Below are 71,839 nucleotides of genomic sequence, written 5' to 3'. Positions count from 1 at the left end.
TTGAGGGACAGCAACGTGCCTGCGCAGGGAATACCGTGTCTGAATGCACCATAAATTTGTAGAGATGAGACGTTTTTCCCTGATGTTTTCTATGATCATTTAAATTAAAAAACAAAATTCAAAGACATACAAAAGATCAACAGTGAGTCCCCTATGTACCAACTGACCAGTTTCAACAGTTATCACACAGTCTTGTTTCATTCATTCCCCCACGCACTGGTCAGACGTCTAAGATGGGCCCCTTCTGGGTGGCACACGTTAAGAGGAGTGTTCAAAACCCAGTGATCATCCAGAAATGATGAAATCATCAGGAGGTGTGAGCTCTGAACACCATGCCATTCCACCTAGGAGAATCTGGAGAATTTTTCTTACCTTAGGTAAGGAGAGGACAAGGGGAGAATGAGAGACAACGCAGCCTTAGTTTTCAAATTTGTGAAGTGTCATCACTTGAAAATGAAGTTTGTCTTCTGGGGCCCAGAGGACAGAACTAAGAGCAATGAATGGAAATGAAAGAAAAGTTCAATACAAGGAAGGACTTTCTAAGAGAGTTGCTCAAAAACGGCCACTTCCTGCATCATCTTGTGCTGCTTTGAAGTGGGAGAGCCCCGGCAATGGGGAGGACAGGAGTTTTGCAGAGTGAATTTTGGGGCTGGATGACCTACAGCTTGCCCCAGACTCCTGTTAGTTTTTCCCTTCACCTCCAGCCCCAATGGCATTCATTCACCATTACCACTCCCTCCACACACCTCCTCTGAGTACTTACTGTGGGCCGGTACTGTGTTAAGCACTTGGTTTCAGTTCTTTATTGCCGCATAAAAAACTACCCCAAAACCTAGTGCCTTAAACACAACAATTATCCTGACTTCTTCTAACTCAGAGGCAGTAAGGGGCTTAAAAGTATAGACTCTGAAGAAAGAGCCAAGTTTGGATCTTGACTTTCCCACATGTCACTTGTATGACACTGGAGAAGTTACTTACTTTCCTGAGCCCATGTTTCCTGATCTATAGAACAGAGATTTTAATATTTCACAGGGGTAAGTATTCTCAGCATTATGTTTCAAAGGATTGATGAATTGAAGATAAATGTGTGTAGCAGATTGTTTCTAAAAATAGTCACAACTCCCATCCCACATGCTCTTTTGCAATGTGGCCAAGAGCTAGATAGAACAGAATCACTCAGGCTGAGGGGGAAACCAGAAACCTCAGAAACCTGCATAGTTCTATGGGCCACACGTTTCATTGTTGTTTGTGTTGTTGTTTGTTTTTTTGGCCGCACTGTGAGGCTTGCAGGATTGAACCCGTGCCCTCTACAGTGAAAGCTCGGAGTCCTAACCACTGGACCGCTCGGGAATTTCTGAGCCACACGTGTATTGATGCCTTGGCAGCGCTCTGTCCAACCTCTTAGACAAAAGGATCTTTGCCGAGTCATGCAACCAGTAAGTTGTGATGTTGAGGCTTAAAGGAAATCCTTTCCGTTCCAAGCCCATTGTTCTTTCTACAGCAAAGGGCCTAGAGTTGCAAAATACTGATGGCAAGAGAGACCTTAGGGAAAAACTGGTTAAGTTCTTGTTTTCAAATGAAGAAACCCACCTGTGCCTGAAGAGGTCAGCTCCGAGGAACACTAGTGAGCTAATTAGTAGCAGAGCTGAGAGTAGAATCCAGATGCTCTAATTCAATCCTGTGTCCTTACTATATCTCAGCAGATTAAAAAGATCAATATGCTTCCATCCAAATCAGACTGTGGTAAAATAAATTAACTTACATGATCCATTATCATCTGTTGATGTAACCATGGCCATATGACAAAACCACAAGAGAGCAAAGGAAAAGTTAGCCATTGTGGCTGGTGGCTCTGCATTTCTTCTTCAGAACAGTTTTGACTTACAAGAACCTCATACTCTTCCAATGAATTCATTCAGCAAACACTAACCGAGAACCTACAATGTGTCAGCCATTGGGTTCAGGCACAAGGAGAAAATGAAAAATACACGTAGCTCTTGGCAGATATGTAAACAAATAACTATGGACATGGTCCATAATAATACACGGTCCATGATAATACAGAGGAGACCAATAAATGGTGACAAAGTGACGTGTCATCTTGGGGATGCAAAATGTGATGTCTCCTAACATGCAAAGCTCTGTGGCAGGGAGTTTATTAGAGGACAGTTCCTGCCTTTTGGAGAATTCTACTTGCTAAAAGTTCTTTCGATTAAAGCAAACATCTAGGGAACTTCCCTGGTGGCGCAGTGGTTAAGAATCCGCCTGCCAATGCAGGGGACACGGGTTCAAGCCCTGGTCCGGGGGGATCCCACATGCCGTGGAGCAAGTAAGCCCGTGCACCACAACCACTGAGCCTGCGAGCCACACCTACTGAAGCCCTCGCGCCTAGAGCCCGTGCTCCGCAACAAGAGAAGCTACTGCAATGAGAAGCCCGCGCACCACAACAAAGGGTAGCCCCGGCTTGCCGCAACTAGAGAAAGCCCACGCGCAGCAACGAAGACCCAACGCAGCCAAAAATAAATAAAATAAATAAATTAAAACAAACAAACAAAAAGCAAACATCTGCTTTCTTGTAATTTCAACTCATTGATTCTAGTCTTTTCTTTTTTGGCTGCACCACAAGTGTTGTGGAATCTTAGGTCCCCAACCAGGGATTAAGCCCAGGCCCTCGGCAGTGAAAGCGCCGAGTCTTAACCACTGGACCGCCAAGGAAGTCCCACATTGATCCTAGTCTTGCTTGATCATTTTCTCTCACAAAATGCATGTAGTTGTTCTTGTCAGCCCTTCAAAATATTTGGAAACTACCATGTGTGACTGTCCCAAAAACCACCTACAACAAGTTCTATGATCTTGTCTGAAAGTTGCTTCTGAATCTTGGAATGTGAAGTGTATAATGACCCTCTGAGGGTCCACGGTTCCTCATTTAAGTGACCTCCATACTCTCCCACTTAACTTTCTCTGCATTACTTGGTTTTCTTTTGTCTTTTTTTTTTAACTGGAGTATAATTGCTTTACAATGTTGTGTTAGTTTCTGCTGTACAACGAAGTCTTTTGTCTTGAAAGATTATTTGGTTTGAAAAAGAAAAAGACCCCGCTTTGTAGCAGAGGTCTGGAAAGGGAAAAGCTACGCTAGTTACTGCAGGTCTGGGCTTCCTTCCTCCTCTTCCAGCGGGGTGGTCGTGGTTCTCTCTAAAAAGGTTGCTTTCTGGATCTTCCTCGCTCAGTCTCGCCATCACTTACTTTTGCTGCCATCACTATGCTTGGCCAGCAGAGGGTGATCAAACTTTGGTTTCTTTTAGAACAAGGCAAGCTCCTTACCCATCACAGCTCTGAAAACTTCCCTTTTTTCTTCCCAGAGGGAGTCTGCCTGTACAGCCTGTTGGGAAGCTGCAAAGACATTCATTCAGCTAAAGAAAATGAAAAGAGAATAAAGGTGATGTAGTTAGACAACCCCATAGCTTAGAGCTGGAGCGCTGTTGCTAATGAGCCTTGGAGGACTTGAAGATGCAGCTTAATTATCTGGAAAATGGGCATAATAATAACCTGCTCTGAGAACTTTAAAGCATTTGGATCACGTGATAGTGAACTAGCTTTGTAATTACCTGTACCAATAGTAAGGACATTTTCATCTTCAAAACTCTTGGCTACCATATTATTTCTGATCTCTGTTTTAATGTCAGTGCACTGCCCTCCCCGCCGCCCTGCCCTAGGATGTGGCTCTGCCCATCACAGGTCCTTTTTTGTTGCTGTTGTCCTACCCGCTCTGGAGAGGGCCACTTGCCTTCTTAACAAGAGACAGTAAAGTTTCCCGCCAAAGCTTTTACAAGAGCAGGTTGCCGGCTTGTTCCCCGTTGTTGGTGGAAGAACCCAGAAAAAAATTGCATAATCTCTGAGTAGAAGGAGATCACCAAGGGCATCTGGCCCAGCCCTCCCCCTAGCAAAATCCCTTCCTTCCCAGGACCCCTGGGTGTCATACCTGACCTGATTCGATGCAGACAGCTGGCTCTGCAATGAGGTTCCTTCTCCCAGCGTCTTCCACTAGGGCCATTCCTTCTGGGTGTGCACCTTGGGCCCTGCAGAACCCTGGGGCCACCAGTCATCTTCTTATCAGGAGTTGTACGGTTATCACAACTCACTAGCACAAGGCAGGCAAGTGTCTTGAGGAAGGGGTGCCTTTTTCTAATATGCCCAAAGTCCTGGTAGCAGCTGGGAAGAGCTGGCTTTACTTATCTGCCTTACTCACTGCTGGACCTCTTTCTTTTTTATTATTCCTGACACCCAGCACATGGCCTGACAATAATGTTTGTTGAAAGGGATTTAGATTGATTTCTTGGAGGCATGCAAAACAAACTGAATGCCTCTTCTACATGACAGGCCTTTAGATACTTGAGGGCAGAGACCAAGTTCTCATGCGTTTTCTCCTCACCAAGCAAAACCCTTTATTGTACACCTGAGGTGGTTTTGGTTTTACCATCCTGCGGTTGGTCTGTCTCTCTTTTAAAATGTGGAGTCCAGACCCAAATGCAGGGCGCACGATGACAGATAATCCAGATGGGGGGAGTCGTGCTAGCACGTGTGTGTTCAAGCATCTGGAGTGGAGGCCGTGCCAAAGACACCTGAGCCTTGGAGGCAGTGGTGGTGACTACTGGTGAAGGGATGTGCATAGTTTGGGACAAGAAAGTCCTCTTAAACCTGTGCAGTAATGCCCATGACTCCAGAGGAAATACCATTCCCCGGAGGATTTGGAATTGCAAGAGCTGAAAAAGGATTGGGGCAGGGGAAAGAATTGAGTAGGGATTAGTGCAGTTTGAGAGACTCAGAGGCCATGTGAAATTCTGTCCATAACATCGGGGACTGTCATGGGTCCCAAATTTTCACAAAGACCTGATTTTAAGGTAGTGTCTTTTAGGGACTCATGGGATGGAGGACACTGCCAGCATGTTTCACTTAAAGAAGGGAGACTTTTGTGAGGGGTAAATTAATATTCAGGAAAGAGTGAGAGGACCATGGAGGAAATAATAGCTAGTATATCTGGAACACATAGGTCAGGCACTGCTGTAGCTGCCTTACATGTAACGGCTCATTTAATGCTTATAATGCTATGTCCATTTTGCTGATGAGGAAACTAAGACACAGCACGTAAGTGGTAGATGAAGGATTTGATCCTGGGCACACTGGCTCCAGTGCCTGCGTGTGTAAACACTATGCTAGGCTGCTCCATAAACATAGTTGTGGGATCACAGAGGTGGCGTATGCAGGTGGGAGAATAACTGAGCTCAGAAAGGACATGAAGTAGTGGAAAGAACCTGATTGTTGGAGTCAGACACACCTCGCTTTAAATCCAGCTCTGCCACTCATGCATGGAATCAGCTGCTTCACGTTACGGGCCTCAGTGTCCACATCTGTATAATGGGGAAACTGTCTCTACAAAGTTGATGTATGGATTAGAGAAACCTCATGGTTGTTATTATTCAGGAGTGAAGGAGGAAGAGAGAGAGGAGTTGATGGGCAGTGCAATGCGAACAACTGACAAGGTTTCAAGGAAATGTCAAGTGCTCTAGAAAAGTAAGGGAGAATGAAGACGAGAGAAAGGGCTCTGTCAAGAACACTGGTGACCTCTAATGGTGCCATCTAAGAGGCTGGGATGAGAGCCGAGTTACAAGGGAATTCCTTGGTCGTGCAGTGGTTAGGACTCCATGCTTCCACTGCAGGGGAAAGATCCCTGGGGAACTAAGATCCTGCATGCTGTACAACGTGGCCAAAAAATAAAAACACACAAAAAAAAGAATGTTAAAAAAAAAAAGAACTGAGTTACAGGGGCTTTAAGAGGGAGGATATCAGCGGTGAAGAGATGAAAACAGCAGTTCTGGTCCACGTGGCAGAGGAATTTGGTAGCTAAAAGGAAGGGTCAAAGTCAAACCAAAGATTTGAAAAATTTGCTTTTGTTCCTTAAAGCTACAAGTTTGTACTTATTTAAATGGAGAACAGGTACTGAGGGGTGAGGAGGAGGCTGGAGGTGCTTGAGAGCAAGGCCACATTCCTCGGAGGCAGCAGGGGAGGGGCTCCAGGGAGCAGGGAGGACCAGACAGGGAGGCGTCGGGATGGCCTGAGGCCCCTGGGAGAGCATAACAAGGGGGGTCTGCTGAGAAAGGGTGAGGTGAGGCCATGGTGGGCCTGGGAGCTTGGGGAGCAGGGAACACCCAGACAGCGGCCCCAAGACTACGGCAGAGAGGAGGGGAGGCTAGCAGGGGCGAGGGTCGTGGAGGGGCCATGTCTGCGGATTTTCCCCGGGCAGCTTTCTGTAACTAAGGCACAGGAATGGAGGGAGGAGGAAGCTACCAAGGTTTGAACTGGACACAGTGAAAGGCTGAGATGTTCTTGGAAGGTAACCTTGACCCTTACGACTCCTGGGGCTCTTGTCTACACTGGGGACGCTGGAGTCTCTGGTCCTCTCCACACCCAGCCGTTAATAAACTCAGGACCAGAATCTCTCACAGGGCCCATCGTCCACAGCAGTGACCAAATTCAGTAATGCACTGGGTTTCTTCCAGCTTCTGTCTACGCTGCGGTTCTCTGAAATCATCTCCTAAAATAAATCAACTGCAACTACACACGAGCCCTGACCTCAGGTTCTGCTCTCAGGGAAGGTAGGCTGAGATTGTTGGACAGTATAGGGCTTAGTACCCCTGAATTAAGATTTGGTTGTGATACCTAAGTAAAAATACATTGCTTTTTCACACGTGCCACCTTTTACTTTTTAAAAAATTTGTTTATCTCACCATAGCCCTGGAAAGCAAGTGAGGCAGGGGTTAGTATTCCTTTAGGATAAGGAAACTGAAGAGCAGAGGAAAACAGAACACTTTGCACTTCTCTCTAGTTTCTAAATAGGGTGGAAAAAAATCAATTATTTAAATGAGACAAAGTGAAAAAAATCACATTTTGTTTCAGTAAGTTATGCAAAAACAAGGTTATTAGGTTACAGTTCATAGTTTGAAGGTCTAAAATATCAACTTTATTTATTGCTCCTACTATTAGGATGTTCAATTTTTTAAGTCTCATAAAGTGGTCAAAAGGTTTTGTTTTTGTTATTGGAGTACAGTTGATTTACAATGTTGTTAGTTTCTGCTGTACAGCAAAGTGAATCAGTTATACATATATCAACTTTTTTTAGCTTCCTTCCCCATACAGGCCATTGTGTTCCCTGTGCTATATGGTAGGTACTTATCAGTTATCTGTTTTATATATAGTAGTGTGTGTATGTCAATCCCAGTCTCCAAAGGTTATTTTAATGGTTCCATCCTATGAAAAAATTATGTTTTGGGGGATCATTAAAAAGCAACTTTAGGGCTTCCCTGGTGGCGCAGTGGTTGGGAGTCTGCCTGTCGATGCAGGGGACGCAGGTTCGTGCCCCAGTCCAGGAAGATCCCACATGCCGCGGCGCGGCTGGCCCCGTGAGCCATGGCCGCTGAGCCTGCGCGTCCAGGTGAGCCACGGCCGCTGAGGCTGCGCGTCCAGAGCCTGTGCTCCACAACGGGAGAGGCCACAACAGTGAGAGGCCTGCGTACCGCAAAAAAAAAAAAGCAACTTTATTCCATGGTTTTTCATTGTTGCCAAGAAGCTACCTAAGCGCTTGTGAAATTACCTACAACATGTCATTTGGGTGAGGATTGTGTCAGTTCTAGTTTTTAACTTTGAAATTATACTTTTTTCTTTACCCAAAACACGCATTTTATGCAACCAAGGACAACAAAAAACAAACATCACAACTACTGCCACCTAGAGATGATAATTTATTGTTTTACCATGATCCTGAAGAGAAACAACATAAAGAGAATATTTATTACAAATCCCCACAATTTCCTTCCCCCACCTCACTACTCTAAAATTCGTCAGACACCATCGGCCTCCTAAAATGGACCGTTGACTATAAATGCATTGCCAATTTATTTTGCTGCCATTTCTCATGACTGAAACTTTAGTGCTCAATCAAATGACTATTTTCAGTGGAGGAGTTTCCTAGCTTTAAAAAAAAACCTCACTTTTCCTCTAAAATTCCATTATTTACTGAAAGAAGCCGTTTTCGAAACGTTAATGAGGATTTTAAATGAACAAATTCAATTTAAAAATCATTCACTGAACATCTACCAAGCATCTGGACACTTCAAAGACCAGGGAACTGAAAAGACCAGGTTTAACAGCAATAACTTAATTCTGCGGATATACAAAGACAAGTCAGTTTCTTTTCGTCTAATTTATTCTAAACTAAGAAACTAGGAACTGACAAAACAGGAAAGGTTTGTTTTACCCAGTCTACAGATAATAAACAAGACAGTGCCTGAGTTAGCTCTCTATATAGATTTAGGGTTATCGTGTTGACCTGCGTGTAATAACCTCTATTTAACTAAAAGTTAATAAAAATATTTATGTTCATGTTAAAATAATTGCTGATTTTGCTTGCATATCCCGCCCCTTGCCCCTAAACTCATAGATTTTTAGAAAAAGATTTTCCTGTGTCGTCACAACCTGCTTCCCCCTGCCCAGCCCTCTCACGTAAGAACCCCTGCAACCAGCAGAAGTACCTCTAAATCTAATACGCTTTGTCCTCGCTCGGCGGACTAAAACCTTACTCTGTCAAGTGGCTGAAGTGGGGGTAGGGGGATGGGGAAGGCAGGCGAGCACTGGCCCCCAGCACACGCCCAGCAGTCTCTCTTCTCTCCCTCCACAGGGCTCCCTCACCACTCTTCTGCAGCTGCGAGTCTGGCCCCTACAACCCTCCCCCCGCACTCTCCTTCCTAGCAAACCTGACCTTGTCGGGAGACTAAACAATAGCGACTCGGGCAGCTGCCCGGTCCCTTCCCTGGACCAAAGGAACTTGAAACCCGCATCTGAAACTGGAATGAAATCCCAGTTTCAGCATCACCTTTCAATCGCTCACAGAACTTACTCTTTGTATCTTAATGCACTCAGCCTGGCTGCTTAATGAGTGCTTGCTGAAGGGAGAAAATTTAATTTTAAGACCAATTAACTTTTCTGATTACTATGTAATTTGAAGTGAGTCATGATTCTTTAGTAAATGGAGGTGAGAATCTCAACGATTAAAAGAAAAACAAAACAAAAAACCTGTTAAAATAACAGCAGACCATTGTTCAGAAGTCAACCTAATGCCCACTCTTTACCTTCCACTGTTTTAGGATAAGAGAAAAACATGAGGTTTGTGGTATCCACTGTTAAACAGAACCAGACAATATGAAACTAAGTTCTCATGTTAAGACATTCTGTATTATGAGATGTCCAAAACAGTTCCCAAACTTTTGTTTGACCTGCAGAATTGGAGATGGCTTACCTCCCTATAACTTCAAGTTTGTTTTACAAAGCTCTGAAAAGTAAAACAGATTTCATTTTTAGATATAATAAAAAATTAATTTGAATAGCAAAATAAATAACTACTTTTCAATGTACAGTAGTGTGTCCATTCTAAAAATGAAACCTAAATGTTAGGGAAACTTTTCAAATAATACTTTTTATTATATTCTCCAGTAGTAGTTGAAATAAAAATCTACTCTAACTTTTAGGAAAAGATCTATTTATACCACTTAATTTCCTTTTCTCTGATTCTACGTTTCACTTTGCAATCTGCAGACCTTCACGTGGTTTCCCAGCTGGGGAACCACAGCCCCCTCATCAGTATTTGAGAAGCTGCGCAGAGTGGGACCCACAAACACATGGCTCCGCTGATAAGTACTGCTGTCACCGTGTGACTACGTTTTAATACTGTTACTCCAATTCACACGATGACTCTTCCATGAGGATGGTAGGATGAACCTGGTTAGCTAGCTTTAGATGAGGACGTCGAGACCCTGCAATAAAAGGTGATCAACTCTAGGATAAAAATTAGAAAAAAGTTCTTTCCTAGCTATGAATCATCACAAGCCCCTCTCCTAATAATCACAGGCCAGGGGAAGTGAGTGGGAGCAAGGAGGGTACACAGGAGACGGCTGAGACAGGAATATTGCAAAATGCTTCTCAAGCCTTCCTGCAATCCCAGGGACTGGATGCCTGTGTGTCTGTTTTCCAGGGAAGAGCCCATCCTGGTGTTTTCCTATCCCAAGTTTTCTAAACACAGAAATTTAAGAGTTAGTGGAGGAAACAGGACCATGCTTCACACCATTGGGTCAAGGTAAGTGGCCCCACTGGCCCTCCCAGGACATGCCCTCTTCTTGATTGACGGGGTCAGACCTTTCTCCCCCGACAAGCTCAGAGAACCCATTCTACTTGCTTGAAATGGTGATCTGGCAGCTAAGCGGTCAACTTCCTGGCTTTGAAGAGAACACTCTCAGGAAGCTGCCGATGTTTCTAGAACTGTTCCATTTTACTGCCCTAGTCGCCTGTCTCTCCTAGCAATTCCACTCATCTCCTAAGCTCTTGACTTGATAAGCACCAAACTATGAAGTTTTTCTTCTCATTTTCCCCTTCCTCAGTTCTGTGAACTGACTTTTTGTCTATGACCACATCAACTTCTTCACTACTCCAAAACTTTGCTCTTTTGGAGTGATGTGTTCTGTCAAATAGATTAAAATAAAAATACATTATCTGTTTACAGGGAATATACAGAATAACAACAGGGGCTGGAGGTACAAAACACAGACACTGACATTATGGTCATACAAAATATATAGAAGTACCCAACATTAACAATTTTTGTCAGAAGTTGTACATTTTGCTATTTCTTTAGCATTTCCCCACATTTTTTTTTTCTTCTTCTGTGGATCCTCTGGAGTTAAGACTGAGCTTCCTCTGCAGTGTTTCTGAAATTCAGTACATGATTGGAACATACTGACGGAATTCACTTTCTGTCCAAAGCAATGAGTGCTACACATGAAAGTTTTCCTCACATATAATATTAATAATGTTTATTTACAGTGTGAGCTTTCTGATGCTAAGGGCTGAGATGTGATTAAAGGCTTTGCCATATTTATCACATTCAAGAGGTTCCTTCCTGGGATGACTTCTCCGACGCCAGGTAAGATGTGAATCGTCTTAGGTATCAAACGTGTCAACCTCTCTGTACATATTTAGCACAGTTTCACTTTTATGCCTTTAATAAAATACTAAGTGCCTTCCGTATCAAGATGCCTCATACGTCTGTAGTCTTAGGCTTTAGCCTTGCCTGCCAGGACGAAGTAGAAACAAATGCCCCACAACTTTAAGACTTTTACTTCTCTTCCTGGCAAGGTTAAGTTACATTTTTAAAAACCCCTCAAAAATTTCCACTGGGTCAACTAGCATGCTAACAGTTAACTAGAGTACTTAAACTGTTAACATACTTCAGCCAGTCGAGAACTTTCAAATGACTACCCTGAGCACTAATTTAGATGTCGTAAGCCTTTTGGGCCATGACTCTATTACACTTTGCGCTGAAGAGCTGATAAATGAATGCAATGCAGATGGTTTTAATAAACAGTGGTAGCCGGTTTTCTTCAGAAAGCTTGTCTTCAAATAGCTGCTTCAAGGAGTCCATCTGCTGAAGATCTGGAGCAACGCCCATGGCCATCCCACAGTCAGTACGACGTCCCAGGAAATGGGAATTAAATGTGGGGCACAGGTTATAGTTAACTTCCATTAAAAAGGAATGATGGCTGAATCATGTCCGCATAAAAAAGCCAGTGTGGGTGGACTTGACCAGTGTTCTTTCCCTCTTCACAACAGTCGGTGCTTCGATCGGTGTCTGGAGTTAAGCACCTCGCTGCTTTCAGTTGCTTCCTGGCAGCAAAAGTCTTTGCTCAAAAGCATCAGCAATTTTCTATGCGACCACCACTATGTCTCACTCTTTGAAGAAAATTCCTAAAAGCATTTCTTCTACCTTCCCTTACTATAAAAAGTTATTTAGATGTGCTCTTCTGGAGTATCTCTCCTGTTTTTCTTAAATTGGATGGATAGAATACTCTGGTCACCAGCTGACTTCCTTAAAGTTCCCCCAGGCAACACTGATGCAACTGCTTAGGAGCTACTGGGAAGCTGGAAGTTGCTCCAAGTTATAGAGAGAGGCCAGAGAAAAAGTGCTGTTTGGCCCGGAGCTGAGGCCACAGCTGCCCCCACTTGCATGGTTCCCCGTGAAGTGACACTGTCTTACAGGCTTGGGTTGCTGGCTAGCAAACCAGTGACGAGTGACAGTTTTAGTTCTTGACAGAAAATCTCAAACTCTATGTGAAGGGTCTCCCATTATGGGGCTAGTCTTCAGGTGTGTTCTTAGTCTGTTTCTAAGTCCCTGCAGGGCTGTCTACAATCATTTGCACGCTCTCACGAGCAGTTACCTCTACCCAAGGCCCTGATGACTTCCTATGTGACCCACGCTGCTTGGGTCTCTTGTGTGCGCATCTGAAAATGGTCTGTCGCTGGCTTCCACACAGCAGCTAATGCATCCTTCTGCATAGATGATGGGAAAGGTCAAAGTTTCATAACCTCACCTCAGTCTCTAGTGATGAGAAACAGAAAAGACATTGTGCGGTATGACTACAATACGACCAGCCACATCTCAGCATGTTGGTGAGCTTCCCAGAGCAACAGACATTTAGTAATTGCCAGCTAACGATCTCAAATGTCTTTTAGAAGTTTCTGGAAGGTGTGGGGAAAAAAGTGCTCCCTCCAATGTTCCTTTTTCTGAAAAGCAACAGAAATCACATCTTTTGAACTTTAAAGTTACAAATGATTCAGAAAGTGCCCAAATCATCAGGTTGTTCAGCAGTTGACTGAAGAAGTTCTGGTTAAGGTCTTTGCCATCTTTGCCTTAGTAAGTGTTCACATTGTTAAGATGACGGATGACGACAAAGTCGTTTGACATTTCATGGTATTTACTCTCTGATCCGTGTCTAGATAGTCTATGCTGGCGGCTGACCAGCACCCTTCGTTTATATTTAGGACAAAAATAGCATGCGACCCTAGAGCTTTAGCCACGCCTCGGGCTCACAAGCTGGGCCACGCTACCGTATTTCAGGTCCTCGTGACTCACAGGCCTTGTCACGAATGTACAAATCCTGCTAGAAGTCAGGCCTAATGAGCACTTCTCATGTGGTCCGCACTGTGTCCAGGGCTGTCGGGGATATAAATATATCCCCCGACGAGAGAAGCATCTCTTTTGGGGAGTGATGAAAACTTTCACACACGGAACAACAAAAGATTCAAAGACAGTATGCAATCAAGTGCTAACCTGTGGAGAAACGCAGTTAGGAGTGCGAGAGTGCTTTAGGGAATTCGGGGATTTCGCGAAGGGAGAGAAGTGTTTTGAATCACGGTTGCCATTTCAGTAAGATTTGTCTCAGTCATGAGGAGGGAACCATCTACATCTGCAGCCGTCCTTTGGAACTGTAGACTGGTGCGAGTGCCCTCTCTTTCAGGAAGAGATAGAAATCTTTGGTTTGATACTGACAGCGCAGTCCTAGATTTCTATAGCTTTGGTAGGCTACCAGCAACTGTACAGAACTTACCGTATATATACAACTAGTTTTGAGCAGCATGTGCCGATGTAGTTTTTGTTCAAACTGTCCCTCTTTTTTGAGAAATAAGGTTCAGCAAGACGTTGGCCAAGTAGGGCGTGTTTGCGGCAAGCAGGTTTTGAACCTCAGTGTCATTTTCACAGAGCCGATCTTAGTCTTTCAATTATGTACTGTGGTTGCGGAGAGTTCAAGAGTGCCTTAAAGGTCTCCTCATTACTGAAAAGCTTGACATTTTCCTGTGTGTGTGCTTCTATCCTGTGTGGAAATAGCATGTGGATTATCCATCCCTGTGAGTCGCATTTTCCTGCAGGGGCTGTGGAAGAATTACATGCCCACAGACTAGGCAAAGGCAGAACACTGCTGATGTACCTGTAAGGATCCATAAGTGTGATTTTTTTTTTTTTAACCTGTTGAGGCTTTTTTTCCCCCTCCATGGGCACACATCTCTGAAATAATTTTAGAAACGAAAAGGGGAAATGGCTTATTGACAAATTCTCGCTTTACACACAGCTTTTCAGGAATGCTCCGAAAGCATCGAGGGAGGCAGGGCTGTATTCAGAGGCTCGCTCTCTGGTGTGGATTCTGTGATGCAGAGTGAGGGTCGAGCTCCGGGTGAAGGCCTTGCCGCACTTCGTGCACTTATAGGGCTTTTCTCGGGTGTGAATTCTCCGATGCAAAATAAGGTATGAGTTTCGGTTGAAAGCTTTTCCACATTCACTACATTCATAGGGCTTTTCCCCCGTGTGGATTCTCTGATGCTTAGTGAGGTCTGAGCTCTGGCTGAAGGCCTTCCCACACTCGTTACATTCGTAGGGTTTCTCCCCAGAGTGGATCCGCTGATGCAGAATGAGATTTGAACTGTGACTGAAGGCTTTGCCACACTCGTTACATTCATGAGGCTTCTCTCCTGTGTGGATTCGCTGATGCAGGACAAGGTTTGAGTTAAGACTGAAGGCTTTCCCACACTCACTACATTCATAGGGCTTTTCTCCGGTGTGGATTATTTTATGGCGAATAAGGCTTGAACTCCTTGTGAAGCATTTACCACATTCATCACATCTGTGGGACTTCGCTCCTGTCGGAACTTCTTCAGGGGTGTTGAAGTTTGAGCTCAGACTGAAACTTCTCCCCAGTCCTTTACCCTTTTCCCTTGGACCTCGCTCTCCTGTGCTGGGGTTTTTTTTTTCCTTGACTGTAGCTGGCCCTGGATCTCTCTTTTCTTTTCCAGTTTTCTCCTCAGGGTTTCTCTGCTGCCTTTCTACTACTCTGCCCTGCTGGTCACGTTTTTCTCCAAAATCTTTCTGGAATTTTCCTGTGGTCTCCCCATGTGATGCTGAGTCTTCTGCAATTTCAGCCTTTGAGGTGGACTCCTCATTCTCATTCCTGTTTTCACAACCTGACACAATAAATAAAAAATACAAATAGCATCTTTTTCTTTTGAATATGTGGGTTACTCAAGTGACACTGTTTTCCAGGAAGCTTCTACCTGCCTGCAAAATGACCTCACAATATTAACTGGAGATAAAATAGTAGGAAGAAAAGGGAAAAAACCTAGGGACAACAGGGAGTAGAACTGGGAAATGAGAGGGCAGGCGAAATGTGGAAAGGACAATGGAGGGCACGTGCAGAGAGGCTGGGAGCGAGCAGAGGGAACAGAACAGGCGAGGAAAGAAGGAAGGGGTGAGGAATTAAGGAACGTAAGAGGTCACAACTCATGGTTCTATAATTTGGTCACCCAGTAATTAATCTGAAAGAATAAATACACATTAAAAAAATCATGGTCCAGGGACTTCCCCGGTGGCCCAGTGGTTAAGACCCCGTGCTTCCAATGCAGGGGGGGCGGCTTCAATCCCTGGTTGGGGAACTAAGAGCCCACATGCTGTGAGGCTAAAAAAAAAATTAAAAAAAAAATGATGTTCCAGTTCTAATTAAGAATTTATGAGTTAAAAAAAAGAGAGAACGGACAGATCTTTCCTAGAAAATGATTAAGTGGTATTACCAGAAAGAAAGGAATGCAATTAATTAAAAAAAAGCAAATACTCTGCCAATTCTGTGAGATTTTTATTGACAAGGTGATAGTTAACAGGCAAAACAAGGAGCGCTGAACCTGGCAGGTTACGCAGACCTTGAGACACAGAAACTAGTTTCTCTCCACCAGGGAGAGCAGCACAGAGCTGACAGTGCTCAAGCAACAGGGATGAGGGTGAAGAAGCTGGTTGGGGCATTAGTACATGTAACTGAAACCTGCACTGACAAACGACTGAAAACTACTGAGAACAAAGAGACTGAAAACAATTCCGGAGACAGCCCACAAAGGACGTAATATAAGACAAGATCTTACGAATGCAGAGCTGATCCTCTGATTTTAGCAATCTGCCTGTTAAAACACTGGAATATATTCTTATTGTGGACTGCTACATTCTGTGTGCCACCCTGTTAAGTATAGACTAAAAATTGTTCAGTACAAAAACACTATTTTATATATGTTTACATTTGTCTAGGAAAAAAACAAACTCTCCCAAATCTATTCTTTATTTACTTGGCCTTAAGAAACCTTTCCACGTGAGTGTGCACTATCTCAATGCAATCGCTGAAGGAGTTGAGTATCTAACCCCTGACTTGAGTGATGAAATCACCATAAATACTGACCTGATCATAAGGAAGAGGAAACTGGTCTACTTCTTTTGAATTCCAAGCCTAGGTCCTTGATGATCTGGATAGTTCCCCGGCTGTTCCCAATGTTTTGTTTTGCTTTAAGTTAGCAAGGGGTGGGTACTACCCGGCTCACAAACAGAGATCAGTTTTTTGGCTTAATTTTCACCTCGTCCAAAGAGCAAGTACTAAGAAACAACAAACCCCAGTTATCCCTATGGTTCAAAACAAAACTTGAGGTTTCTGTATTAACATCCATTCTTCATAACTTCCCTTCATTCACCCTGCCACTGCCCTCCCCAGGCAGAAGTCTTAGGAAGTGGCCTTCCCTATGACAGGACTGATCTGAGAGCTTCCTGCAGTACTATCTCCCAGGGGTTAAGACCTAATGGAGACAAATGGGACTGTTTGTCAACTGTGTCACCTTGTCTTATCTGGTTGATGCCTCTTAGAACTTCTTTGTTCTTACTACACACTCAGGAGCCAGAGCTCTTCACAGAAGATCACCATTAGGTTTGGAATCTGGGAATCCTGACCATAAGGGAGGTACAGGTGCAAGTTCATGGAATTATACAGAACTGTCGTGGAGCAGCGCTCACAGGATGCAAGACTGAAAGCCCATGGCAGGATGCAGTGTAGGTTCAGGAACATGGTCCCAGGTTAGGATTAGACTGATGATCAATTCTCACCTGGCCCTCTATAATAGGAAATACAGACACTCCCCCTGACAAAAGCACTTAGTTGTATCCACAGGGAATGAAGCAGAATCCTCAATGGTGACAGAGTAGTTGAAGAGGTGGGGATTCAGAACATAAAAGTATTTCTGCTTTCAAACAGCAAAAACTACCTAGAGGTAAAAAATCCACCTGGAATCAGGAAGTCCCAGTACCAGGCTTTTGGGATTAAAGAAACTCAAATTGTTCTCTATCTGGTCTGAAGAAACGGGCTCAGTAGTCTCTACCACATCAGAGATCCCAGAACTAACAGAAAAAGAGGCAATACAATCTTATCAGACAATAATCCTGCAACCATCTTACCCTGGGAAATCACGTTCCCATAATTCTCCTCCCTGGTGTCCCTATTCAGATTCCTCCGAGCCAGGTTCTGACATCCCCATTCCTCCAGGATGAGGGACACGGCCATGTCCTCGATCTTCACCATTGCCTGAAATAACACGAGATCCCCACACTCAGTTCTCCCAAAGTCCAGGGACAGTCCCACTGCCCGAACCTGGAGTCAGGGACGGAGGTGACTGCAAACCTACAGGATGCTGGGAAAGAAAAGGTGACCACGCCAGGCTCTAGTGGACAGGTGGGAGTGGAGCTACTCTGTGGGCAGGGACGTCAAGAGCCAGTGTCCTGGTGAAGAACGCTGAAAGAGCTCCAGGAAGAGGCAGATGCGAGGGACTCGGGAGGGCAGAGGGGCCCACAGCTCACCTGGGGATCTGCCGAGAACAGTGCAGATGCCATCGCCTGGTCTCTGGGACCCCCCTCGTGATGAGGGGCAGGAACGTGGGTGGCAGGGAGAGCTGAGGGAGGAGAAAGGAGCTGTGAGTGAAGCCAGCTCTGCTCTGGGCCTCCCTTCAAAGAAGGGCCCAGGGGCACCCTCTTTCCTGTACCAGCATGCCCAATGTTCAGTGTTTAACTACAGAACTGAGAACTACAGAGAATGTAAGAAAGAAAAGGCACGATCTGTGTCTTCCCAAGACCTCTGTTCTTAAGCAGGAGTAACAAGGAGTCATAAAAGGGCCCTTAAAATCACCTGGTCCAACTCCTTCATTTTAAAGAAGGGGAAACCGAGGCCCCGAGAGGGTAAACAACTTGCCTAACATCATCCTGTTAAGAGGGCAGAGCCAGAACTATAACCCGGGTTCCTACTCTCAGCCACAGAAGTAGGTAACACTCAGCCCACATTCAAGTCTGGCTCATAATTTAATTTTCTCCAGTCCAACAAACAGTATACCAGGACTTCAGAATCCCATTCAGTTGTGGAAAATGCAACAGTTTTAAAAATCTTTAGTAGTAATATCTTGAAACACAGAGAAGGAAGGGGCTCTTCTTACTTCTGGGTAAGTTTCAGCCATTTTTTGTCCCTCTACTTTTCTCCCTCACTTAGCCACAGTTTTTGGATAAAACACACACATGGTTCGAATGTCAATGAGACATTTACAAATGTATAAGGGTCTGGGTTGACACTCATCTAATAAAAGACGTCTACAATATAGGGTCACATCAACTGCGACGTGCAAGAAAAACTGGAAAAATTTTAAACGGCAAAATCAAAATCCTCCCTTGCCAAGTAATGTTAGATTTACAAATGTTACTGGTGAACAGATGATGTTACTGTGCTGCAAAGATACTAGAAAAACTAATTCGAAACGGAATTAGTAAATCTTGTAACTATTTCAGAATATACAGCAATAATATAAGCTAAAGCAAAATGTAGAAAAAGATCAAGTACCTAGCACTTTAACCCTCTGAGAGTTAGGAAATGCTCTGGAAGATGAGCAGCACAAAGAGAAACTGAGAATAAGTGCATATGCCTCAATTCCTTCAAGGACTGTTTACGACGTAACAACTGTATGTTCCAGGGTCTGGAAAGCTGTTACTCTGGTAACCTGAATCAGCCCTAATCTGGCACTTAAAACCACAAAGATTCTCCTCCGTTTCCTGACTTCACCTGGTGGAGTGTGGAGAGAGCTCACAAACCCTACGAGGACCTAACGGGACTGGGTGGACAGTGGTGGATAAACATCACAGCGCACTGGTTGGCTCACAAGGCTTTCTCCAGCTTACGAGTGCTGGCTATCTTGCAGAATGCATGGCAGACAATACTTCCTTAAGCTCTAATATTCCTATCCTGAATGTCATCATAAATAAACACACTGGTTAAGGACTGTGCCTTTGTCAACTCTTGCTGAACAACCATACTTTTAGCATGTTATTTTTTTTTTCTTTTACTGATATTCTAGGTATCAACTTTGATTTTAAAATTGGATAAAAATATTGTTAATATGTCCCTCAAAGGAAAAAAAATTCAACTGATTTTTATTTATATGACCCTGAAGTGATTTTTTTTTGCCTCATGTTCCTCAACCAAAACCAAAATATTTTTTCCATCCTTTTCCCATTCTTTGGAATTTTTGAAAGTAACCTAGAAATAGAGTGATGTTACACAGTATTTTATACATTTTAAATAAAATGAATTGATAAATGATCCTTTTAAAGATAATTTATGACATACTAGGGTGTTGGCTATATTTCATCTCTTCCTAGGACTTTCCTGTAAAAACAAAAAAACCTGCTAGACATCCAGAATACTAACAATTCAACAAATAATATAATGTCCACCCAAGTTCATTATGCACATTTCACTTACCTCCTTGGTAACATTATTTAACTCCTGAAATTGGTCTGTAAGTTATATTTCCTCTGATATTTAGTAATAACGACAATAGAAATAAACATGTTTCTCTATTACAGGCATTTAGCAACACAGAGAGGAGAGGACACTCCCATCCTGAATAGCTTGCTTCTTTCCCCCCATGTGAAACCTTGCTTCTTACCCCGTGGTTGTAAGAGGCGGGGTTTCCGAGATGAATGCTTGAAATGGGACTGGGTGGCCTCATGAGGAAGGTCAAAGCTCGAGGACTCCTGTACTGGATCCAGAGGCACCATCCCCCTTGCGAGCATCTCAGGTCCATGAACTTGACCTGGGACCTAAGGACAAACAGGGTGGGCTTGTGGGTAAATCACTTTTTAAACAGGAATTTAAACAAGTGAAAAAAGACAGTAAATATACCAGTGGCTGCAGGAAGGACAGGGCCAGAATACTTTTTAATATCCAAGCAGAAGAGGATCAAAGCACCACAAGGACTATTAATACAAACTTTAAGTCAGTAACTTTCTCTCTGCTTCAGTCTCAAAGTCCACGTGCTGCTCACACATGACAGGTTTCCCCTCTTCTTACCTGCTGTCCTGATAAATCCAGCTCCAGATCTTCCAGAAGGGTCACAGCCTCCTCTCCACTATCGGGACGGTATTCCTGCAGCCAGACTTGGAGCTCCTTGGGCAGAATGGAAAGGAACTGCTCCAGCACCAGCAGCTCCAGGATCTGCTCCTTGGTGTTTATCTCTGGTCGCAGCCACTGGTGACAAAGTTCCTTCAGTCGACTCAGGGCCTCTCGAGGCCCAAAAGTGTTCTGGTAACAGAAGTGCCTGAACCGCTGGCGGAAGATCTCCGGGTCAGGAGGAGGAGACTCCTGCAGACTGGTGTCCTGCCCCCACACGTGCTCTTCCTCATCCTCCTCTTCGACCTTCACTATCACGATGCCGTCCTTCTCCTGGGCAGCGTGGGGGGACAGACCGGTGGCTTCCCTTGACTCAGCAGTCATCATTCAGGCTCAGGGACCTGACTTGATCCAAACAGGGTCTGTGCTCTCCTTTCTGTCCTGGGAAATGTTTTCTGATATCTGTTTCTGTACTATTCCTGAAGGAGTAAAAAAAAAAAAAGGTATTGGTACCTTTATGAAAAGTGACCTGTGCTGTTAATATTTCATACAAGGCTACACATCAAAGCATTAAAAATGCCTCTGGGGGCTTCCCTGATGGTGCAGTGGTTAAGAATCCGCCTGCCAACACAGGGGACATGGGTTCGAGCCCTGGTCTGGGAAGATCCCACATGCCGTGGAGCAAATAAGCCCGTGCACCATAACTACTGAGCCCGTGAGCTACAACTACTGAGCCCACGTGCAACTGCTGAAGCCCACGTACCTAAGAGCCTGTGATCCACAACAAGAGAAGCCACCATGATGAGAAGCCCGCGCACAGCAACAAAGAGTAGCCCCCGCTCGCCGCAACTAGAGAAAGCCTGTGCACAGCAATGAAGATCTGACACAGCCAAAAAATAAATTAATTAATTTTTAAAAATGCCTCTGAATAGCAAAGGAGGAAAAAAAAAGCCTCCAGAGCCACACTGTTTTCCCTGTCACTCTAGATATTAAGGTTTGCAAACGAACTTCCAACTGGCAAATTCCCCCCTCAGGGTGTTTGCCTGAGCACCATCCCTCCAGCAGGGCAGGCTATGACATCATGCTATGACATCATGTGTTTACACGCTAAGCCCAGTGAGAGCGGAATGTCAGTGGGGTGCCAGGCACCCGCTTCAGCAGCACGCTAGCCATCTTACCCCCTCCCACAACACCCTTGGAGCACCATCTCACAGATGACACGACTGCGGCTCGGACGACTCGCTCAGGAGCAGGAGGCTACCTACCTAGCAGAGTCAACACTCAAGCCAAACGTGAAGGCCAGGACTTACTAACCCACCGTCTAGCTATTTCTATTATTTTTATAGGTGCCTTGGTCAGTATGAGATAATCCACTCTGGACAGAGAAAGAAAATATCAAAATGTCTATTTATATTTTAAAAGTGAGAAAAAATAAACCATATTTAATGTACAAATGGACACTACCAAACTCACTTGGTCTAAATGCTGAACTGCCACGTCACACATGAGACAAGTGTGTGGGGGGGTGTGAGCAAAATGGGTCAAATGACACAAACTTCCAGTTATAAAATAAGTTAAGTGCTGGGGACGTAATGTACAGCATGGTGACCACAGCTAACAGTAATACTGCCCTGCATATTTGACAGCTGCTGAGCGTCGTTCTTAAAAATTCTCATCAGAAGAAAATAAAATGTAGGGGCTTCCCTGGGGGCAAAGTGGTTAAGAATCTGCCTGCCAATGCAGGGGACATGGGTTCAAGCCCTGGTCCGGGAAGATCCCACGTGCCTTGGAGCAACTAAGCCCGTGCGCCACAACTACTGAGCCTGTGCTCTAGAGCCCGTGAGCCACAAATACTGAGCCTGTGTGCCACAACTACCGCAGCCTGTGCTCCTAGAGCCCGTGCTCCACAACAAGAGAAGCCACCGCAATGAGAAGTCTGTGCACCGCACCGAAGAGTAGCCCCCGCTCGCTGTAACTAGAGGAAGCCTGTGTGCAGCAATGAAGACCCAACACAGCCAAAAATAAATAATAAAAAGAAAAATGAAAAAAAGAAAATGTAACTATGGTGACAGATGTTAACCAGACTTACTGTGGTGATCACTTTGGAATATACACAAATATTGAATCGTTATGTTGTACACCTGAAACCAATATAATGTTACATATCAATTACATCTCAAAAAAAAGAGAGACAAGCAGCTTTAAAGATTCTTTCAGAGAAACTACAATTAGGGAAATACTAACGATGCAAACACACACAAACAAGAAAACTGCACAGCAATTTTTAATTTTTTTTAAAATTTTTTTATTTTTTGCGGTACGCGGGCCTCTCACTGTTGTGGCCTCTCCCGTTGCGGAGCACAGGCTCCGGACGTGCAGGCTCAGCGGCCATGGCTCACGGGCCCAGCCGCTCCGCGGCATGTGGGCTCTTCCCGGACCGGGGAACGAACCCATGTCCCCTGCATCGGCAGGTGGACTCTCAACCACTGCGCCACCAGGGAAGCCCTGCACAGCAATTTTTAACTCAGCCAGGTCAGAAGGTAAAAACAAATGTGGAACTAAATCAAACTTAAGAAGTCAACTGATAAGTGAGAACGTAGCTGAATTTCAAGAACAAAAATTTAACATGGTTGGTGGATAGGATCAATCATGAGTTGCTAAGCTGAGGCAACAGTGTGTTGCTTCCATCTGAACTGACAAATCTTCGTGAAGCATCTGTTTTTTTCCACCTCTACGGCCATCAAAATTAAGCATCAAATTCAACTTTTAGAGACAGAGCATCCAATTGTTCTATAACAAAGAGATAAGCCAAGAGTTTTAAACTAGCAAAGTATTTTTAATTACATGGCTCTCACTGAAAAATTATTAGTAATTTTGATGGAAAAAGGATCATGTACGTTGAAAGCACAAATTTTTTTCTAGAATAGCACAACTTAATGTATTTTTTTAATTATACAAAACACTGGTACATGTATATAATTTTTCAAAATAGTTTTTACTGACAGGAATGGGTGACCAGAAAAGTTTGGAGATGACTGTTCTAATCGCAAAGAATATGATTTTAATCTGAGATTTATCACAGGATTAGTTTTTTTTTCTCTTACTTTGGTCCTTAATGAAAACCAGAAATCCTTATTAAAATAGCAGTCTATAATAACAATAAAGAATATTACATTCAAAAAGGCTTACTACATAAATGTAAAAACAATGTGGGAATTAAGTCATTTCTCCAATGATTTTAAACTGGTAAAAGTCCTGTTGCAAACCATCTTCTAGCCCTTCCCATCCACTCCTTCAGACCTGTTTTGCACTCCACCCACCTTGCTGCAGGAAATATATTGTTTTTTAACTTCAGAGCAGCTTTACCTGGAAAGTCCTTACAGTTATGAGTATTCGATTTCCTAACCATTTCTGCAATCTACAGTATGCAAAGTGTCCTGCTAGACTGAGGGGAATAAAAAGATGAGAAGCACTATTCCTATTTTTACACAAATAATTACAGTACAAAGCAGATGTGCCAACAGTTCTAAGGAGGTTACAACCTGAGTGCTGGAGAAGCCCTGAGGAGTGACTGACAGCTACAAGGCAGCTTCCAGGAAACAGCCCCCCTGGAGCTGGGACCCAGAGAGGAAGAGGCAACGAGTAGAGAGTCCAAGAGATCACTCCTTTGGCTAGCTTTCTCCCAGCTGGAGGCTGAATAATTCCTGTAAGGCTTATTCTCTTTATTTCATTCTGAAAAGTGAAAAGCAAGACTATCTTTTCCAGCTATGCCTCCCAGAACTGTCTTCCACCACCCTAATCCAGGCTCCACATCTCCTGCCAAGACTAGGGCCTTAGCTCCATACATTTTCTCTAGCGTCCATTTCTCCCCTTTCTAATACGAACAACATACCAAGGTCAACTTAGTATTGCCAAAGTATGCTTCTAGGCATTCCCTCCTTCCCCTCAGTTACTGTCAATGAATCCCTGACATCTACCGATTAGTGTTCAAACAACACACCCCACTCGACCTTTCCACTCCCATTACTTTCCTTAGTAGTGATCCCCTATGTTTCAGCCTATTGGGCCCATTAATGTTCCCCAAGCATAGGGTGTGACTTTGCATCTTCACCCCTTTGCTGGGACCAATCTCCCACCTTTATCCACCTCTACTGGCCAAATTTTCACTCACCCTTCAAGATGTACACTGTCTCCTGACATTCTGAATTAAATAAGATATCTTCCTCCTTTGAACACCCTTGGTACTTTCTCTGTTCCTATCTTAGGCACTTCTACTCTCCTTGTATTATCATTACTTGAGCTGCAGTTCCTACTCCACCTCCCAGCTAAGCCCCTCAAGGACAAGGACTTCTGTTTACTTATCTTCTAGGGAACTGGGGAGACTGTTGAACGGCACAGAAGAAATAAGAACAACTCAGCGGCTTCCCTGGTGGTCCAGTGGTTAAGACTCCACGCTGCCAATTCAGGGGGCCTGGGTTCAATTCCTGGTCAGGGAACTAGATCCCACATGCCGCAACTAAGACCCAGCTAAGCCAAATAAATAAATAAATATTAAAAAAAAAAAAAAAGGAAAAGGAAAAGAAAAAAGAACAACTCAAGCCATTACAGCGCCCCCTGCCGTCTTATTGCCTTTAGTGGCAATTAGTGATCAGACAGCCCAGGAACATCTCATCACTCAGGCGCAGAATCTCACCTTCCTTGACTCCTCTCTCCTTACATGCATTCAGTCTCCAGGCACCAGGGAGAAGTAATTCTTTGTTCATACTTATTTTTCTGTCTAGCTCCATGGAGGCTAGCTTCCTCTCTTTGGTGCCCTGCCTTCACCCCCCGGCAGTTCACCTCCCACCTTGCTCTCAGATCTTCTTCCTAAAACTCTAGAGCCTTGTAGTCAATACTCCCCAGCACCTGGTCCCAGTTTCCCCATCAAGCTTCATTTCCCATGAATTTCTCTCCCTCCCCTGCATGAACCTTTTCCATCCAGCAAAATGAGTCTACTCAGTACTTCCTAAATATGTCTTGCATTTTGAACACCATCCTTTTCTCCCATGATAATGCCTGGGATTTCCCTCCCAGTCTTCTCTGACTTTTCAAATCCTACTTATCCTTCAGAGCTAAGCTAAAATGCAACTTGCCCCTCATCTGTTCAAGGGGCCTCTCTCTAGTAGGCATTATAGGAAGAACCAATGTTAACTGAGTGCTTTCTATGTACCAGGCATTTCACACAACACCCTCAGGAGGTAGGTACCATTGTTGTCTCACTGTATAATGACAAAACTAAGGTTTACAGATGTTAAATAACATACCCAAGGTCACAGAGCAATTGAATGGCAGAGCGAGGATTTGAAATTAGGTCTGTGGGACCCCTCAGCTCAAGCTCCAACCATCATACCAAACTCATTCTGTCCCAACGTGTGGGGTAAGGAAGGGCTTCTGTGGACACACGGATTCTTTCGAAGAGGAAGGCCTATGAAGGATGACCACTCAGGAATGGGCCTCACCTGCCATCCACTGTTTTCACTGGAGAGCTGCGTGACTAAGGAGACACAGCAGGAGATGCAAGTGGGAATCATCTAAACTCTAACCAGGTGGGACCTTCGAAAGAGACAACTGAGCAGAGCTAGTGTGGCATCTAGTCTGGTGTCAGAAATCTCTTTTATGAAAGTTCTGCTCCATCTTAGGCATTTAAGGAGACCTAAGGAAAGGAATCTTAATTTGTGCCCACACCTTAGCCAGTTTTGAAGAGTAGGATGCTCCTTGGCTCAGTGGGACTCAACAGGAAGGGATTCTGAGGAGGAAGTGAGACCTAAAGGGACAGAGATGAGGGCACGGTCACAGTCCCTCTTCCCCCAATTTTGACAGGTACCCTCCCCCCCAACATTTCTCTGCTCCTACTTTGGGCAGGAGAAAAGTCACAACAGTGGCGGAAGGGCTGGGTTTTATTTTAGGTTTCAGGGGATCTGCGCACACAATCTTTTCTCCTCTCTCTAAACTCTATGCCCTAATGGTCTCCACCAAGCATGTGCTATTCAAGTTCTTTCTTGGTAATCTAATTTTTCATGCCATCTTCTTCGACTGGACTATTGTTAAGAGTATGCGTCTTTGTACCTCTCAGACCACTTAGTATGACCTCTTTGCAAGCACTAGTTTTTAAAAAATACTTGACTGAATGTTACTCTTTTTGGCCCATTCATACAGCATTCAAAGTTGCCTTCAAGTTACAGGCGTGGAAGAGTTTCACTAAACTGCATCACCACTTACCAGCTGATTTTAGGTTACTCTAAGTACAGATGTTTCTCCTCTGGGTTAAAAAACAGTATTTGTCTCACAGAGCTGCTGTGAGGATTACAGGAGTTAACATATATGAAGCACTTCAAACAGTCTCTGGCATTTAGTAGGCACTAGAGAAGTGTTATAATTTTTTCAATAAACTTAAGAGATGTAACTATACTTTCCAATTTTCAGCCTGCTTAAAAGATCAAGCAACAGGAGAAATCCTGTAATAGTGAAAGTAGCACAGGGTGGAACACCTGAATTCTAGTCTCCCATGAATAAGAGTGAGTCCCTCCCTGGGTGAGTTATTTAACCTCTCTGACATCCAGTATCCTTATCTGTCAAATTGGGGCGGGGTGGGGGAGGGAACAGAGGAGCAGAAAACTACCTCTGGGGTCCCTTTGAGCTGAAAACCATTCTGACACACTATCCGATTTAGATAAGATTACCCCCAGTACCTGGTTCTCCCCGAAGGTAAATACGAAAGATTTTCTTACAAAAAAGGCTTGGAGTTACAAGCTCAGTTTATTCCAAAGGCTATTTTCTAAACAGGCCAGCATCTTTTCCAGGGCATAGTCTTCAAAGTTTAAACTGCCTCCCACCCATTTCTGAACAGAGCTCTAAGATGTTTTAAAACATGAAAAAGCTACCTTTAAAAGACAACTAGCTACCCAAAGAATACTGATACTCAGAATGAAAAGGTAACATTTAACATAACACTCATCTGTATTTAGATACAATATAAACTTAGGAAAAATTTAAATGCTTAGACCAAGTAGGGAATCAGCAAAAGACTATGATATTAAGTAGCTAGGTTCCCTGTTTGTATTTTAAGATTGGTGAAAACTGCCTGAAATAATGAACAAGCATCGTGCATAGTAATTCAGAGACAATACAAACTTGGAGAAACATTCTGGGGCAAATGATCATTATGGTTCCCTAAGTAATAAAGCTATTTCTCCACACACGGCTGGCAAATACAGTAACAGGGCTTTGTTGACTGGTTACAATGAATCCTCCACAATTCAATTCGACAACTATTTACTGACCACCTCCAATCCGCCTAGCAATAGTCTGTACAATAAATGCTTTCTTTGGTCCCAGGCCATGTAACAGCTGCTCTCTATAATGAAAGTATCTTATTGAGTACCACTGCAGGAAACGGAGGGCAGGGGGTCAGTGTCAGGCTGAACTGTAGCTGAATTTTTCAATTACATTGACCAAATCAAATTATCTCAAAGTTGGAAGGGCCTTTGGAGAAAACCTAGTTAATTTGATTGATGACAAAACTGAGAGTTGGCGGAAGTGTCTTATCTTATCCAAGGTCACTCAGTTAATCAGTCTCCTAACGGCCCCGCGCAATTTCCACAAATTCCTTTCACTCTTCACCCCTTCCAAGTCAGGCAGAATAACTACTACCCAGGAGTGGAAAATCCACCTCATCTACCGGACAGCTCGTTTTCAAAAGCCTTCGAAATAGTCCATAAAGCTGAAAGAGAGTGGAATGTACATATAATCTCTACTAGACCCGAATCATTTCTTTACCCACTCTGACTAGGTTTCAAAAGCTCTTTAATCACCGCTCGGGGGTGGGGGTGGGGTGCGGAGAAGCAGGTGATCTGGAAACACGTACGCGGCACCTTGAAACGTGTCCATTTCTCAGCCTTCCGCATTTTTCATCTCGAGGTCCTGCAAGGACCCCGAAAAAAAAAATCTCTCACTGGAATCAAAGCAAATGGCGACGAAAGCAGAGCAGAACATTCAGACAGGGGTCGGTTCGCTCGCGACCCGGTTCTCAGAAACGTCAAGCGACAATGACGACACTGCAGGAGAGGGGCCCGGAAGGGGCCCGCAGACGGCCTCCCAGGACCCCCGGCCAAAGACCGTCGCCCCCTCCCCGCCTGGGCCCGCGGTGGGGAGGGGACGGCCTGGCCTGGGGCGGGGACGCTGGCACGGACTCGCTTCACGCTGTGCCCCGGCCGCCCGGAGGGGACCCCGGGACCTCAGTTGCAGAGCCCACCCCCACGCACACACCCCTGCGGCCCCGCCCGCCCCCCCAAGAGGCCGGCCCCACCTCTCACCGTGAGCCCCGGGAGCGGCCTAGGGGCGCTGGGCGAGCAAGGGGAGCTGACTCTGGGGCTCAGGCCGGCCGAAGGGCGCCGCGCACAGATCTAGGCCCTCTTGACGCCTCGACACAGACACAATGAGTCACAAAGGCCGGAAGTGTGTCAGCACCTCGTCTTCCGGGACTGCGCCGCGCTTCCGGGTCCTCTCTAGGAGCGCGGGAGGTTTTGGAATCTCGGTTCCCGAACGCTGGACCAGTCCCCTGCCCTTCCGTGGTCCCATCTCCCGCTTTGGGGTCTCCGCCCTCAGCCTGTGCGCCCCGTGTGAAGGCTGGGGACGAAGGAGAAGGGATTCAGGCCTTTTGAGATACAAACAGACTGTCCAGTTCTGACACCAGCCCATCTGATAATTCGATTTCTCCTTTTTCATCTCTGGCAGTCCTTGTAGTAATTATAGTTATTACCAAGCAATAATAATACTTAATAATTGTATGTCAGTGGCAGAGGAGCTGAAAGAAGGGTGTACACAGAGGAAGGTCAAAGTGAAGCCAGCGGTGGCTGGTTTCACAAAACTGCCGTGGTAGTTTCTCTCGGGCCCTGAAGATGTCTGACAATTGAGTGGGTGGTATTTTTAAATACTTGGCCTGTGGATGAAGGACGTCTTTCTACAACCAAGCTAGTTACAGGTTCTATGTTCTGCTCATGTGAGATATGCTATTATAGCGATTTGAAAGAAGTTTTCAGAATAATAACAGACACTTATGCCTTCAAGTTGCTTTCACAACCTACAACAATTATGGCCTTCACCTGGCAAGATAAAACAGAAATAATACTCCACCTGCTGAGCAAGGGTGACCACAGGCTTTAATGATTGTGACTTTGCTGTATATTCCAAGGCAAGTTTGGGGGAGAGACTGAACTTAATAGCTTGGTTGCATGACTCCTATTGCTTGGAAGAGATTACTTTTAAAAAAATATTTGAAAACTAAAAGGCAATTACAGTATCATTAAATGAAAATTGCAAAATGGAGAAAAATAATCAGCTGTAATCCCTCCATCGTAACCCAACTATGATGGTTTTAATGTATCCCTTTCCTATCTGTTTTCATATGTATATGTTTTTATTATTTTAAACATGGTTCAAAACTATGATTGTATTGGATATGTGGCTGGTGTACTTGAAGCACCTGCCACATTCATAGTGTGTGGCCACGTTTTGGACCAGAGCTGATGGGAACAGTTTTGGGCACTTGATGGAAGCACAGCTTATATGCTGAGGTGGTCTGGTCTGAGAGCTCTGATGAATGCGACAGTAGGGAACTAAAGCAACTACATCTCCTTTCTTGGGGAGTTCAAATGTGAGACACACAGAAAACTGGGGCCAAGCAGAAATCAGTCAGCAGAAGGCATTAGGTGACAGAAGCCACAAAGCCGTGAGTGTCATGGGTAAGCAGTGGTTTCAGTAGAGAAAACTCAACTGAGCTATAGAAACAAAGACCAAGAGGGTCTGATGCACCACATGGCAGAGCTCACAGAAAGGAGCCCAGCCACCTAGTGCTGAGAACCCACAGCATAAGGAGGTGATGGCCTGATTAACTCTCAGGTCCCAAAGCTTTATTCTCTGCACCGCTTGACTTTGCTGCAGATGCTCTTGTATCCTGTCTCCCTACTTCCCCGTGTGTCCTTAGAATAAATCCCTTGCCAACAAAAGAGTCTCACTTTGTTCCTTGCCACAAAGAAAAGCCCGATGTGGTTGATGTGAAATAATGCATGCTACTTAAAAAAGCTTAATATCATATCATTAACATTGAAAATTTTGCTACACAAAATGGATAAGTATCATTTTAATAGCTGTATAGTATTCCATCAAGCAGCTGTACCACTAATTATTTAATAATTCCTGTATTTCTAGACATGCTGAATACTTCAAAAGTTTCGCTAGGTTAAGAAATATTTAAATGAAGATCTCTGTGCAGATGTCTTTTGGATTATTTAAATAAGACGGATTCTGACAAGCAAGTTTACTGAGTTAAAAAAAATGTATATATATATACATATATATGTATATATATATTACCAATATTTACAATTGCCAAGATATGGAAGCAACCTAAGAGTCCATCAACAGATGAATGGATTACGAAGATGTGGTGTGTGTATACAATGGAATATTACTCAGCCATAAAAAAGAATGAAATTTTTCCATTTGCAACAATGTGGATGGACTTGGAGGGTATTATGCTAAGTGAAATAGGTCAGACAGAGAAAGACAAATACCGTATGATAGCACTTATATATGGAATAATAAAAATTTTTTTAAAAAGTGACATAGCACTGGTCTTTGAGAAGTTTGAAGTCTGGTGGGGATATTAGATCAATGCATGGGTCACCAAAATACAAAGTGAAATGATGCATATATCCAGAGCCATATAAATACACTTCTCTGTCCTGACTGCAGGTTTCCCAGGGCAGAATTAAGGGATCTGTGGGCCCCCTCTTCCAAACGTTACTCTCTGGTAGTAGAAAAAGGGGTTGTCTCTTGCACAGCACAGGGAACTCTACTCTGTACTCTGTAATGACCTATATGGGAATAGAAACTAAAAAAGAGTGGATATATGTATATGTATAACTGAATCACTTTGCTGTACACCTGAAACTAACACAACATTGTAAAGCAACTATACTACAATAAAAATTAATTTAAAAAAAAAGAAAAAGGGGTTGTCTCAAGCCTGCTCCAAGGTCAGCTGTGACAAGGTCAGCTTCTCCTCCTGCTGCCCCTAAGTGCCACTGCCTGCTGTTGTCTACTCTGAGTCCCCTGGCTTGGAAAGGCCTCTTCTTCAGTTCCTGGACTTATGAAAGGTCCATAACAGAAGAATGTTGTGCACCTGTGCCAGCGAGGCTGTGGGCAGGGCAGGGCAGGGTGGAAGGGGCCGGGCCAGGGAAGGAGCAGTCCCCACGCGAGGACCTTTCTCAGGTCAGCCACCTCTGTGCTGACTGAGGGCCTGGCCCTCACGCCTCCCCCCTCCCCCTGCCCCTGCATGGCACATCCTCTGTGACCCCAGCTGTCCCACTGTGTGTGGCCTCTGGCCTTCCCACCTGTCCCCTCTTGCTTCCTGTGGCTCCACAGAGAGACCACCACCGGCAGCCAGCCTGCTATCCGGCCCTTGTCAGCGCATCTGGGTGCAGTGGCTCTGTCCCTGAGCTGGGCTTTCCTCCAGCATGGTCGCCCCCCTCACCTGCTCCATTACCTCTGATATGCTGTGCAAACATATTTCTGGATAAAATGCTGGGAAGAAAAAAGATCGCTGTGCACAATAGATTTAATCCTCCGTTTCCAAATCAATGAGGAAGATGATAACATGCAGATTGGAATCAAACTCAAGGTGAACATTCAACATTTGCAACCACTGCAGCCATCGGGAATTTATACCTGCCCAGATCGCTCATGCTTAGCCCTCCCCCTGCACCCAAGCTCTCTGCTTTACCCAAATCTTCCCTCTCATCTTCTTCCTTCTAGGATTTTAACAGTCTCTTGGAGCTTTTATTCTATTGAACATCGATGTCTCTTTATGTACGTCCATCCGCCCCACCCCCAAGTGCCCACAGGGGCCAGGCAGCCAGTGGCTGGGATAAATTTAATTGTTACCTGAGCTTGAAGTGGGACTGTGGGTGGCTGTCCATCTGTTGAGCACAGACCCTGGCCGAGGGAGGCACTCACCCTTCAGGCTATTGTTGCCAAACCAGGTGTGGACTCAGAATTTCCAGAAAGGCTAATTCTTCCAAGGAGAAAAGAGAAATGGGATTTTTAGATGAAGTCTCTCAATTTTTACTTGGTACTCAGCAAACAAACGAGGGGCACACTGGCACTGGGCATGCACACAATACACCCCCTCTGAGTTGGGCGCAGAGAGATTTGCAGGTGGCCGTGTGTGCTACCTCTCTTCTAAAGAGCCCCAGGGCGAGGAACCTTCCCTTTCTTATACAATTCCCTTCCAGGGGTTTTCCTAAACAAAGAGCCATCCGCTTGTGAAGTGAATGCTGATCCTCCACCAACAATATGGAAGCACTATTGCAATTCCTTCCCTTTAAAAAAATAGTCTTTTGGGGCTTCCCTGGTGGTGCAGTGGTTGAGAGTGCGCCTGCGGATGCAGGGGACATGGGTTCGTGCCCCAGTCTGGGAGGATCCCACGTGTCCCTTAGTGTTTTTCTTTGCACTGCATAAGGAAATTGTACATTCTGGAGGTGGGTGGGCCCTCTGGGAGAAGGATGAGGGATGTAGCTGATTGTTTTGTTTTTTTTAACATCTTTATTGGAGTGTAATTGCTTTACAATGGTGTGTTAGTTTCTGCTGTATAACAAAGTGAATCAGCTATACTATACGTATATCCCCATGTCCCCTCCCTCTTGCGTCTCCCTCCCACCCTCCCTATCCCATCCCTCTAGGTGGTCACAAAGCACCCGCTGATCTCCCTGTGCTATTTGGCTGCACTGGGTCTTCGTTGCTGCGCGCGAGCTTCCTCTAGTTGCGGCGAAAGGGGGCTACTCTTCATTGCGGTGCGCGGGCTTCTCATTGTGGGGGCTTCTCTTATTGTGGAGCACAGGCTCTAGGTGCACGGGCTTCAGTATTTGTGGCATGTAGGCTCAGTAGTTGTGGCTCGCGGGCCCCAGAGCGCAGGCTCAGTGGTTGTGGCGCACGGGCTTCGTTGCTTCACAGCCTGTGGGATCTTCCCGGACCAGGGCTCGAACCCAGGTCCCCTGTATTGGCAGGCGGATTCTTAACCACTGCACCACCAGGGAAGTCCTGAAAAGTCCTTCTCACCATGAGAGATAACATATTCACAGGTTTCGGGATTAGGGCATAGATTTTTTTTGGGGGGGGGGATCGTTCTGCCCACCAAAATTTCCTGGGGAAAGAATTCTTCAAACCCTCCCTGCAGGCTGTCCGTCCAGCTCCCAAGTCCTGGGCACGTACGGACCTGCATCCCCAGGCCATTGCTTCACCATCAACTGTCAGCTTGCCATCACCACCGTCAAAGATGTTGCTGCTGCCACTACCCCCAAAGCAAATGACACCAGAATCACCTGCTGGCAAAGGAGTCTGGAAAGTGTAATTTGCACGGTCCTAGCTTCTTCCATACAGAGTGGGAGCCAGAAGGGAGAGAATCAAGCTGGGAGCTGAGAGCAGACAGGAAGAGTCCACCGCACTCATTCTCACTGTTCATCAAGATTTAACTTCCATGTGGCAGCAGCAACAACAAAACACATTATACTTTCACTTAAGTTGTTGCAATGATTCCTCATACACATGAAATGCTTTTGTGCCTTTCCACAAATCCCCATCAGTCACTTATTCACCATTGGGTGTTAATGTCTTGTTCGGTTCCAATCTCACCTGTATAGTCTGTAACCTAAAATCTAAATTGTAAGTTAACCATTTCTGATGTAAAATTAGTAACACTCTTTATATAAAATAATAGGAGAAATAGAAGAAAAAGGACAGATTAGTGAATACATAAAAATATATAAATACATATATAACTATATACTACAAATAAGGAAGAAAATATTCATAGTTGCTACAGGTCTTACTTCCGTAACTCACTGCACGGTTGTGTTTGGGGGCTTTTTAATAACCTCTCTAAGCCTTCAGTTCCTTCATATGTAAAATAATGATAATTAATAACTGATCATTATTGATAATCATTGACAAGAGTGATAAAGATACTAACCTCATAACGTCTTTGTGAGCATTAAATGACATAATGTATAAATAATGTATTAAATGCATAGCAAAATGCTTGGTACACAGTTAATACTCAGGGTCTGTTACCACATGGGGGAAAAGACGCAAGTAAATAATCAAGATAGTTTCATAGTGGTGCTGTGAGAAAAGCAAAACAATTTTGTGCATACTCATTGAAGGCATCTCTGATGATTTCTTAAGGACAGATTCTAAGAAATGAGATTGCTGGTCCCCCAAATAGTCAGAGGGTCTATATGAAATAGTGCTGGTAGCTCCAAGGTTCTAGACCTGTTGGCAAACAAACTCAGCTAATGAGATCAGGTGGCATCACTCTGAAAGAACTCAAAGGTAAGAGCTGAGAGTACCACTCAGTGTAATGGTTTACCATTACAAAGAGATGCTGTGCTTACGGACTGACAGGTTGCCCTGAACAATAAAAGTTTCTGTAGGGCACTCTGGAAACTGAAGGCTCCCAAGTTTGACTTCCGGGCTGTGAAAGCTGGTGGAGTTGATACTGAAGGGGTGCCTCCCTGAAGGCATTGGTGACACCAGGCACTAGGGACCCTGGGGGTATTTCATTGTGAGTTCCTCAGCGTTCTCTCTGCAGGGGCCTGTTGAGCCCTGGGTTTATAGTGAGAATCTGTTTGATTCAGTCTTGTACCAGGAACATGAATAAGTTAGAGTCACTATAAACCAAATTTAGCTAGAAATCTTTGGGGTCACTGACATAGTGTGATTTCAGACCACAAACTTTGGAGAGCGTGGTCTTGTGGTTGGGAAATTTCCAAGGCCCGAAGAGCCACATTCCCAGCATCCTCTTCCTTGGTGTGTTCCTTCCAGAGTGTTGTCCTTTGAGGTTCCTAGCTTTAGGCAGAGGTCTCAGGTCCCCGGCTTTGTCTCCCATCGTGTCATGTGTGGCCTGTGAAAACCCACGCTCTGGACACCAGAGGTGAGCAGACGCTTCAGGGAAAAGTCTCTCACGGGTGCGCTTATCTCTCTGGACTGTCCTTTCTGTCCTCCAGGGAATTCCCTTACTTTCCAACCGGCTCTTTCACATACAGTATTAATAAAAGATACCTTTTTCATGGAACCCATCATTTTTCGGTAAGCTCTATGGGGAGAGTTTCTCTAATCATCTTAGCTGCTCTATGGCCAGAAGTAGAAGTCCAGGAGGATATTATATGTAAGACTTGTGAGTCTGAAAAATTATAGGTGGCATGGCTGGAGTAAAACAGGCTTAATCATTAAATCTTGGAACACTAGAATGAAGACACTCGTGCAAAGTACAAAGGACACGTACCTGGAGATATTGCTTTGCAGAGAAGATAGTGATTTTGTGGATCTTATTTCTGGGGGACAGGCTGGAAAAACGTGGCCCTCGATGACTGCTTGCTATATACATGGAAGGCAGGTAAGGGCAGAGTTGGATGGAATTTTTAGTTGGTTGAATAACCAGACCCAAGTTCTATTAACAAATTCATATCAACTTTAAATGGAGTCTCCAGAGACTGCAACCACTGGGCTCCGTACTGCTATTCCCGTTCAACAGGATCCTCTTATATGTGCTTTATATGACCTGTTTCCTCTTTTATCAGTGTCATACTCAAGAATGTTGGTGTTATAAAGTTGGATTAGCGCATGATCCTAAGCGAACGGTGTTAACTAATGTGTTGAAGGTAGAAAAGCAATTTCTGTCCCTCCTCCCCCGACCCCAATCCACAGACAGGGAATAGATGAGTTAAAATATAACAGGGCCAAGTGTTCTGCTTGTAGGGGGAAAAGTCTACAAAACATCCCTGTGGCTACCATCCAAGATGGAACATCAGTCTGGAAAAAACAAGTATAGAAGGCCCAGAAGTGAAAGATGTGGCTTTTTGACAGTAATGTTAGTGAACAAGGCCTGGGGTTCTTTACGGGCTGTAAGTTCAAGGTGAGCCAAGGGTGAGTCAATCAAAGTTAAATAAATCTTAGGCTCCGTGAGCAGCAGCACAGAGTCCAATGAAGTGAGAGGCATGTCTTCTTCCACAAGTGGTAGGGCAACTGGTTGCAGGGCTTCGCCTCTGGGCACTGGAACTAACCAGAGTGCAGGGAGCGGAGAGGTAGCCACATGGGGAAGGAGCAAGGGAAGATCCCTGCTCAGTAAGAAGAGCAGGGTCTGCTTAGGCTGAAGAGGGGGCTTAGCTGGGAGCCTGTATTAGTCTGCAGTGGCCGCCATAACAATATTGTCTTAACATCTGGAGGCTTGGTTCCTTCTGAGGCCTCCCTCCTTGGTTTGCAGATGGCCTTCTCCCTGTGTCCTCACTGGTCTTCCCTCTGTGTGTTTGTGTCCTAATCTCCTCTTCTTTTAAGGATACCAGTCCTACTGGATTAGGGCCCACCCCAGGGACCTCATTTAAATTTTTTTTTTAAAGTTACCATCTTAATCATTATTTTAAAATAAATTTATTTATTCATTTATTTTTGGCTGCATTGGGTCTTTGTTGCGGTGCGCGGGCTTCTCATTGCAGTGGCTTCTCCTGTTGAGGAGCACGGGGCTCTAGGTGCACAGGCTTCAGTAGTTGCGGCTTGCAAGCTCTAAAGCACAGGCTCAGTAGTTGTGGCGCACGGGCTTAGTTGCTCCGCAGCATGTGGGATCTTCCCGGACCAGGGCTCGAACCCATGTCCCCCGAATTGGCAGGCGGATTCTTTTTTTATTTTTTAAATTTTTTTGAATTTATTTATTTTTAATTAATTTATTTATTTTTGGCTGTGTTGGGTCTTCATTGCTGCGTGTGGGCTTTCTCTAGTTGTGGCGAGCGGGGGCTACTCTTCATTATGGTGTGCGGGCTTCTCGTTGCTGTGGCTTCTCTTGTTGCGGACCATGGTCTCTAGGCATGCGGGCTTCAGTAGTTGTGGCTCATGGGCTCAGTAGTTGTAACTTGCGGGCTCTAGAGCACAGGCTCAGTAGTTGTGGCACACGGGCTTAGTTGCTCCGCAGCATGTGGGATCTTCCCAGACCAGGGCTCAAACTCGTGTCCCCTGCAGTGGCAGGCGGATTCTTAACCACTGTGCCATCAGGGAAGCCCTGGCAGGCGGATTCTTAACCACTGCACCACCAGGGAAGTCCACCTCATTTAAATTTAATTACCTCTTCAAAGACCCTGTCTCCAAATCCAGTCACCTTCTGAGGTACTGGGGGTTAGGACTTCAACACATGCACTTTTGGTGTGGGGACGATGATACATAATTCAGCCCATAACAATGACTGACTCTTGTTTCCACATGCAGAAAAGGAAGTAGATTTCTCTTTTGTGATTCCAGCAGACAAAGCAAAGACCACTGTGTAGGAATTATTAGGAAGGCCAATTCTGGCTCAATAGGAAAATCTTTGTAAGAAAGAAGAAAGAGCTTTGCCTTAGGAAGGGATGGTTTCAAAGATGGTCAAAAAGAGGGTGGATAGTCTCTTGTTGGGAATGTTGTATCTGAGAAAAGGCAGACTGGATGAATCCTCAAGATGCATCTATCAGCCTGAGGTTCTTTGATGCTGAGTGTACACAATTGCAAAAATATCTCTTGTGTTCCCCTTTAAGGACAAAATACCAGACCTGGAGAGTCATCATTTTAGATTGGGGTACCATTTCTTCTGTACTTAATTTTTTTAAATTGAGGTATAATTGACGTATAACCTTATATTAGTTCCAGGTATACAGCATAATGATTCAATGTTTGTATATATAGCAAAACAATCACCACAATGTCAGGTTAACATCTGTCACCACACATAGTTACAAAATTGTTTTATCGTGTGATGAGAACTTTTCAGACCTACTCTCTTAGCAGCTTTCAAATATGCAATATGGTATTATTAAATATAGTTGCCATGCTGTACATTGCATCCCCAGGACTTATTTTATAACTGGAAGTTTGTACCTTTTTTTTTTTTTTTTGCGGTACCTGGGCCTCTCACTGTTGTGGCCTCTCCCATTGCGGAGCACAGGCTCCGGACACGCAGGCTCCGGACGCGCAGGCTCAGCGGCCATGGCTCATGGGCCCAGCTGCTCTGCAGCATGTGGGATATTCCCGGACCGGGGCACGAACCCGTGTCCCCTGCATCGGCAGGTGGACTCTCAACCACTGCGCCACCAGGGAAGCCCGAGTTTGTACCTTTTGACTCTTTTCACCACTAACCCTGACCCTCCAGCCTCTGGCAGCCACCAATCTGTTCTCTGTATCTACGAGCTTGGCTTTTTTTTTTAGATTCCACATATAAGTGAGATTGTATGGTTTTTTTCTTTCTCTGTCTGACTTATTTCACTTAGCGTAATGCCCTCCAGGTCCACCCATGTTACTGCAAATGGCAAGATTTCATTCTTTTTTATGGTTGAATAATATTGAAGTACACACACACACACACACACTTTATTTTTAAAATAAATTTATTTATTATTTTATTATTATTATTTTTAAATCAACAAGTATTTCTAGCCTCTTACAATTTCTATGTGGGTTAACTGGACCCAACAGTGCAATTCTATACCATGTGTCAGGGCTGCAGTCTTCTGAAGGCTCAACCCGGCTGGAATAGCCACGATGGCTGGCTCTTGGGGCGGGCAGTGGTGCTGCTTGTCATCTGGGAACTCAGCTGGGGCTGTCGATTGAAGGCCTTGATTGTTCTCCACACAGCTTCTCCACGTGGCTTGGGTTCCAAGAAGGAATACTCTAAGTGTGCTTCTACATGATAGAAGTCATCTTTCTTCTCTTGCAGTACTAGCAAGCAATTCAAAGTTCAAACCTCAGAGGATAAGGGCTGGAAAAAGTAACTTCCTCTCCTATCTGCTTGAAGTCCATCTCCTGGTGGTCTCATTTCCTATGTGAACCACCACTTGTAATCTTGGTGACTGAAATGGTAACCTACCACTTTCAGGGGACACACTGGCCTCTCAGAGACCTCACCTAGACAAGCAATTCAGAGTTGAGCTGACAATGCCAATAGTCATTCTAGGGATATGCACTTATATGTATAGATTGCAAAGGGGTGGGGTAGGGTGGTGGTACATTTCATTGGAGCCTCATGACAACCACTATCTTACTATTGTAAGAGAACACTGCAAATGGGCTACATATTTACACACTACTTAAGAACGAAATAGACATGGGAAAATAAGAAAAAACAAATCAACCAATCTAGTATATGTCCATGTCAACTACGTTAAATACTTCATTAATATTTTGTCTTTTTAAAAATGTTATTTTATTTTTTATACAGCAGGCTCTTATTCGTTATCTATTTTATCCATATTAGTGTATACATGTCAATCCCAATCTCCCAATTCATCACAACACCACCACCACCACCACCCCCCGCCGCTTTCCCCCCTTGGTGTCCATACGTTTGTTCTCTACATCTGTGTCTCTATTTCTGCCCTGCAAACCGGTTCATCTGTACCATTTTTCTATTTATTTAGGCCGCATTGGGTCTTCGTTGCTGCGCGCAGGCTTTCTCTAGTTGCAGCGAGCGAGGGCTACTCTTCGTTGCGGTGCGCGGGCTTCTCATTGCGGTGGCTTCTCTTGTTGCGGAGCATGGGCTCTATGTGCGCGGCTTCAGTAGTTGTGGCACGTGGGCTCTGTAGTTGTGGCTCACGGGCCCTAGAGCACAGGCTCAGTAGTTGTGGCGTACGGGCTTAGTTGCTCCGCGGCATGGGGGATCTTCCTGGACCAGGGCTCTATCCCGTGTCCCCTGCATTGGCAGGTGGATTCCTAAACACTGTGCTACCAGGGAAGTCCGATACCACATTTTCTTTATCCACTTACCCATTGATGGACACTTAGGTTGTTTCTATATCTTGGCTATTGTAAATAATGCTGAAATAGACATGGGGTGCATATATTTTTGAGTTAGTCTTAAGTTTTAAATGCAGAAATGAGAAGGAACAGTGGCTGGACTGCAGTGAGGTGACCCAGAAGGAGGAGGAAGTGAAGTCCTGCTTGGTTCTGCCCAGCTGGGACCACTGGTGGTCCTTTCATAGGTGAGCTGCCCCCTTGTTTGCAGGCCCATTCATATCAGGGGAAGATGTGACGGGACCCAGCTGACCCTTAGGTCTCAGCACAAGGTCACTCTGGTTGCTCTTGGGCACCAGTTCTATGACCTGAATTTCTGTTTTGTTCCAAAGACCAGGTCTCCTTGAATCTGAGTTCCCATGTCTGGAATCCTGACTTGTCCCTGTGCCTGAAGTCCTGGTTTAGGATTTTTCTAGAACTCTGGTCCATTTAGGGCTGGCACAGGGCTTTGCATGCCCCTCTATGAAATTCTAGGACTCAACTTTAGGACATGTTCCTAGGACTTCTCTGATCGTCAGAGTTTCAATCACAGGCAAGCTGGGAGTCACCTCTCACAATGCCTCCCCCAAATTGCCTTCGGTATAATGCCAAACCTATAGGTAATAGAACACAGGACGTGTCTGAGTCGGGATAGAACCCAGAGAGCAGCTGAACTAACCCAGAGCTTCCTCTAAACATCTGTGTAGTTTATAAAGGAAAAGGACTGTCACTGCTGCAAGGAGCCGGCAGGGTAGAAGCAAGGTGTGGATGTGCAAACGCACCCAGGCAGCACGGGGTGGCTGGCCATGGGGTGAACTGTCATTCATGGCCACCTGACCCTTAAAGTTGCTGGTTCCAGGAGTCACATTTTAACAATCGATGACAGGCTCTGAATGTTGAGAGAGAAGAAAGAAACAGGAGGGGGCTATTTAGAATTTTTGGAGGAAAGGAAGTGAGACCTTCACATTAGGAAGGATGCTTGAAAGCGTATAAGGAGCAATTTATCAGGAAGGTAGTGAAGATCTTAACGTAGGTCGGCTAAAAGAAAAATGGCGGCAGAGCTCAGGTGCATTGAAGGCAAAGACAAAAAACAACAACAACAACTCACAAACAACCAGTGTTAGAGGGACTTCCCTGGTGGTCCAGTGGTTAAGATTGCACACTCCCGACGCAGAGGGCCCGGGTTCGATCCCTAGTCAGGGAACTAGATCCCACATGCCGCAACTAAGGCCCGGCACAGCCAAATAAATAAATAAATACACAAATAAATAAATATTAAAAAATATATAACAACCCAGTATTGGTAGTTTAGGCAGGGGATGAATAGAGATCCAGCAGGGAGGAGAAGCTAACTCTTAAATGTGAGTCGGTATGAATGTTTTTCTATATGCACGTAGGCAAATGGACTTTGCAAGCTGTAAGACATGGTAGCACATTAGTTGTCACAGGAAAGTGGTCCCTGAAGGATGGACTGGTGAGAAAAGAGGGGAGACAGGATTTGACAGCGACGGGAAAGACCAGGAAGTGAGGCCGGCCAGGTGCTGAGTCAGGTGCTGGAGCTGGGCTAAGTGGGGACGGGAGCAGAGCTGAGAAGTTCCAGCTGACCTCACAGGTCAAAGCAATTTGGATGGAGCAGGGCAGCTGGACTTGAGGGACAGAGATGGAACTCAGGTAACGGCTTCAGGTAGACACGCACAGGTTTGAATGCACGGGGACAAGCCCAAGAGGAGACAGGGAGAAATGAACTTGGAGGAAAGCTTCGGTGGTCCTACAGCACGTTCCCCCGCCGCCACGATTCCGCTGGTGGTAGAAGAGTGTGTATGTTCCGTGTCGTCTCACCCGGCTGGTCCACATAAAGCTCTGTCTGGTGCCCGGGGAATGCCCCATTGACGGTACCCGTGGACAGACCCCGTGGTCCAGGCACAGTGCCCTGCAGCTCACACCGCCTTTGCTTTCTGCTAGGTCCCTGAGATGCAAGGCTCTCTCCCAGGAGCCATTGGAAGGACATAACATATCGGAACAAGGTCTCTGCACACCTTACTTTACAGCCAAGTGGGAGGCAGGGGACGGAGTAGAAAAAGCTCATAACCTGCAGTCACTGGGCCTCTGCCTCTTGTTGGGTGTGACGTTTCATGCCAGTGACTTGACTCTCTAAGTGTCAGCTCCTCATTGGTAAAACAGGGATGATTTTGGCCGCAGCTACCCACCTCCTTGCTGTCTTGAGGGTCACGTGAAACGGTGGAAATGACAATGCTTTGTCAACTGTACCTCGTGTATGAAACATCACCGTTCCTTGAGTGCTGAAAATGGCATTTCTCCCCACTTTGAAAGGTCCTAGATGATTTATTTGGTGTGGGTATGAATTAAAGGGGAAAATAATTAGCACTGTTTTGAGAACTTTTTCCAAATCCGCCAGATTCACTCTCAAAGAAGAGACGAGAGCGTCTCCAAAAGACTGTTGTCAGGGGCCTGCCTTCCCCAAGGCCCTGGAACACAGACGGGGCCTGACCTGCGAAGGTCCCCCGCCCGCTTCCTCGCTCAGCCAGAGAACAGCCAGACGGCACTGCCACCTCCCTCCCTGTGCAAACAACTCTCACCCAGCCGAGTAAACAGGCCTCCTGGGTAGCAGCGCCTCCGTGCCGCTTCTGTGTGATGAACCCCAGGAAACGAGGAGCCTGGGGCTCTGGACTTGGGTTCTGTTTTCAATCCAGGCCCCCGGGCAACGGGGTCATCCGTCTTGGCTCTCCTTCTCACTTTCTGTAAACAGGGCTGGGGGCCCCTGTGGTTTGAGTACAGCCAGGCCCCTGCTCTCACTCCTCCCTGTGTAAACACATTACAAAGAATCTTTGTAACTGTCCAGAGGAAGGGAGCTTGAATCAGGAAGCGGGTGGTGGTAGAGATGGGGGTGGCTGCAGGGAGGCGGGAGAGGGGAGGTGGCGAAGAGGTGATGCCCATCAATACTCCCTGTGCCGTGTGATGCAGAGAGGTCTGCTTTGCCCGGTGTCTGGCCGTGGGAGGAGTGGGTCTGTCCCCCGCAGCAGAAACCAAGCGGGCTGTGAGAAAAGGGGGGGAACAGACCTGATATCCTTCATCCCTGACACCTTCCCTACTGTAGAAAAAGAACTAAAACCTCCTCTTCCAGCAGTGCAGGGTAGAAGAAAGAATATCAGCTGGAGAGTCGAGAAAACAAACTCTATTCCTGCCTCCACCCTTAATGAGCTGTGTGCCTTTTGGATGGTGCCTTAACCTCTCTGAGTTTCCTTGTCCAGATAAATTAGAACTATACTCTCTGCCATTTAGTTGAGCCCCTTTGATGTGATGGGGACTTTAGGGGGTATGTTATTTTATTAATCCACACAACTACCCAATGAGGTAGGGAATGATTATCCCCATTTTAGAGATAAAGAAATTGAGGCTTAGCAGGTAGACCTGATTTGCCCCCAAAATGCACATTAAGAATCAGAAGATTGGGACTGACATAAACACACTGCTATATATAAAATAGGTAACTAATAAGGACCTACTGTAGAGCACAGGGAACCCTACTCAATACTCTGTAATGACCTACATGGGAAAAGAATCTAAAAAAGAGCGGATTTATGTGTACGTATAACTGATTCACTTTGCTGCATACCTGAAACTAACACAGCCTTGTAAATCAACTACACTCCAATAAAAATTAACTGAAAAATAAAAAGAAGTAGCAGAAGCAGCTCTTCTCTCTGCCAAACCCCCATTTTGCCCCCACAACTGAGGATTTCTTTCCTTGACAACTTGGAAGCGGAGTTAAGAAGGTCCTGGCCTACGGAAAACAATCTTTCTTGCCGGAGACAGAGGTTCTGACTCATAAGCTCAAGGCCTGGGAGTCAGGGCTCTGTCTCAGGGGCCCTACCCTCCCCAGACATCTCCTCTCACTGCATTCCTGTATCACCTTGGGTAAAATCCAGGGAAAGAGAACAATCAGTGACTTGTTCCACCCGGGGTAGAACTTGGCAGGAACTCTCGGAATCGCTGTCACCACCTTTTCCACTCCAAGGCAGTTCATAAATGTCTACATTTCCATGGCACGCCTTGGAGGCTGCACGAGGGAGAGAGAACTGGTAACCCTCATACCTACAGGTAAAAATCAGCGCTGGGAGCATTGCTAAGGGGAGGCGTAAGAGAGGTTCAGAGGCCTTTGACAATAAACCCTCGACCACGATGTTCTAGGACTGGGATGAGCAAACTTCCACCACTGGGCCAACTGGAGCTTGATACATTTTTTGTAGAGCTAGCGACCTAAGAATTTTATGTTTTTATTTTTATTTTTTTTAAATTTTATTGGCGTGTAGTTGATTTGCAATGTTGTATTAGTTTCAGGTGTACAGCAAAGTGATTCAGTTACACATATGCATACAGTCATTCTTTTTCAGATTCTTTTCCCATATACGTTATTACAGAACATTGAGTAGGGTTCCCTGTGCTGTACAGTAGGTCCTTGTTGGTTATCTATTTTATATATCAAATTTTATGTTTTTAAATGCTTGGGAAAAAAAATCAAAAGAATCATTGTTCATGACATGTGAAAATTATATTAAATTCAAATTTCAGCCCATAAATAAAGCGACTTTGGAAGGTAGCCACTCTTCTTCGTTTACACAGTTGCCTTTGCGCTAGGATGGCAGAGTTGAAGAGTTGTAACATCGATCACGTGGCCTGCAAAGCCTAAAATATTTGCTGTCTGGCCCTTTACAGAAGTTTGCCATCTCCTGTCCTAGGAAAAACTATGTGCCTGGGACAGGGGCTTGGGGGGAGGTCTCACCATTCAGGAAGTAGATATTTATTTAATCCCTTGTTTTTGGTACAGCACCCACACCTCACCTGAGCCTGGTGGCCTCGATCCAGCTGGGTCTAGTTGGTAGCCTGAGGGGTGCAGGCTCCCAGACCCACAGTGGATGAGTGGCCTTGTCCTTCACCCCCTACCCTTCAAGGGTCAGGTCCTTTCCTCCCCGGGCATCTGGAGTACTGGCAGCCGGGCTTGGACTCCTCAGGAGGGAGACTAGAGGGTTTCCCCCCGAAGAAACTGACCAAGAGACGAGATCTAGATGCTGACAGTTGGGAGTTGAGGGAAGCTCGTGGTGGACAAGCCCTGCCCACAGCCAGGACCTTCCAGAGTCCCACGATGACATGTGAGTGGATGGCCAAGACATGTGAGCAAAGCCCCCATCTTTACGTCTGGTGAGGTGGAGAATTTCAGGGCTGATCAAGGAAGAGATGGGACCACGACATGTCAGGATCACAGAACAGGCCTACTGGCTCGGGACTGCGTGAAAAGGACCTTACAGACAGCTGCAGGAGACCTTACAGGGGCAGCTGTGGTACCCAGAGCGGGAACGGGGCAAGGGAACTCCCAGGAGAGAGTGGAATCACAGAGGGGACTTTTGTGCCTCTGTGGCATCACTCAGCAGTGCGGTGGGGAGTTTCCAGGTCAGAGACCCCTGAAGGGCAAGAGCAGATTTGGGGTCTTTAATGGCCCCAGGGTTTGTCTTATCTAAGGTAAGCTGATGCTGGGTGCAGTTTTGCAAAGCGGGCAGGTTCAGGTGGCTAAAAATACCCTTCTCTGGGCTATATTTAAAGCAATCGGATGTGTGAGGATTTGAATTTAGCACTGGTGGGCTTGGAGCCTGCTGTGAAGAAGTAAAAAACACTGAGGTCATCTCTAGCCCATGAAATAACAGCAGCCACAACAAGAGAAAGACCAGGAAACCATGGCAATGGAGGGAGCAGGAGAAAATCGTGAACAAGAACCTCTGCTGTTAACGTCCTCAGAGATATGAGAGGAAATTGCAGGGTGCTCTATAAAAGGAACACTCAGAAAACAAAAGGAGTATCTTTGAAATGGAAATTATTGGAGCAAAAATGGAAAATTCAACAGAAGAGAAGGTTAAGGACATAGGACAGCAAATAGAACAAAAAAGACAAAGAAATTTAAAAAAATGAGTGGAAAATGAAAATGAGAGAAACAACCCAGGAGGTCCCACATCTGAATTTTAGGAATTTTGGAAGGAGAGAACAGAGAAAATGAAGTGGGGGAAATTATAAGTAAAAGAATTTAAGATAATTTCTCAGAAATAGAGAACATGCACAGCCCACTGAATACTCAGCAAAATGAATGGGAAAGAAACAAACCATAGATGTGAAATTTTTGAGCCTAAAGATTTCCAGAAATCAAAACGAGTTCTCATATAAAGGACAAAGAATCAGAATGTTCCTGGGTGGGTTAATCGCAATATTAGAAGTTAGGAGACAAAATTCCATGGGAAAATAATTTCCAAACTAGAATTTTATGCCCAAACTAAAAAAAAAAGAGGTGTTTTTTTTTTTTTCCGGTACGCGGGCCTCTCACTACTGTGGCCTCTCCCGCTGCGGAGCATAGGCTCCGGACGCACAGGCCCAGCGGCCATGGCTCACGGGTCCAGCCGCTCCGCGGCATATGGGATCCTCCCGGACTGGGGCACGAACCCGCGTCCCCTGCATCGGCAGGCGGACTCCCAACCACTGAGCCACCAGGGAAGCCCAAAAAAAGAGTTTTTTTTAAAGGAGAGCAAAAATACATTTTCAGATATGCAAGGTCGCAAAATATGAACTCCAACAGGCACTCTATCTCAGGATGCTTCTAGAAGAGTACGCTTCACCAAAAGGAGGAATAATCAGGAGAGAAAGGGGATCCGGAAGCAGGAAATCCAACATATGGGGGGTGGGGATGGTCCCAAGTTGACACCAGCGCGGGACTGAGAAGCAGCCGGGCATTTCTGGGGCAGTAAGCGAGAGCTCCAGAATTTTTCTACAGAGTAAAATACATGCCTGTATTCAGGTGATAAATTGAACAGCTCTCAAAACCGAAAGAAAACATTTTAGCCCCAGTGGAAAAGGACTCCTTTGCATTTCTTAAAAAAAAGAAAAACTTTTTTTTGCTGTTGTTGTTTAGCAGTTTTCAAAAAAACCAATCAAGTCCTTCTGTTTTTCCATGTCGTTTGTCATTTGTGCATCTATATGATAATATGAAGAGGACAAAATTTGGAGTAAAGAATATTCCAGCATCTCTGGCTATCTCCAGAACACAAGATCATACTACCCTCTTGTCTTAAACACTTCAGTTTTCCTTTTGAATATTGCACAGCAAAACTCTCCCTAATGCATAGAGCCCATGGGTTTTCCAGATGGCTTGGGGCCTGTTCTAAAGTGTGAGCACAGTAAGAGCCTATATCTGGAGGGTTTTAGTGAAAAGAGCCTGAGCCTTGAACCTGAACAGACTAGCCTCTGCCACTCTGCAGCTGATGCATTTTGGCAACTGTTCTGACTTTAAAAAATGATCCTAGGGCTTCCCTGGTGGCGCAGTGGTTGAGAGTCCGCCTGCCGATGCAGGGGACACGGGTTCGTGCCCCGCTCTGGGAAGATGCCACATGCCGTGGAGCAGCTGGGCCTGTGAGCCATGGCCGCTAAGCCTGCGTGTCCAGAGCCTGTGCTCCGCAACGGGAGAGGCCACAACAGTGAGAGGCCCACATACAGGCAAAACAAACAAACAAACAAAAAAAACAAAACAAAAAAATGATCCTGTGCTTGCTTCGGCAGCACATATACTAAAATTGGAACGATACAGAGAAGGTTAGCATGGCCCCTGAGCAAGGATGACACGCAAATTTGTGAAGTGTTCCACAGTTTTTGTGTATCATGGGATAAAGTAAATGAATGATTATACTGATTTCTTTGAGAACTGAGATTTTCAGCATGAGACAAAGAAAACATATATGTAAGATCGATGCAGTTAAACAAAAACTCTATAGTCTTCAAGAAAAAAAAAAGATCCTATCATGGCTACAAAGCATCTAGTACCATGGGTGGTTCCTAGAGACGCTTAATGCCTTGTGGCTGTGACATGTGTTAATGTTCTGTAGTTTCCACAGTGCTTTCATCTGTCCTTTCTCATCGACTCTTCATTGAGGTGGGAGGTGAGGTGGGAGGGCGAGTTTGAAGTCTCCACTTAAAAACAGACAAAACCAAGGCTCAGCACAGTCTAGTCCTCTGGGATGGACCCTTTGGTGGCATAGCGTTTCTCGTCACTGGGCAACGCTCTACCACAGATAGAGCCATTGAGAAGGGGACTTCCTTGAAAGAGCATTCATCCCTGCTGCGGTTTTACTTCCCATCCTACCCTCCCAGCAGCAGGACCATGTGGCTGAGAACAGACTGTGATTACAGACCTGCTCCCAGAAAGAGGGTGTTTTGACATTCCAAGTGGGACCAGGAGGGATAAGTGATGACAGGACAGAGTGGATCCAGGAAATAATGTTTTCCTATCCATTGCCTAAAGGAAATTGGAAAACAAGTGTGTACGAATCACTTCACTCCTGTAAATACGTTTACTACATAGATGGGATAAGAAATACCAGGGCAGTCTGCAGAAATAATAAGGACAAAGCCCCAAGCAAAGGATAGAGCTTTTATTCTTAAGCAGGCTTAGAGTTCCTCTTTGAACATAACTAAGTAAACATTTGTGTTAAACCATGTCTTTAAAATGGTGAATGGGAAGGATTGTGCCAAGAATGCCATTTTAAACAAATTCAGACTTCTCGAGTCATTTAGAAATAACTTAAAAAGCTTCAGAGACTATTATAATAACTGCCATGAGAGTAGGAGTCATATTTAATTGTCTGCGCAAATTATCTGTGTATATGAGACTTCTGTTCACTTTTAAAAGAAATATACAGGACTTCCCTCGTGGCGCAGTGGTTAAGAATCTGCCTGCCAAAGCAGGGGACACGGGTTCGAGCCCTGGTCCGGGATGATCCCACATGTCGCGGAGCACCTAAGCCCGTGAGCCACAACTACTGAGCCTGTGCTCTACAGCCCGCGAGCCACAACTACTGAGCCCGTGCGCCACAACGACTGAAGCCCGCATGCCTAGAGCCCGTGCTCCACAACAAGAGAAGCCACCGCAATGAGAAGTCCGCACAGCACAACGAAGAGGAGTCCCCACTTGCCGCAAATAGAGAAAGCCTGCGTGCAGCAACGAAGACCCAATGCAGCCATAAATAAATAAATAAGCAAATAAATAAATAAAAATAATAAAAAGAAATGTGCAGTGGAGCTAAGAAAGTTACATTAGACCGTTTTGTGTAGGGCAAAGAACCCTGAGGGCGTCATTGTGTAAAGGATATTCACAATGTTGACCAAGTCAGAGAAAAATGAGTTAAATCGTACACACACAGGCAGGTGTCAAAAATTTTAGAAAGATTTCCATGCAGAATGATTAAAAGTGTTATTTCTGAAAATATTAGCAAAAGGTCAATAAATGTGGATTGAATGCAGAAAAATTATTTACAACAATAAATAAATATCCGAAGACTTAAACATTAACATGTAAATGGTTATCTCTAACATATAACAATATATTCCAATAGTCCCGTTATAGACTGGCTTTTGGGAATTTGGAGCTCATTTTCCCAAATAAGTAGTGCTGTAGACATCAGTTATGCTCTCACAAAAGTTTAGGTAAAACATCATGTAGATAAAACCCTGTGTACCTGCAGTGAAAATCAGTAGAAATCCTAGCATAGAAGTACAAAAGGAAAACAATAAAATTGGGTTAGAAATGCTATATTGGTTTGCATGCTAGTTTTCGAGGATTAGAGAACTACTGAAAAAAGAGATTACTTCTGGGGGGATTGAGTGAGGTATCTGGGCTTTCAAATAGCTGAAGTGCTGGTGGCACCCATGTGATTTCACTTTAATACTTATGGCCTTCTCTTTTCTTGATACACTTATATCTCTGGATTATTGTGAGTCAAATCAGCAGTGATTATTGTCATTTTTAAGTTCACAAATGGTATGAAGAGGGTGAGGGGATAAAGGACAGTGTTGCTTTTTTTTTTTTTTAACGGAGGTATAATTGATTTACAATGTTGTGTTAAGGACAGTGTGTCTTTTAAGGTAAAAGGCAAATGATGAAAGATAGGGGCCTGTTGCAGGGACGTAAAGAGGGAGCTTGTGCACCCTTGTGAAAGGGTGTGAGACAGCATAACTTAATGGTAAGCAGTCAGGGGCAGGAAAAGGCAGTGAGTCATGGTTGCCCTGAGATGTCTCATCACACGTGTCCTTCCGCCTTAACTCCTGGGTTCTGGTCAGCGTCTTCAGGGGTGGTGGATTCTAGGGGTGGGGTGGCGTGGGGGAAGGTGGAGCAAGAAGGAGGTAGGGTGCATCCGGCCACTGTACATACAGAACATCTGTAAATGGAACCCTCGTAACTTGAGGACTACCTGTATCGTGTATATTTCAATCTCATCCAGCCACCCCCGTTTTTCCCCCACATGCTTTCCCAATTCCTGATCATTGTGAGTCTCTGCAATAGAACCATGATTATTATCCATCACATCCCCTCCTGAGAAATTAAGAAAAATGTAGCTTGAGGCATTACAAAAGGACCAGAAGAAAACAGCGACCAGATAGTCTGTTTACCTAGACTGTGTGTTTCTGGAATGTGAATAGGCTCATGCACACTTGGTAAACAGGGGAACCATATTAGTATAAAGTGAAGCCCTATTGTTTCATATACAAGTTTTCTCAGTTTACTGTTTTGAGCTCCTAAAGCACCGGCGCCTGCAAGCAAAGCACACCAATGAAGCTGAACTCAGCAAGGTGCGGGGCAATCCAGAACAGTACTCGCCCCTTCTTTCCCCGTTAGCTCCGGTGGTCACATGCTCTATTTTGGAAAGGCTTATGCACACTTGTCCCTAATCTTTGTGTATTAGCCCATGTCTCCCTAACTCTATAGCCTCAAGCTTTCCTCACAGCCCTTCCATCAAGCTACCTTTCCCTTTTATTTAAAAAAGTTCCCCTGGTTTTACTGAGTTATAATTGACATATAGTATTGTATTAGTTTCAGGTGTACAATATGATTGATAATATGTATATATTGTGAAATGACCACCACAATTACTTAACACCATCACCACACATAGTTAACAATTTTTTTTCTTGTGATGCAGGCTTTTAAGATCCACTCTCTTAGCAACTTTCAAATATATAACACAGTATTAACTATAGTCATCATGCTGTACGTTACATTCCCAGAATGTCTTATAACTGAAAGTTTGTACCTTTGGACCACTTTCACTATTTTTAGAAGAAATCTCTAGAGCAGGGATTTGTGGCCACACATTCATTAATCTCCACTACCCAGTGCAGAATAAACATTTACCAGAATGGCATTGAAATATTTACTGCTCTCTCTGCAGTTCTCCCCACCCTTTCACCTTTAGGCTTTTGCACCAGCTCTATCCGGAATATCCCTGGCTGGTAGGGCAGTGCCACAGATCCAATTCTTATTCTCCTTCGAACACCACCCCCGCCCCAACCCCCCTTTGCAAAATTTTCAGGATTTGATCTCAGCCGCTGCAGCTCTTTATCGGTATCTCTCCATCTCTCGGTTGTATCTCACATTATATCGACAACACACGTCAGTTCCCTTGCTAGAACGCCCAGCTCGGGAAATGCAAAAATCTAGTCTGATGTTTATTCCCCCTACACCCAGGCCAGTGCTCGGCTGATTAAGTGCATGTGGAAGAATAAAGAACATGCAAAGCCGAGGGATCCAGCGTCTGTTCTGCGGTTCAACAACCTGGACTTCCCACAGGGTCGTTTCAAAAGGAGTTTCTGTGGACTTGGGAGGGGGCGGGGGCGGCTTGAACTCCGCTGCCAGGCTGGCTCCAAGGAGGCCAGAACGAGGGGTCAAACCTCGGACCTGCCCCCGCTCCCGCCCCAAGTCTCCGTAAGTCCCCCCGGGCTGGCTGGGAGCACAAAAGGAGGGCAACACCAAAAATGCGAGGGGTAGGGAGACGTGGTGCCTGCAACTGGCCGCCGGGCCTTCTTGGGCCCCACAGGCCGAGACTGGCATCGCATAACCCGGTAACCCACGCCTTCATCCTCGGGGCCTCAGAGACATGCCTCACCACATACCTCCGCAGACGGGATGGCGAAGAACTGACCCCCCGGGCCGCGGTCAACAGCGGCACACAAAGGCCGGAAGTAAGTCGGCGTCAGCCTGGCGAGGCGTCCTCTCTAGGACCCAGGAGGCCCCACACCTCAGTGGTTCGCCAGAATCGCAGGTGGCGGGAGAGGACCAGGGCCAGACCCGGCAAGACCTCGTCTCCCAGGGCGTGTGCCCCACTCCAGGGGCAGCAAAGTGAATCGAAAGAAACAACTTGGAAATCAAATCCAGAACTTTTATGTGCAAGAGAAACTCCCCTTAAATGTATTCAGGCCTGTTTCAGCTAAGGGTTTGGAGCACAGTGGGTTATCATCCTAGCTCCCCGCAGAGGAGGAGGAAACAACATGGAGAAAGTTCTCCGTGGCTCAGGGCTCAGGGCCTCTCACTGACAGAGTGGGTCAGAACCCGGACCTGTGCCACCACAGTCAGTGCGCTTTCTGCTGCCCGGGGCTGCCTCTCATCAGAAAGACTCAGTAGGGACAGGAGAGTGTCTTCAGTAAATGGTGCTGGGAAACTGGATTACCACCAGCAGAAGAATGAAACTGGACCCCTATCTTCTACCACTCACAAAAACTAACTTGAAATGGATTAAAGACTTAAATATAAGACCTGAAACCATAAAACTAATGAAGAAAACACAAGGAAAAAGCTCCTTGACATTGGTCTTGGCAACAATTTTTTGAAGATGACAACAAAAGCACAAGCAACAAAAGCAAAGATAAATAAGTAGGATTGCATTAAAATAAAGAACTGCTTAGGGGAAAAAAATCTGCAAAATGAAAAGGCAACCTATGGAAAGGGAGAAAATATTTGCAAACCATCTATCTGATAAAGAGTTACTATCCAAAATATATAAGAAACTTATACAACTTAACATCAAAAACCTAATAATCTGTTTATTGTATAATGGACAGAGGACCTGAATAGACGTTTTTCCAAGGAAGACATACCAATTGCCAACAGGTACTTGAAGAGATGCTCAGTATCACCAATCATCCAGAAAGTGCAAATCAAAATGACAATGAGGAGCTTCCCTGGTGGCGCAGTGGTTAAGAATTCGCCTGCCAATGCAGGGGATACGGGTTCGAGCCCTGGTCCAGGAAGATCCTACATGCCGCGGAGCAGCTAAGCCCGTGAGCCACAAATACTGAGCCTGCACTCTAGAGTTCGCGAGCCACAATTAATGAGCCCGCGTGCCACAACTACTGAAGCCCGCAAGCCTAGAGCCCATGCTCCGCAACAAGAGAAGCCACTGCAATGAGAAGCCCGCATACCACAACGAAGAGCAGCCCCCACTCGCCGCAACTAGAGAAAACCCGTGCGCAGCAATGAAGACCCAATTCAGCCAAAAAAAAAAAAAAAAAAGACAATGAGATATCACCTCACATTTGTTATAATGGCTGTTATCAAAAAGACAAGAGATAACAAAAGCTGGTGAGGATGTAGAGAAAGGGAACCTGGTGCATTATTGGTGGGAATATAAACTGGTACAACGACTATGGAGAACAGTATGGAGGTTTTTCAAAAAATTAAAAATAGAACTACGATACGACCCAGCAATCCCACTTCTGGGTAGATATCCACAGGAAATGAAATCAGGATCTTAAAGAGATATCTGCATTCCTGTTCATTGCAGCATTATTTGCCATAGTAAAAATACCAAAACAACCTAAGTGTCCATCTAGGGATAAATGGATAAAGACGATGCGATATCTATCTTCTTCTGGTATATGGGATTATTCAGCCATGAGAAAGAAGGACATCCTGCCATTTTTGACAACATAGAGGGATCTTGAGGGCATTATGTTAAGTGAAGTAAGTCAGACAAGAAGTCTCTGGGTCCAACAGCCAGTTCTGGATTAAACCAAGCTCTTCTGTTCCTTAGTAGAATGTCCTCAGGTTCATCCATGTTGCAGCATGAGTAAGGATTTCCTTCCTTTCTAAAGTTGAATAATGTTCCATTGTTTGGATAGATCACATTTTGTTTATCTGTTCACTCTTTGATGGACACTTGGGTTGTTTCCACCTCATCTTGGAATTTAAGAGAGAAATGACGTGATCTTACCTGTGTTGTCAGAGCATCGAGCATGTTAGGAAAGGAGACAGACTTGTGAGGACTGTGAATAATTGATGGAGGTGCAGCAAGACAGGAGCAGTCTGCGGGAGAAAAGGGCCCGAGTCAGAGCATAATTTGGTGACATCTAGGCTGCCAGGGCTGAAAGGGAGGGGACAGGAACCTTAGCTTGGGAGGTTGGGAGGAGAAACCCAGAGGAGAAGGATCAGGAGGCAGAAGAGGAGGAGGACGGTGAAGAGGGAAAGTAGTTTTGGTTTTCTTTGGGGGTGGGGTGGAGTGGGGAAGATCATGCTGGAACTGGGACTCGTGATTCTGAGACGTCTTCAGGACATCCAGGTGGCAATGCTGGGGAATAGGTGTGAAAACGGAGTGAGATGATCCCATAATTATAAAAGGGATCAACAAATACAGTGGAAGAGAGATGCCCTCCTCTCTCCTCTCACCCAGGACTCCCGGCCAAGCCCTGCAGGTTCTTAGAGCTGCTGGGAGAACCTCTCCGAGCCCGTTAGCTGGACACACAGTGCCCTCTCCTGGCGATAACTTGCAGCTGCAACTGAGCCTGCATCCTAGGGCGGAAATGCCTTTCCCGCTGAGCATCCTGAAAGCCGCAGCTGCGGCCCATAAGAAAGAACTGTGACTGACCCGCACGATGGGTTTTAAGACCCTGCACGTGAGGATTGCGTGCTCAAGGGTCCAGAGAAGCTAACCGCCCTCTCAGCAGGTGCCGTGAGCCTCGGAGGCACCTGCGGGACAGCAAAGTGGAAATGGGAGACCAATACGGAAGGTTCACGCCTAACTTAAAGGAGTCCGACGCTTTTGCTGTAAACCCCGTTGTTTATTTGAAAATATTCACACACCGGGAACCTCACAAAGAGAAGAAGGACCCAGGGCGGTGAGAACTCCTTCATCCCTGTTGTCCCTTGAGGGCGGCAAGGGCAATGTTGTAATTCCATCATTTTTCTCTGCCCGGCCCCTGCCGCAGCCCCGGCTCTTTCTGAGAAGTAGACCCCGTCTCCTAATCCCACCTTCTTCCGAGGCCTGGGACTTAACACAGAGGGGCCTGGCCTCTTCTGTGTGTCGGGCACCTGAGCAGCTCCCAGGAGCTCCAAATCCCATCCTCTCCCCCATCAGGAAAAGTGCTGCAACCACCCAGCCCCGGCCGGATCCCTGGCATCTGAGTTTTGAGGTGCCCAGAGCTGGCTGCATGGCTTGGGGGTTTGGAGGAGAGGAAGGAAGGCGGAGAAGGCAGCACAACAGAACCCAGGAAACAGCCTAGACTGAGCTTTTCTTGTAAATTCTGAGAACTCTCCCCTGTCCTGTTATCCACAACATACCACGATTTTTTCCTGATTGGGAGGCCTCCCGTGCCTTAGACTAAACACTCCCCTGGTTCTCAGAGCTCCGGGTCGCCCAGTGAATTCTCTGCACAGATGCAGCCCAAGCATTCGTTCCTCCTTCCCCTCTTCCCAGGACAGCATCCTGCCCCCGTGCTCCCGGCCACGAGGGCACGCACCCACACTGGGAACCCAGCCTCCTCCCTCCCAGCTATGGACCCCAGGCTCTTTGTCACGTGTGAGCCTGGAACCACATAATCCACGGCCCACTGGGGACACGGAGTGTGCACAGGCAGGAAGGGTGACATCTTGCCAAGGAGCTGGACTTGTTGATAAAGCAAGATTTAGAGGCTCTGGCTCTGTTTACAGAGCAGACAGAGGGACCCTCCCCCCCTTAGGGTGGGGAAAGGCAAAATCAAGGTCAGCGATGGGGTGGCGTTGGGGGTACTCACAGCGGTGGCTCCGGGGACAGATTTTTAAAATATGTAAATGTTGCAAAACTGTCACATGGCTTCACTAAGGGCCTTTCACAAGCCTGGTGACCATGGGGAAAGAGGGTGAGAGATGTGAGAAGGAATGCCAGTGAGGGGCGGCTACGTGGTGAACTGCCCCGTCCTGGGCACCCTCCCCTGGCTGCTCTCTGCCCATGTCACTCACCTGGAGGCCCGAGCAAGGGCTTGTCCACAGGTAGGAGCGCAGAGAAAAGAGCCTTCTGGCCAGAGCCCACCTGAACCCCAGCTCTCCCCCGGGCCCTGCTTCCAGCCACAGCTGTGTCTGTCTCTTCGCTTTCCATTCCCCCTCGGAGGAAAGACCAGCAGCTGGAGGCAGTCCTCCTCCTGCCTGCGTTTGAGAAGCAGCAGAAACGTGGTTTCCTGAGCAAGGGGTGGGGCTGGAGAATCACTCCGAAGCCAGTGTGGAGGCAAGGAGGTGATGCCTGGGAGGAGCGCCCTGGGTGAGGCTCTGATCATGGCGATGGCAGGTCTTAGAGCCCAGGGCATGGAGGGGCACTGGGCGGCAGGAAGGAATGCAGACCCTGGTTACCTTCCTAACTTTCCTCTGTGTCACCTCTTTGTCCCTGCTGTCTACCACTGTTCAATTCTTAGACCTTCCAGAAAAAAGCCCTGTGAGAACTGACTATCTCCAGTTCTTGCCCCACCATCACTGCTCAAGCCACTGCAACCTGGCAGCGTTTGGTCCTCTTAACCAGCGGGGTGGAGAGGAAGATGGGAGATGCCTGACAGCTGGAGTCAGGAGAGCTGGGAGAGCCCTGACCCTGGTTCCTAAAGAGAAGTGGCACCGAAGAGTGTTCCTGAATACAGCTCTGCAAGACTGCAGGTGCTGCAAAGGCAGGGGCTGTGCCTGTCACGCTGACCATGGTGTCCTAAGCTGCGTGTCTCACATGCGGTACATTTGAAGTAACAAGAAAACACAGTAACTAGGAAACAGAAGATGAGATGAAAGCAATCAATTTAACTGTGTCAGAAATCACAACGTATTTAAATAGGTTAATTTCCTATATTAAAATGCAGATGTTTAGGACTTAATTCTCCATTTCTTGGAATCCTTAAGAAGACATACTGTTACCCAGAAGGCCTTTATAGTTTTGCAGTGTGTAAAATAAGCATCAGCCCAGAGCAGAGAAGCAGAAGTTTGCAATCCAAGGGCAATGTGATGAGCTGAATTGTGCTCCCCCAAATTCGTGTGTTGAAGCCTTAACTCCCAGTACCTCAGGATATGACTGTACTTAGAGATAGGGCCTTTAAAGAGGTAATTGAGTTAAAATGAGGCCATTAGGGTGGGCTCTAATCCAATTTGTCTGGTGCCCTTATAAGAACAGGAAAGTTGGACACACAGGAGACACCAGGGTGTGCGTGCACAGGGGGACAACTGCCTGACGACACAGGGAGAAGATGGCCGTCTGCAAGCCAAGGAGAGAGGCCTCAGGAGAAAACAACCCTGCCAACACCTAATCTCAACTTTCTCGCCTCCAGAGCTGGGAGAAATAAATTTCTGTTTTTTAAGCCACCCATTGTGTGGTGTTCTGTTACGGTGGCCCTAGGAAACTAATACTGTCATGTACAAGAACATCGGGTGCTGACAGGTTATGGGCAGGTTACCAAAGGCATCTGCTGCAGGGGCCAACTCATTTCATCAGATTCTCAAGGGGACGATGATCTCCCAAAGTTAGAGTCACAGTGTAGAGATTTCATAACTCAGGGTGGAGATAGAGAAAGGTAGAAAGTGCCCCTCACCCCAGCTTCCGAGGCTGCTCACCCAGACTCATTTGCCCGGCAGGAAGAGAACCCACTAGAAGGTGGTGTGTGGGGCAGAGGCTCATCTCCTATAAACAACCAAGGGGCTGCAATGTGAGGATGTGAGAAAATTTGGGAAGTAACTGCATAAAGGAAAACCCTAGGGGCCTTGAGTCATCGGGCTGACCCTGTTCTGTGTATTTCAGAGTTATGATGAACTTGAACCTCCATATGGGGAAGAGGAAAATAAAATAAAACGAGGCTACCTGGGAGGGGCGGTTGTCTTCTCTCCTTCTGCCCCTTCTGGGGCAGCCAGGGGCATGAGGAGACATCTGCCAAGGGGGCTTCAGGGAAAAGTTCAGTTGGGTCTCTTCAGTTTGGGCCACTTTGTTTAAGAATGAGCGATAGCAGTTATTAACCTCCCCGGTAGGAAGTATTTCCACTTCCTGGAGCTCTCCTACTGTCGGGGATATTAATCCAGCCACCTAGGCTGAAGATACAAATTTGAGAGCTTTCAGCAGATTGATGGCTTCAAATCCATGGAAATGGAGTGAAAATCCTAGGAGAGGGTGGGCACAGAAAATAGAGGAAGGTCCATGCATTAATCGTGAAAGGCAAACCGAGTTATCAAAAAAAAAAAAACCCTTCTGCATCTCAAAGGCTTAAAATAAAGGTGTGTTTCTCACTTACTTCACAGTTAGTGACCGAGACATATGGCCCCACCTAGATGTCAGGGGCCTGGGGACTGAGGCCATCCTGTGTATCCAGGAGGACAATGGATTGGCTTGGTGGACACACAGCATCGTCTCTGCCACAGTCCAGGCCCGGGCTTCCATCAAAGGAAGCTGAGACAGGAAGCCCGTGTGCAATGTGACAGCCTGCAGAGGTGGGGCTGCAGGAAGTGGCTCAGAGAAAAAACCTGGGATGTAGACTTGAGTGGTCCCTTCCCCCAAACAGCTCATATCCAGCCCATCAGCAAACCCAGTGCTCACAGATCCATCAGCAAGTCCTGTAGGCTTGATCTCCAGGATATATCCTAATCTGGCTGCTTACTACCTTCTCCACTGCTGCCACTCTGGCCCAAGCCCTTCACTGGGGCCTGGATCTGTTTTCCTGATCTCCCTCCTTGCATCACCGTGGTCAGTTCACACAGAAGCCAAAGGGCTATTTTAAAAACTTAAATCAAATCATATTGCCACCTTGGCTAAAACCCACCAGGGTTCCATTTGCAATAGAAACTCCTTTCCAAGGCCTACAAAGTCTTACGTGATCTGGTTTCAACATCTTCTCTTAGGGCTTTCCTCTTGTTCACAATGGTCCAGCCCTACTGGTCTTTATTCTGTCTTTCAAACACCTAGATGTTTCCTTCCCCAGGACTTGGCATTTGCTGTGCCCTCTGCCCCAAATACTCTTCCCTCAGATAGTCCCAGCTTTGATTTCTTTACTTTTCTTTCTCTTTCTTTTCACTTGGGAAGGAAAAAAAAAAAAAAAGCCTGAGTGATGGGTGGTCTGGGATCTCTTGTGATACCCTCAGATGATGTACAGATAGGCTTCACTCAAACTTCTTCTTGAAATGTCCCCTGATATTTCTATCTGAAAGAAATCTCAGCATGAAAAGAGTGCATGTTGGAATTGGTTATCATGGAAGCAGTCGTGGGAGGAGGTGAGATTGCAGCTGGACCTTAACAGTGAGGGTTGTTTCAGTAAGCAGAATTGGGGTAACCTCCACGCAGGAAGGGGCTGTACCTACCTTGTTCTACTGGGTCTCCAGTGCTTTTTAGAGTACCAAGCAGAAAACAGATAGTCAATATAGAATTCTTGAATGAATTCACCACTAAATGAACAAAGGAAAGAGAGTGAAAACACTAAAAATGTGTGATGACGACAAACAACAAGGTCTATTTGGCTGGAACAGCCAGTTCTAGTGAGAAACGAGGTTGAAAAGCAGCATTCAGCTGAATTGAAGAGAGCATTCGCAGAGAATATATTTAAGTCCTATACCCGGTTGGTGTCTCCTGCCTAATTCGGAGCACGCCATCCCTCCAATCCAGCTGGTGAACGATCCCCAGAGAAATCCTCCATAGAGGGCCGAGGTAGTACTTAGGGACTGAGGAACTGTTGAGAAGGAGATAATTTGTGGCAACGAGCCTCTCCTGGCGGCAGGGACATCCTCAGATTGCACCGGAAGTTGGTCCTGCCCGCAGGGAATCTGTTGGTGGGTCTTCGCTGGGTGGGCAGGAGGTGACCATGACAGGACCCACATTTGGCTCTCTGGACCCCTTCTTCCTCCCTGCTGTGCCCAGTCGATGCCCATGGCCCCGCCCTCGGGTTGCTTCCCTTGTCAGGACCTTGCCACCTTCTCATCTCAGCTGTCTCACACCCGACTGGTCAGGAACAATCTTTTTTTTTTTTTTTTTTTGCGGTGCGCGGGCCTCTCACTGTTGTGGCCTCTCCCGTTGCGGAGCACAGGCTCCGGACGCGCAGGCCCAGCGGCCATGGCTCACGGGCCCAGCCCCTCCGCGGCATGTGGGATCTTCCCGGACCGGGGCACGAACCTGTGTGGCCTGCATCGGCAGGCGGACTCTCAACCACTGCGCCACCAGGGAAGCCCAGGAACAATCTTTTTAACCTCCTCTTGGCAAGCTGTCTTAGGCTTCCCCTGAAATCTGTACCCCTCCAGGAAGTTTCTCTGGGTGTCCAAGTGGCTCTGTGCCCTCTCTTTTTCCCCACACCTGGCCAGGACTCAGGTCTTCTGAGGTTTTCTCCCCCTTGCCCATCTCTCCTGTTGTAAGTGGGGCAGATCTCACATTGCCTCAGCCCTGGACTGTTTACGTGGACTGTTCACGTGGACTCTGCGTCTCCTCGTTGATCTGAAACTTTTCTCCTGTCACGTGTTATTCTTTATTTGTTCAAAGGTCAGAAGTTGTTTTGAAATATCACTGGCTGTGTTACTTCCTTCTGAGTTATTTGGTTCTTCTTCCATGACTAATTATTAAAGACAGCATTTCCACGTATTGTCCACCAAATACAGGGTAAGAAAAAAATACTACCATAAGTGAGAATTATAGAACCATGGGGCTTATCCAGGCCAGTGTCTCCCTGGGGAGCTCAGGACAAGGACAGAATCCAGACTTAGGCCCTTTTCTTGAGTCTCAGGAGTGGGCTGACAATGTCCTTCCCTGTCCCTAACCTTGTCATGAACCTACAGCTTTTGAGAGTACTTTTGGTGGGTTAAGCAGGATTCTGAGGAACATTGTTCCACACCTCTAAGCCTTCCTCCTTCTCTTCCACTGAGTCATGCACCCTCTATGTCCCCTTTCCTCAAGGTTTCTTGGCCCTTCTTTTGCTCAATGCTGATGAGTAGAACATAAGAAGAAGTGAACACTTAGTTCAGGTAGTAGGTGATCCCTCTGAGCATCTCAGGGCACTCCTCCTCCAGGCAGGCCTCAGCCACTTCACTGAGCTGCTCTCCAATTCCCACTTCTGATGGGTGTCTGGGGCTGCAGGGTCCAAAGGGACTCAGGCTGGGATCTCTTTGTTGAACACGATGGATCCGTCCATTGTAGGCATACCTCCAGAGTGCTACCCTGCTTTGTTTTTTTATTTGTGTTTTTACTCCAGAGCTTTCAACCCAACATTCCCTGGAAGGTGTGAGACCATGAATGTATGGCCTCCTGGACCCTGTACACAGTCAGGTGGTCTGGCTTCATTTCCTGCTTCATTCACAACATCATTTCCATCTCTGTTTTTTAAAAAATTTAATGTTTCATTTTTATCATTTTATCCTATAAAGCTATAAAAGCAGTTGAGGCTTGAGCCACATTTTTTAAAATTAATTTTTATTGGAGTATAGTTGTTTTACAGTGTTCTGTTAGTTTCTGCTGTACAGCAAAGTGTGAGCCACATTTTTTGTTTTAAACAAATTTCCACACAGTTACTTCCAATTACATGACCTTTTCGCAATTCTTTCCTTTTTCTGTTAATTATGTTCCAGTAAAAATTCTTTGCTTAAGACCATAAGTATTTTTTTCCAATGCTTGGTTTATGCAAAAAAGTAATATGGTTTCCAAAATATTTTTTCTTTATATTTCACGTGATGATTTTTCTTATCTTTTAGCTGGTTATTTGGTAGATACTTACCTCCATGTCTCTAAATAAAATGCTTTCTTGATATTTCATTATAAAGTCAATATCCTGGAAGATGATGATTTACCTTCATCCTTTCCCAGCCTCCACCACCACACACGTCCATTTCCCATCATCCGTCCTCCCAACATAAATACCTTATATGAGAATTTAGGTTAGATCGTCATTATTTTCATTATTATGACTCTGTAATATATTCACACCTCTGCTGTGTAGTAAACTATAATCATTTTACTTTCCCACACAACTTTTTATTTTCAATGGAGCTAATAGTTATTACTTTTTGATGTTCTTATTCAACTGCAAGCTTCTCACCAGTCATATTAATCTCATCACAAGACATTCAGAAATCTCAGGTTTAGACAGGTCGCTCTCCACACTTGGGATCTTCCTTCATCATCCTCATCTTCGGAATTCCATCTCTTACCTGTGTGGCACCTTCTATGTCCCCTATACCATATATATATTCTTCTCTTAGTTTACTTTTTCATTTCGACGGAGCACATTATCGAGAAGCTTCTGGAGGTAAATTTTTAGAGTGCTTGTATATCTGAAAATGTCTGTATTATACCCTCACACTTGAGTGACAGTTTGGCTAGGTATAGAAGTTTAGGTTAGAAATTATTTTCTTCAGAAGTTGAGGCATCTCTCTGTTATCTTCTGGCTTTCATTGGTACACTTGAAATGTCTGGAGACATTCTGATTTCTGATTCTTTAGTATGTGACCTGTTTTTTTTTGTCCCCTCTGGAAGCTTGTAAAACAATTTATTTTTTTCTCTAGCATTTTGGAATGCAAGATATGAGTCTATTCCTCCTCAATTCTTTCTTTAGGGAACTCCTATTGTGTAGCTGTTGAACCTGCCAGCCAGGTTAATTTTTTAAATCTCTTTTCTCCTACTTTCTATTTCTTTTTTTTTTTTACTATAGTTTCTGGGAAATTTCTTCACCACCCCCCCCCATGAGGGGCTACAGAAACAGAATGACCCATTGCTCTGTTCCTGTGCCTCATGGACCACCTGGAGCTTTCCAGGGCCAGTGAGAGGGGCTGGAGGGGGATGTCCAATGACGGGAGGACCCTCCCTCCCCTTGGTGGAGGGGGATCCCCAAGAGACAGGGGGACCCTGAGCCACACCTCACCAACCATATGGCTGAGGAGGAGGAGGGGGAGGGCCAAGGGGGCAGCAAGAAGAGCAGTCAATCCTCTTGGCTATGCCTGGCCAGGAGAGCACTGAGTCACCACACTGATCACGGCAAGCGAGGATGTTCCTCTGCTTAATTCATCTGGAAAGCCCAGCTACAAAGATAGGTGCTTTCCCTGCTCCCCAGCCTGATCTGAGAAACAGAGGGGGGCGTCCAGGTTGCTGGGCGTCCAGGTTGCTGAACACCAGCTGCCACCCTCACTGCCCTGGGGTGCTGTGGATTGGAGGGGGCACCTCACAGGTTCTCCCCGCAACCTCCAAACTCACACAGAAGGGTAGGGCTGTGGGCTGCTATAGCCCAGAATCCTGAACCCGTCCTGCGTCCTGTGCCCACGAGAGCAACCAGAGATCAGTGTGTGAGCATCATTCTGATGCAGTCCTGCCTCACCAGCAGGAGCAATCAGCTCGTGTGGACAGTGGGCCAATCTGGCATAGAGGTGGGGGTTGGGGACAAGGAGCTGGGGAGGGTGCTGTTGGGAGGGGCAATCTGCCATGGGTTTTGAACTCGCTGCACGTTCTGGGCGTCTCAACAATGCAAAGTCCTGTGTTATCTTTACCCAGGCTGTTTCTCAGGGTACTGCATGGAGCCACCTCCAGGGATGAGGTATTGATCCCCTCTGGAAAAAGATCAGGCTTGTGCCAGCTCGCTGTCATTCCCCAAGCTCTGTGTTCCCTCCAAGCCTACCACCTGGGTCCGGTGGAGTCACTATCTGGGATTTAGGGGCCATGCTGCTTGCTGTGCCATAGTTATCAGTTCTTTGTCTGTGTTCCAGAGCTGTTCTGTCTTCTGCCACATCCATGAAACATAACAGGCTAATTTATTGGCTTGCAAGTAGGGTTCAATTCCAGAGTCTGACAAGCACCTGCCCCAGGGGATGGTCTCACGCCCCTCCCCTGCCTGCATCTGATTCTCTGCTGGCAGTGTGTGTTGGGGGTACTTTGTGTGCTAAGCTGATCAACCCACCTGTGTGCACCCCAGCCATGGATATGTCAGTGCACTCTTAGGAAACCAGGTCCACCGTTCCAGGGAAAACAGTCAGGATGATCCAGCCCTCACTGCCGGCCTCCTGGAACTCCTGTGGGGGACACCACACACCTTCACTTTAGTAAGGTCCAAAGCCGACATTGACACTTGGGTTGGTGTTTCTTAGACTCTTAGAGGTAATATCCCTTTTAGCCACAAGAGGAGCCTATCAGTGGGCTGGGACAGGAAAATCAGCTCGGTGGGCACTCCTGAGTCGGCTGAATAGAATCTCTTTCTTTCTTTTTTCATTGAAATATAGTTAATGTAAAAAGTACTGGCTTATATTTTCGTGACCTTCAGATTGTCACGCAATGATGGGCCCAGGACTAGCTTATCTCCCTCCTCTCCAGGTCACATAGTATCCACGGCCCAGTGCTGTCGAATCCGATTCTCTGGGGAGATTTTTTTTTTTTTTTTTTTGCGGTATGCGGGCCTCTCACTGTTGTGGACTCTCCCATTGCGGAGCACAGGCTCCGGACGCGCAGGCTCAGCGGCCATGGCTCACGGGCCCAGCCCCTCCGCGGCATGTGGGATCTTCCCGGACCGGGGCACGAACCCGTGTCCCCTGCATCGGCAGGCGGACTCTCAACCACTGCGCCACCAGGGAAGCCTACTTTTCTTTTTGTTCTGACACTTTCCTTCTACTGACTGTAACTGAGCAGGGTCCTATGAGGCCTTTCCAGAATAACACCTCCCCACCCCCATGTCCTCTGCCTGCCTTTTGTCTGTAGAAAAACTTTAGTCAACGAATAAATTTAATCAGAGAAGTGAGAAAATGCAGAAAGAAAGAAAAACAGTCAAGCAAAACAAACTAATAATACTTTAGCCATTAAACAAAGTCAAGGACCTTTAGCTCTTCCTCAAGGGCTATAGATAATATTCTGAGCCATGTCCTTTGAGCTGTTTTGCAGATACTGAAACCCCCTCCAGGTGGAAGAAGTTAACCGTGTGCTGACCACACAGGTAGACCCTAGACCAGTTGGAACCAGAAGGTTGATGATGCTGAATCCCCATGACCTCACCACCGACCAATCAGAAGAATGTCCACGAGTTGACCACGCCCTGCTCCTAGAACACTGTGAGACTCCTCACTACCCCCTCCAGGGAGGGACACAGGTTTGAGGGCATTAGCCCGCTCTGGCCCCCTTTGCCTGGCAAAGCAATAAAGCTATTCTTTTCTACTTCACCCAAAACTCTGTCTCTGAGATTTAACCCGGCACTGGTGTACAGATGCCCAATTTCGGCAACACGACTCCTTCTCAATCCTCGTTCCTGGTGGTGTCTCTCTCTCCCAAAGCAGATAGACACGTCCAGCTGTGGAAAGAGGGAGGGAGGGAGGGAAGAAAGATTTCTCCTCCCATCACCATGAGGGTACAAAGATGCTCCCCAGCCTTGGGTGACTCCTGCACCCCAGGCACCCTGCTGCTCCAGGTCCTGGCACTTTTCGTCAACATATGGCTGTGGGAGGAGCCTGGCCTCATCTGCTGGGAGGAGGGGAGACAAAGAGGGCCTTGTTTGGTGGAATAAAGAAGTGGGAGGAGAGTTCTCTTGACCCTTGGGGGCTTCTTTCCTGGCACCAATCCTCAGAAACTTACTGTGAAAGAGAAGTTTGTCTTGGTGCTTTAGGGTCCTGTCAGAAGCTTAGAAATAATTAGGCAGAAGCCCCCTCCCCCAGGCTCCAGCACCAACCTTAACCTCCTGCCCTGATACCCACACTGACCCAGGCACTGTGGACATTCATAAATGGAGCCATTGAGGAATCAGGAGAAATCCAGGCAACTTTGAAAAATGTGCCTATTCTCCGAGTCCTATGTATCTCCCCACTTCCCACCCCCATTACAGACAATTAGTCAAGGACTTTGGTCACTGCGGCCGGACTGTCTGCATAGCCCCGAATGGCGGGCTCACAGTTCTCTGTTTCCAAGGAGGTGGTCACATGCGGTCAGCAAAGAGGTGCTGTAGGCACCTGACTCAGTGGCTCCTCCTTGAGAGGGGGAAAGAGTTGGACCCTAGATTCACCCTTGGTTCCCATCCTGCCTCTTCTACTTACTGCCTGAGTGGCCTTCACGAGTGATTCAACCTTTCTGAAACTTGTTTCGTTGCTAGTCACCTAACTCTGTTATTAGGTGTATAAATGCTTAGGATTTGATGAACTGACCCCTTTATAATACCGGAATGACCTCTTTATCCCTGGTAATATTTTTGCTATGAAACCTAATTTGATATTAATATAGTCCCTCAAGCTTTCTTTTTTTAAAAATTTATTTTACTTTATTTATTTTTGGCTGTGTTGGGTCTTAGTTGCTGTGTGCGGGCTTTCTCTAGTTGCGGTGAGCAGGGGCTACTCTTCGTTGCGGTGCACGGGCTTCTCATTGTGGTGGCTTCTCTTGTTGTGGAGCACGGGCTCTAGGTGCGTGGGCTTCAGTAGTTGTGGCACATGGTCTCAGTAGTTGTGGCTCATGGGCTCTAGAGAGCAAGATCAGTAGTTGTGGCGCACGGGTTTAGTTGCTCTGCGGCATGTGGGATCTTCCTGGACCAGAGCTCAAACCTGTGTTCCCTGCATTGGCAGGCAGATTCTCAACCACTGTGCCACCAGGGAAGCCCTTAAGCTTTCTTTTGATTAGTGTTAGCTAAGTATATTTTTCCATCCTTTTACTTTTAAACTATGTGTGAATTTATATTTAAGGTGAGTTATTGGCGGGACTGCCTGCCACCTTCTTATAAAGAACCCTGTGATTTCATTGGGCACACCCAGACAATCCATGGAAATGTCCACATCTCGAGATCCTTAACTTTTTTTTTTTTCCTGCCACACCTAGTGGCATGCAGGATCTTATTTCCCCAATCAGGGATTGAACCCATGCCCCCTGCAGTGGAAGCGCAGAGTCCTAACCACTGGACGGCCAAGGAAGTCCCACGATATCCTTAACCATATTCACAAAGTCCCTTTTTCATATAAGGCAACATTCACAGGTTCTGGGGATTGGGATGTGCATATCTTGGCGGGCATTACCCAGTCTACTCTAGGCAAGAAAAGGAGGCACAAATGGCCCCCAAACATATAAAAAGTAGATCAACATCATTAATATTCAGAAAAATGCAACTTAAAATCAAAAGGTCATGATCACAGAAAACTGTTAGGCATTGCCTTATAGGATTGGGTATATTCTACCTAACATTAGTCTACATTCTGGTAATTCCTCAAAGATGAAAACTCTAAAGAAAATCTTGCATGGGTGCAGATATAGAAATGTATGAGAAATGTGTATAACAATATTGATGAAATAGCAAATCTGAGAAACAACCCAAATATCATCAATATTAGAACATATAAATCATTGTGGTTTATTTAAACAATGAAGAACTACACAGCAGTGAAAATTAATGGACTTCAACTGCATGTATGAGCATTACTTACATTCATACTCGTGTTAACATGTATGAGTCTAAAAATATATAATACAGAGGCAAAAGGGAAATCAAAGAACTGTATAATTCTACCACGTATATAAAAAGTAAAAACAGGCAACATTAAAAACAGATTTTAAACAAAGTAGGTATGTGTTAAAAGTATAAAAAGATAAAGGTATGATAAATATATATTTTAGGAAGATGGATACGCTGGAGGGTTGGGAGAAGGAGATTTTTTTAAAGGGGCAAACACATCATCAAAAACTCTACAAATAACAAATGCTGGAGAGGGTGTGGAGAAAAGGTAACCCTCCTGCACTGTTGGTGGGACTGTAAATTGGTGCAGCCACTATGGAAAACAGTATTGAGGTTTCTCAGGAAACTAAAAGTAGAACTACCATATGACCTATCAATTCCACTCCTAGGTATATAGTAAAAAAAAAAAAAAAAGAAAAAATGAAAACACTAATTCGAAAAGATACATGCACCCCAGTGTTCATAGCAGTATTATTTACAATAGCCAAGATATGGAAGCAACCTAAGTGTCCATTAACAGATGAATGGACAAAGAAAATGTGATACACACACACACACACACACACACACACACACACTATGGAATACTACTCAGCCATAAAAAGAATAAGATTTTGCCATCTGTAACAACATGGATGGACCTGGAGGGTATTATTCTAAGTGAAATAACTCAGACAGAGAAAGACAAATACTGTATGATATCACTTACATGTGGAATCTAAAAAATACAACAAACTAATGAATCTAACAAAAAAGAAACAGATTCACAGATATAGAGAAAAAACTAGTGGTTACCAGTGGGGAGAGGGAAGGGGCGGAGGGGCAAGAGAGGGGTAGGGGATTGAGAGGCACAAACTACTACATATAAAATAAATAATCTACAAGAATATATCTTACAACACAGGAAATATAGTCAATATTTTATAGTAACTATAAATGGAATATAACCTTTAAAAATTGTGAATCACTATGTTGTATAATATTGTACATCAACTATACCTCAATAAAAAAAAAAGAAGGAAAAAAAGAGAGCTTACCCCTAGACAGTTCCCTAGTAGAAGAAATACTAAAGGTTGTACCTCAAGAAGAAAATTTAGTGCACCTATGTTCATAGCCCATTATTCACAATAGCCAAGAGGTGGAAACACCCCAACTGTCCATCAATGGATGAATGGATAAGCAAAATGTGGCACATACATACACACAATGGAATATCATCTAACCTTAAAAAGGAATGAAGTTCTGGGCTTCCCTGGTGGCGCAGTGGTTGAGAATCTGCCTGCTAATGCTAGGGGACACGGGTTCGAGCCCTAGTCTGGGAGGATCCCACATGCCGCGGAGCAACTAGGCCCGAGAGCCACAACTACTGAGCATGTGCGTCCGGAGCCTGTGCTCTGCAAGAAGAGAGGCTGCAATAGTGAGAGGCCTGCGCACCGCGATGAAGAGTGGCCCCCGCTTGCCACAACTAGAGAAAGCCCTCGCACAGAAATGAAGACCCAACACAGCAAAAATAAATAAATTTTTTAAAAAAGGAATGAAGTTCTGATAGATGTTACATGAATGAACCTTGAAGAGATCACGCTAAGGAAAATAAGTCAGTCACAATGTTCTATGATTCCACTGATATGAGAGGTTTAAAGTAGTCAAATTCATAGAAACAGAAAATAGAATGATGGTTGCCAGGGGCTGAGGGCAGGTAGAAATGGGTACAAAGTTTCAGTTTTGCAAGATGAAAGAGTTCTGGAAATCCACTGAACAACAACAATGTGAATATATTTAACACTACTAAAATGAACACAGAAATGGTTAAGACCATGGTCACCAAGAAAAAAAAAAGGAGAGAGAAAGAAGCAGAAAAAGATTTAATCCGGAGGAAGGCATAAAATTGAAGAAACAACACTGAGCAAAGAAACTGGTAAACATGTTGGTAAATCTAAATAAGAATTGAATTAAATATTGTCTGCAATGCAGGGAATGCATTAGAGGTGGACAAGTCTAGAAACAGCGACACTAGGGTGACATTTTGGTAATTCAGTCTTTTTTTTTTTTTTTTGTAAATTTCCTTCTTTCTTTATTTTTGGCTGCATTCAGTCTTCATTGCTGCGAGCCGGGGCTACTCTTCATTGCAATGTGTGGGCTTCTCATTGCGGTGGCTTCTCCTGTTGTGGAGCAAGGGCTCTAGAGCGCGGGCTCAGTTGTTGTGGCACATGGGCTTAGTTGCTCCTCGGCATGTGGGATCTTCCCAGAACCAGGGCTCGAACTCATGTCCCCTGCGTTGGCAGGCAGATTCTTAACCACTGCGCCACCAGGGAAGTCCCGGTAACTCAGTCTTGAACTAAGGCACCTTCTTAATTCATGGGACAGAAATCTGTACAACCAGTGGAATGTTAAGACGTGTTCAATGAAGGAGAAGTTGTCAGTGATGACACCTAAGTTTTTGCTTGGAATCCAGGGTTGGTGGCATAGCTAGTCATTAAGATGGAGAAAATGCCAGCAGAGGATTTTTATTTTCTTGAAGGTATGAAATTATAGTGGATTTACCATCAAAAGGTCTTTAAAGGCTGGTAATTTGAAATACGATGAGGCTAGGAGTACAGTAGTGTTTAGGGGTTTGCTATCTGCAGCCAGATTGCTTTTTCAGATCCCATCTCCTTTACTCACTAGCTGGTCAACCTTTTACAAGTTACTTAACGTCTCCATTCTTCATTTCTCTCCTCTGTAAGAGGGCAGTAACAGTATTTACTTCATAAAGTTGTTACGAAGTGTGAATTAATAACCATTTAGCACTTAGAATATCCATCATTCATTAAGCAACTAAATAGATGTTGGTGTAACAAGGTATTGGAAATTTGGATGGGGATTTCAAGATGGAATATTTTAGAAAATAGAACACATATGACATTCTAAAGTGATTTGTTAGTCTAAAATGCAATATTTCAAAGGAAAACCAAATAAATAAGTTATGTCGCTCGAACTCTACACCCACGTCTAAGTTGTATAAAATGGCAGAGCTGTTGGAAATTAGAGGGAGAGAGGATTAACTCTGGAGGGAAGCTGCCTTGGAAAGAGATGTGCTATTAGTTCTTCCAAGGGAAGGCAGTGAGGGTGCTGCCTCCTGTATCTCATGCCTAGTGAGAGGGGCTCCAGTGTGTTGATTCCCGAATGATAAATCAAAAAGGCAGGAGAGAAAAAAAAAAAAAAAGGCAGGAGATAAGATATCCAGCAGATGAACGGAAGGAGATGTGGCTGTGTCGGAAACGGCCTGTATGCCCAGAGTTTCTTGGCCCTAAGGATGTATCCATATTTCCTGTGTACCAGATGTGAACAGGAAAGAGCCAGTGAGAGATTTCTACGTCTAGCTGAATAGTATCCCCTGGAGGAGTGAACAGGCTTCAAAGGTAAAAAATCATCCATTTGGCAAACTGTCAAAAAGATCAAATCACTTAAAAGATGAAGACTATTGAGGTGGACTTGAACTTCTCTACAACAATGTTAAATGCTAGAAAATAGTGGAATGATGCTCCAGATCTCCACAGGGCCAGTATCTGGAACTCAGGTGTTGCAATCTTCCCAGGGCCTAGTGGAGAGGGGCTGGGCTCCCTGAGTTGCAGAGAGCCCGTTTCTCCCAGCCAAGAAGAGAGGATGTCCAGAGGTAAATGTGTGGAATTCTATCTGTTGTTGCCTGCAAGTCCCTATATTGAAAACATGCCGAAGCCTTTGCCCCCCTTTCAGATGATCTGAGAATCCCCATTTCAGTTCACTTAGAAGACAGAGCCCTCACCCTCGACAATAGAGGGTTATTCTCCAGAGCCCATTCTTTAGCAGCTGGGCTGCCTGCCCCTCTGGCTGCAATTCTTTGACCCTGCGCTAAGGCTGCCAGGAAAGACAAGGGGCGGGGGGAAGGAGTGGGTGGAGGCTTGGAGGCAGGGCCTGGGGGAGAGCTGGGACCCTGCGGGCTCCAGCCTGAGGGCTCTTACCTCTGCCTCTTTCCCCCCGCTGTTGGTGCTTCTGCTTGAAGCTGCCAGGTGAGTGCCAGGGCAGAGCAAAGCTGGGCTGGCACAGGGCCTGGGGTAGTGGTGGTGGGGACTGCCTGGGGCTCTGGGCTGTGCATCTGTAACTCTAATGCACACGCCCACGGCCTGGGGATTATTATTAAAATTCAGACTGACTTGCTAAGCCTGGGATGTGGCCTGAGGTTCTGCACCCCTGGTGATGACAGGGCTGCTGCACCATGGACCGCACTTTAGTAAAAGATCTAGAATGTTTTCTAGGCCAGGTGGGGTGAGCTGGAAGCAGGGAGCTGCTCTAGT

The 71,839-nt window shown here is 45.6% G+C and overlaps 1 protein-coding gene and 1 non-coding gene across 2 annotated transcripts; one reads left to right on the top strand and one right to left on the bottom strand.

The window, feature by feature from the left end:
- Positions 1 to 13,917: 13,917 nt before the first annotated feature.
- On the bottom strand, positions 13,918 to 28,639 carry ZKSCAN1 (zinc finger with KRAB and SCAN domains 1). Its single transcript, XM_065892852.1, has 6 exons — positions 28,505 to 28,639; positions 20,115 to 20,632; positions 19,711 to 19,864; positions 17,582 to 17,673; positions 17,183 to 17,309; positions 13,918 to 14,889 (listed from the first exon to the last, which is right to left on the bottom strand). Exons 2-6 carry the CDS (start codon positions 20,538 to 20,540, stop codon positions 13,994 to 13,996), a joined length of 1,695 nt encoding a protein of 564 aa, XP_065748924.1. The 5' UTR covers positions 20,541 to 20,632; positions 28,505 to 28,639; the 3' UTR covers positions 13,918 to 13,993.
- Positions 28,640 to 47,623: 18,984 nt separating this feature from the next.
- On the top strand, positions 47,624 to 47,730 carry LOC136135784 (U6 spliceosomal RNA). The gene has a single exon (XR_010656626.1). It is a non-coding gene; the product is annotated as a U6 spliceosomal RNA (small nuclear RNA).
- The last annotated feature ends 24,109 nt before the right edge of the window (positions 47,731 to 71,839 follow it).

This window comes from Phocoena phocoena, chromosome 15 (genome assembly GCF_963924675.1).
Source record: "Phocoena phocoena chromosome 15, mPhoPho1.1, whole genome shotgun sequence".
Lineage (NCBI taxonomy): Eukaryota > Metazoa > Chordata > Mammalia > Artiodactyla > Phocoenidae > Phocoena > Phocoena phocoena.
Note: the sequence above shows the minus strand (reverse complement) of the source record. Positions and strands in the feature narration are given on the sequence as shown.

Coding starts and splice junctions, on each gene's coding strand:
- ZKSCAN1 (XM_065892852.1), bottom strand. CDS start 20,540: ATGATGACTGCTGAGTCAAGGGAAGCCACCGGTCTGTCCCCCCACGCT. Junction 19,865..20,114: donor TGGATTTATCAGGACAGCAG/GTAAGAAGAGGG, acceptor GTTTGTCCTTAG/GTCCCAGGTCAAGTTCATGG. Junction 17,310..17,581: donor TGTTCTCGGCAGATCCCCAG/GTGAGCTGTGGG, acceptor GTGTTATTTCAG/GCAATGGTGAAGATCGAGGA.